Raw genomic sequence first — 71,557 nt, forward strand, 5'->3', positions numbered from 1 at the left:
GTTTATGAGGGTCTACTTATCCCAAATAGGTAGGGGAGGAAAATAAATGGCAAACCAATACAAAAGCTCAGAAGGATAAGAGAATAAGACAGTGCCAGTGAATTTATAGGAGTGGCCAATGGCCAACCTTTTCCCCGCCTTGTTGGCGAAAGCCAGAAAGCTCACCATTTCATGATGTGGCCACCTCAAACAGAAGCAGAGACACTTTTATTTAGACTTACAGTCAGCCTACAATATAGATTAAACTTATATGTACAATATGTTTTTGCACAGTAAGTATAAAAGCAAACACTGCGTCAAAAAGCTTCTGCAGGTTTAACCACAGAAAGAATTTGATGTAAAACTGTAATGATACCTAAAGAAACTCTCGATTGCCTGTAGAAATAAACTACTTTAAAACTATTTGTATTTCTTTATTTTCCTATGAAGATGATATTTTTGTAATCTAAAAGTAAGTTTAGTCAAGGAAGTATGTATGTGTCCTCATATGTGGCCCCATCCACAGTAATGCAGGTATTTTTTTAAATGGGGAATTAAATGGGGAAAATGCATCTCCTGAGAACAAAATTAGATTTTTAAAAACTCAATTTGTGCTGTACCTGTGGTGATTTGGCTTTTCTGGTTTTTGTTTTTGTTTTGTTTCCTATTTTTAGTTATTGGTTCATCTAGGTTCTGTCCTCCTTGTGTTTGTGTTTTCATTTCCACTCTTCCCCAGTCGTTCACTTGTCTGTCAGCCACGCCCATCTTCACCTGTCCTGAATCAGTAATCATTCCACCTGTTCCCACTCACCTCGTTATCCGCAGTCTTAAAAACCCGGTCACTCTTCCCATACCTCGCTGGTCCATTGTCTATTGTCTAGTTACTGGTTGTTTGTTTTCCGTCCTGCTTGTCCACGTTCCTGTTCACGTTAGTTTTAGTTTGTTCTTTATTTGTTTTGCTGCCACGTCAGCTTTTGTTTTGTTTTTCTTTATTTAATAAATTATTTTGTTTAATATGAATCTGCGCTCAGGGTTCGCTTCCTTCACCCCACATCATGACAGTACCTGTGTAGAATCAAAGCACGGAGCTTTTGAGAAACAATGACATAGCACGGTATCTTGGACCTGCCTGCTATCACTTTGTTCTCTAGAAACCAAAACAACAATAAAGCCATTAAACTAATTTTTTCATGTTTTGTCTCCCCTTATCGTCATCCTGCAACCATTAAACTTAGATCGTGTGCTAAAATGGTTAGAAATTGAATGGAAATTGTAAACTGTATAAAACCAAACCCCAAACAAATAAGATTTAAAATAGAGACTTTTTGGTTAGCTCGAGAAGTTCATGTGTTCTAGCTGCATGATCTATATAATCATTTTGCTGTTTAATTTATTTTAAAGACAAGTGCAATCACTATTTTCTCTTGAATCAGCTGGCATACTTCTGGATTCATTATTAATATAAAATATAAATATCATGATACTGTCTTCCCTTGCGGCACCCTTGAGAACATGACACACGTCTAAAGATATCATATGAAAACACTGTGTTAGTTAAATTGGTCACATCCTATTGTGTTTAGAATATGCAAAACTCAACCAGAAAAGATTTTGCATGCATTGCGTGTGAGTTTAGAAGGATGCAAAATCTGCAAAATCCCTGCATTGTCTTTATATTTTCATTTTACGAAACTTTTTCAGAACTGGCCTTCTCTACTCTGAATATTTTTATTAAAATAATATTTTTTCTTTACTTTTCTATATTTCTTTAGTCCACAGTAACAACATTTCAAATTACAGAGAAGGAACATTTTTAGCTTAGGTAAAGATTCTCCAAAAACCTAGTTTTTTTCTAAAACAACATTTTAAATTACTATGATATTATTTGAAGGCTAAGAGATGCAGGATCTCAGTGAAACAGATGTAGGAAAACCAGTAGATACAGCTTAATTGTTTTTTTGGTTTCTAGAGTACAAAGTAATGGTGGGCAGGAGCGAAACAGGCTGCTACACCATAGTGTTTCAGAAACTCTTTATCTCCTGTCCACAGATAAGCCACACAGATTTTTTTTAAATCGCCATTTTGGGAAGCGTTTTAAAAGGATCAGATATTCTCACCAAAAACTGTGTTTGCATGTAGACAAGAGGTGCAAAGGCAGCAGAAAATCTCAGTTTTTAATAAATAGGGCCTAAATTTGTCAGCATTCCTGGTCTGGCACTTAATGTGCTAAAAACCTTATATGACTAAAATCTATTTACAAGCAGCCATAGATGAAAAACTACATTTCAGCATCTGATTGTTTATTCTCGGGCAGAGCTGTCCTTAATTTTTCCTTTCCCAAAGTTTAAGTGAAATACCATCTCCAGTATAAAAGCCCAGTTAAGTTTTAATTTAAGATTTTGAAACAAGTTGACACTGATTATTTCATTGGTTTCATTTGCTGCAAGATGCTATAAAGAGCCACAATATAAAAATGACTTAAACAAATAAAACATCAACAAACCTTTCCTAGAAGCTTCCACAGTCCAGTCTTTAGGCCCCTCTGCTGTACCCACAAGCGGGTTTTCAAGGTGAAAGAACTAAAAACAAGACAAAAGCTTAAAAAGCATCTACGTGTTAAACAGATTAAAATTGCATAGATTTCAGACCTATGGTAGGAAAATGCTCGAATGCAGATGCAGTGTGATTGAAGGAACTTGTGATTGGAGTTGTTTGGCCCCTTCTTGCCAACACTTTCCGCAGTACTCCTCCCTCCTCGTCACATTAACACGCTTCTATCATTAACCCCCATTCCCCACCCTCTGCATAATAGCTGGAGCTGGATGCAGGAGGAGACAACTAAAAGATGTTTCCTTCCTTTCTTTTTTTTTTTACTGTGGAGCATCTTGAATGAATGATTGATGCGAGGGGAACGAGATCAGAAAAAAATAATCACGGTCTAACGAACGCAAAGCCTGAAGAAATATATACTAGAGGAATGCCATAAATTTATAAACAGACCATGTATTAATGTATAAGTAGCCCGCTGAATATTGAAAAAGAGGGAAATAGCATTATCCACACACCTCTCTGTGCAACGCATGCTTTAACTTTCTTCTTTTGTGTCATACCCTGAAACAATGGGACAAAAGCTTTGAAAGATGAACTCCTACAAATCTACAGTCCGTTTGTACCCCACAAGTTATTTACCCATAAACAAACACCAAACCAAGATTAAACTCAATCATGTTCATTGTCAGCAGCTAAACAAATTGCCATTTCCTTTGAGTGGCATATGTTTTTGTGCGAAGCCGTGCGACAACAGTGCAGGGAGATAACTTCATTTCCGAGCTTTGAGCACAGATGAGGGGGAGACAGTTAGTCCATGTTCGGTATATGAGCACCTTTCACGGGACAAATGGAATGTCAATCAAGCTCCGGTACACAGATGCGTTCTCCCCGGTGGGGACCGAGATGCTTTCTGGTGATGCAGCTCTGTTGTTCCAGCCTTACTTTGGGTGCACTGGGAATATTTTGTCCTTTTACCTCTCCACATCCCTTCGCTCCATTTCAGATCCCCTGACTATTAACGATTTCTTCAACTCCCCAACTTTGCCTCTTTAGACGTTGCCTCTTCTCCTCGTTCGCCTCTTGATGTTGGAGCCTTGCACGTAAAGGCTCTCACTCAACTCTTTTTAAATGTTTGTTCTGTTTCTCTTGAGGCAATCAAAAATTTGGCATTTGCCTCCATTTCATTATAAGGACCGCACAGAAAATATTACAGTCAGGAACGAAGCTGTATATCTATACGCTTATACCAGCAATTTCTCCTATTAAATAAACCATCGTTGTGCTTATAGTGGCCCAACATGTGGCCAGACACAGCACAGATACTCCACACAAATTCCTCAACTTTTAACACAAAAATCAGTGTCATTAAGCGTAAGAAAGAAAAACAAAGGACTGTCAGAATCGAGATATCAACTTAAGAATAATGTTGGGCAGTCATGGTTATAAGTAACCTTGACTATTATTATGAAATGTGAAACAGTTCTGATAGTTAGTTCTGATCCAACCGACCGCCATAAAGCCTGTATCTCACTGGGATGTGACTGTTGGCAGCACATTGTGGTCAACATTTGCGAGGGAGTTTCCAAAATGTCTCAAAACATTCACAACGGTATCAGTGTCCTCAGATGGCTCACAGAGGCTTCCTCTCGTTCTGCTGGAATTTTGTTCTAAAAATCTGCATGACAAATTTACTCTCAGAGTCGTAACGAGTGTCTGGATTTTGTCTTGAATCATTCTCAGTTTAGTTCCCATAAGTCAGAAAATGCAAGCAATATGAGACAACTTTGGCGACTTTTTGGCAACCAAACTGTGACTGATTAGAGAGAAAAACAGAGAATAAATTACAATAAATGAAGACAGTTAAGATACGTTGTGACTTAATCGAGACAAAGAAGCAGTAGTAGTAGTAGAGAACAGTACAGCTATAAATGTACAACTTGCAGGTATGTTGTGCGAATGTTTTCATGTATTAACATTTGGTTCATTGTGCAGACAAGTTCAAAATTCAGCTAATAATATTGTGAGCCTCTGTGATACAATGGCTAAAATAGAGAACACTGCAAATGTTTTGAGACATTTTTAAACTTCCTCACACATGCTGTTCACAAAGTAGTAATAATTGTCCACGTGCATGGTTGTCTGTCTGTGTTGGCCTAATATAACTGCCACTTTAGCATCAACGGCAGCTCTAAAATGTTTTCAGAGAAGAAAATGTTTTCATTCAAAAAATAAAAAAATAAAGAAGGGGACCTTTAGTGTTCAGCAACATTCGTTTCTCTTCAGACAAGCTTAGTTTGACTCTGCTTGAGCGATTTTTCTAAGTTCCAAAAGGTTTCTACATTTTCTTGGCCAAATTCTCTGGATCCTTCCTTTTGTTGCCCTGTAGCCAAAATCTTGGCAACCCAAGAGAAAGATTTCACTCATTGTTCTCTATTTTTGTCTTTTTTTTAACAGTGATGTTTTCCATCTAGCCTGTGCTTCTATTTGCCGTCACAACAATTAGTTGCACATAAATTTGATTATTTTTTCTTGGTAACTTACTGAAAGTACGACACCAGAAGGCACTTTGAGCCCGGACGCTCCACAAATGCCAGTGACCTTCGGCATTTTGTGTTCTGGTTAATTTATGCTTACGCTGAAGAAATATAACACCTCACCACAATTATTTATTCAGTTTCACTTAGTTTCTGAATAATGTTAATGATGAACAGATAAACAAGCAGCGCAGATGCTTCGCCTTCATCTTGGCTTAAAAAAAAAGCTCAGATGAGGATCTTAGAGTTTTATTTTTGACCATTTGTAACATTGGACTCATAGTTGAAACTAAATGACAGTTTAAAACATTTTTTGCTAGATCACAGCCTAAAGTAATGGATCTGATATGAGCAGGAAAAAAATAAATGTTTAAAATGTTTACCTCCTTTTTCTGCACTGAAACTTCATACCATCCCTGATTTCCCTTTTCTTTATCTTAAAGAAAGGTAATACCTGTCAAGTTTGGTAACAATATGTCCAAATTTAGACTGTCTTCCATTATTTTTATTATAACCTCCTTCCAAAAGGATAAAGGAGTGTGATAATTGTTTTTGCCCTTGTGTATGTTTGTCATGTTAGCAAAATACCTCATATTGCAAATTCTATAGAAATTTTCAGAAAGTAATCATTGGATATATACCTATAACTGAATAACTTTTTAAATCAACTTAATTCAAGATGGCTGCCATAGATAATCAACACTGACCGACACAAAAATGACTATAATTCAGGTAATTTTGCAGATGTTGTGCTAAATTTGGTGTCGTAGCTCAGAGTCATCCGCAACACATATTCAGAGCACTACACACTGCACAAGATCTTTGTTTAAAACTTTCTCCTTAATTGCTGAAGTCAGCCCAGTCTTCCTATTAACAAAATATTGCATGAGTCACTGCACAGTTTATAATAAAACTTCCAGAAAGCAATCATTGTGATGCACATGTACAGGTGAATTACTTTTGGACTCAACGCAGATCAGGGTAACCACTACAGCTTGTCGACTTTAGCCAACACAGCTCAGTAAACTGCACAGACACTGAGCTAAAACTTTCCGTGTTAGTGGCTGAGAGTCATTCGCAACACATACTCCAAGCGCTGACAGAACGTTTTAGTCTTCGTGCTACGATGCCCCGATCACTCTGTCATTTCTCAACATAAATTGATCTTAGTTTAAAAGTCTGGCATGACAGGCATCGGGCGATGAGCATTCTTTTCGAGGACCGCCAAGCCTTCAATACTTGACCAGTTTCCCTCCTCCAAAACTCTTGGAAGAAAAATAAATTAGAGCAAAATGCAGACTGGAGGAGGAGAAGAAAAAAAAACAGTGTTTCTACTTCATCAGGGCATCTTAAGTCTTTGTTATTAAAACATGACAAGCCATTCAACTGCTAAAGGTGCTTACTCAAGGGAATGCACGAAGTGGTTATTGTTTGATTAATTTGCTCGGAGGAGACCTGAAATAATCCCCCTCCCCGCCCCACGCACCCCCGACTCATGAATATGTGTGCGTGGAGGGTGACAGCGTGATTTCTCCGTGGTGACAAGTTATCTAAACTACAGGGCAAAACGATTATGCTAATATCAGGTTGTAGTCATCAATCATCTCGTGTCAATGGGGTGTCAACGCATCACACGTCCCCGATTCCCTGCCCCTCCTCCTCGTCTCCCTTCCCTCTTGGCCAAAACTGTGGCGGAAGTGTGTGTGCGCGCGTGTTTGTTTGGAGAATTGATCCCACTCTGTTTTTTTACCTGGAGGGGGTGGGTGCAGTTGGGAGCGAGGGGTTGGAATCAGAGTTGTCCCGTTGGATAAAAGCTGGAAGGACACCGGGATGGGAGAGTTGTCGGTGTGAGCACACGGGCTGACGTCGGAGGAGACGCGCCTTAAAACCAAAGAGCGCATCACAGGAAGACGCATGACTGGATTACACACACAACACACAGACGCAAACTGGTTTGGCTTGTAAAGTAGCAGGGACACCAGAAGCTGCAGAGTGAGGCAGAGCTGAAGCCCAGAAGTTACTTTCCGAAGCTGTTGTCTGTTTTTTTTTTTTTTTTTAAAGCGCGTCGCCATGGAGGACGCGGTGCGTAAACGTCCGCGCGCCCAGATCCGGACGCGCTTTTAGATGATTCTGTGATGGTTAAAAAAAAGAAAAAAAGTGGGAAGTTGAACGGACAGCAGCCCCCGAGTGTCTGTGGGGGGGAGAGAAGAATCCGCGTGAGGCACGGATGCTGTTGGATGTCGCCACGCGCTCTCACTCCTACTTTCGCCTGATTTGAACCATCATGGCTTATTCTCAGTTAGGATACTCCTACTCCCCCACACCGCAGGTACAGTATTTGTCAATTTAAGAAAAACTCTTTAATTGTTGTCATATGTGTCAAAATTAAGAACAAACTATTTGTTTAATTTGTCTGAGAGGGAAAACAAATCCTAAATCAGTTAAAGTGAATTTGCGCATTTGCGCATTTTTGGATACGCTATTTTCTCTGCTATTTATTAGTGTACGCAATGTATTTTAATATGGATAATAAAATCCCGTTTTTATCGATTTCTTTATAGTTTTTAATGACTTCTAGTTCCCTGGCCGGAGCCCCCCCGTCACACTCCGTGCTGCGCTCCCCGGGCCACCAGTTCACTCCTGGAAGCGGCATCGGGGTCTACAGCGGCCCTTACCCAAAGAGCCAAAGCTACTACAACACCTGCACCAGTGACTCCACCGCTCTGTACTCCAGAGTGAGCCAGGTTTGTACTTTTTTCTGTCTTTTTTAACTAACAAGAATAGACAAATGTAATGATCAGACTTTATAACATTTATTTCTCAACAACCAACTGAGTTCAGGTATGCTAGTGTCTTGTCTTATCAGATCACGTTTGCAAGTAAAGGTTATATCTGTAACTGTTTGGGGCTTAGAAACTCTGTGATGTCATTGTAAAAACACACACTAAGAGTTTTAGATCACAAACCAGTGAAGTGGTACCACTATAGCATACAAGTACTAGATATTTTTCTTTTATAAAATTGATTTTTAAATGCCTCAATGGTCTTATTCTAAAGGTAGTGAGTAAAATGATTTGAAAACAGCAGTACAGGAGTCGTTAACAGGGACTGGAAGCCAGCTAGGCACAGAATTGGAACATTTTGCACCAGAAATAAAATTGTGAAATGTTAGTTTTTAACTCTAAGGGTGACCCAAAAACAACTCTAACTTGCACCAGACTAAACCGACAATATTCCACTCCCTCACTGTGTTTTTGTTTTTCCTGCTGTCCTAATGTGCATTCATGTAATGTTTAGCTTTATTGTTGACTTTAGGCGTGTAATTTCTCGTTTGTATTGACAATTTGACATGTTATAGACTTTTATTTATTTATTTAAAAAGCCTAACCAAAAAAAAAAAACAGGATTACCAATTAGCCATTTGCAAAAAATCCTTTTCGCACAAATCAACAATGGCATCATTTTTTTTAGGTATAACAATTTTTTCTGCTTTTTAAAATTCAGATATGTTTAACTAACTGGCTAACTAATAATTTCAGAGGCCACTAGATCCCAAGGAAGCTGCATCTGGGCATGTGGGGACATCTCAGACTCATGCCTATTATCCTTATGAGTACACATTTGGACAGTATCCCTATGACAGATATGGGTAAGTCCATAAATGTGTTTTACTGCCTTTAGATTTTGATATTTTGGTGTTACACAATTCTTATGATCCTCTGGCTCAGGTATTCCTGCTCAGATAGTTCGTCACGTCGTAAAAATGCCACTCGAGAGACCACCAGCACCCTGAAGGCTTGGCTGCAGGAGCACCAGAAGAACCCCTACCCAACCAAGGGGGAGAAGATAATGCTTGCTATCATCACCAGGATGACGCTCACACAGGTGTTTTTTTTTTTCCAAATTAACTAGCATGTGTTTTCTAGTGATTTCTAAGTTGTTGTCTTTTTTATTTGACACTATATTCGTCGCAGGTGTCCACATGGTTTGCTAATGCGCGCCGGAGACTGAAAAAGGAGAACAAGGTGACGTGGTCACCGCGGGCTTGTAAAAGCTCTGATGACCGAGGCTGTGAAGATGACAGTGGTGAACCTGTGAAGCCACTTAAAAGTGACACACACATTCCCAGTAAGAAGCACCTGAATCTTTTTATAGTCTTTTAAATTGTGATCAGCATGCACAGACTCATTTGTGTTCTTTTTCCTTTTTTTAATTCAAATTATAGCAGATCAACATTGTTCAGATCTACAGAGTGATCTGGAGGACTTTGACCTGCTAGAATCGGATGCTTCTGAAAGTGAACCGAAACCACAGTTTCTACCAGAGGACAGTGACGCGAACCCAGACCTCTTACGTGGCCAGCCCACACAGCTATCAGAACCATTGCATGGAAAAGAAAGACTGTCCCCCGATTGTTCCAGACTGACACCGGTCCAACAGCAGAACACTTCCTACTATATCAGTCCGGACCTTCGAAACACCAAACCTAAAATCTGGTCCATCGCTCACACTGCTGTGTCTCTGGAAGCCAGCTTGCAGTCAGAATACCCTGCTTGCATGCTGTCCTCGACCAGGTCCTCCTCTCCTGGGTATCCGACAAATATGGCGCTCACTAAGAGAGAGAGGCAACAGGAATCGCCAGTCGCCACCCTCAGAGATTGGGTGGATGGAGTTTTCCACGGTCCTTCCTTCCAGCAGCCCAAACCAGCTGAGTTGTGGAAAGGCTTGGACGAAGTCATGATGGACAGCAGGACACCCGCACAATCCTTTGAGCACGTCCAATCGACGTCATCTTTGTAGTCCACCAAACTACCACCACCATCATCACGCCACAAGGAATGTCTGACCTATGAAGTACAACAAAAGTTTATACTCTGTTTGTGTGACTTTATGACCAGACTGTTCGCTAAACACCATCTCAACAGCTGCAGGTTTACGAGTGATGCCAAGTTGTATTTTTGGAGCCAGACTCTGGGCACTAGGAGCGTGGGTCTGTGCTATCAATACGAAAGTTCTGCTTGAACACTCTCCCGACTAACTAACAGGCTGACAAATTGTCAGTCGCAGTCAACATGACATTTTGTTAAGCCTAAAAAAACTAACTGAAACTAACTGTATTTAAAAAACGTATTTACAAACATACATACAGCCACAAGGTAAGAGCTACTCAAACCAACAAACATGAACACTTGGGAAAAAAAGTGCACTTTTAGTCAGGAAAATGTCTCTTTTGGAAGGAGCTGGGCTTAATTATTGTACTGCAGCCAGCCACTAGGAGTTGCTCATCCCTTGTGGTTTCAACTTCTGGGTTCTAGTCCTGTGTCTAGTTATAATATATGGACCACTGCACCGCACCGGAGATTGAGTTCTGAACTTTGAGTTCAAACTGAGAGTCACCGGTCTGAGCCCTCAGAGCAGGAGGCCGGGACCTCGTACGTTTACGTCCACTGGGTTTGATTCGGGCATCAGGTCGATCCGAATTGAAAGGGAAAACTGTCATCGGTGAAACTGAGAGACAAATTACCCAAGCAACGGGAGATCAACCAGAAATTACTTATCGTTTCTTTCGATAGTCAAGCTTTATGGTCTTGTTAGAGCTCCTACAGGGCCTTGGCAGAACCAGTCGAAAAACCTCACTAAACCATTCAGCTGATCACTGGACTGTCCCCCTGACAGTTTCCACACTGCATTGTTGAGCATAAGACAACTAAAAAGGAAAGCTTGCCTTCACGCCTGAGGGATAAACAAAGATCATGTGATTCTCTAACGAACGCCGCACAGGCTATATACATGATGCTCTGTGAAAAAGGGTTTTTATTTTGTCTCCAGTGCAAAAGCTCAGCAGCAACAATCCATGCAGTCAATATTTTGTGTTTCAGTGAAAATGTTCTTTTAAAGAAGGGCTCCTCTCTCCAAACTCTTTATCGCCCTCAAAGCAGGCTGCGCTCGGTAACCGTTGCTAAGCTACAATTGGAAAACTGTTGGGGGGGTTTAGCGAACAGTCAGTACGATCCTGTTTTAGAAATTTATCGTGACATAACTTGGATGAACTTTCACGATCTTAGAACAAACAAAATGTACAGTTTACACACGTGTAAAAAAGAAAAAGAAAAAAGAAAACACTGTTGTTCACTTGCACTACAGTTGGCACATGCACTGAGTCACAAAAATAAAAGAAGTGTATTCTGTAGCATAGTGGTTTCTCTGCCATTACAGCAGATATCCGGTGTTACCGAAGCAGCGGCGGAATCTCTTTAGATGATATAAATCTGTTTCTTGAGCAGCAGAATATACATCTGCAGCTTTGGAGATATAAATATGTGCGCGTGTGTGTGTATGAGAGAGAGATTGTTTGTGTGTGTGTTTGGAGGGAGTGAAAGGGGGGAAAGTGGGTTTTATTCAGCCGTGACTAATGGAAACACACAGAGGAGGGTGCTGCTAAATTGTTAAATCGATGCCACTTCCACCTCGGCTCCAGATATAGCTGCAATCAGCGATGCGTCCCTTTTCATTAGGAGCCTTGTGACTTCGTCAACCTTGGACAGGAAGAAGACCCCTCCCCCCATCATAAAAAAAAAGTTTCGAAAAAGCTCTGTGACAGTTTTAAATCGGCGTCACAACTTTGTCCTGTAGATTTGTTTTTGTTTTCTGTAGAAAAACTTGATGCATGGAAAAATACGACTAACTATTATTAAACAATTCAAAACTATTCTGGAAAAATTCATAAAAATAACTCACAAGACAAATAATTTAACACTTTCTAAAACGAATCACAAGAAATAGACAGATTTGATATTTTTCCACTCTTCTCTCCTGTTTTCTTTTTTATTTCAGAACAGTGATAAAGTATTTATCAGAACAGAGGAGGGAACTGCCTGGGCTTTGTATGGAATTAACCATTTCAGATTAAATAATTCAGCATGAATTCAACCGAGAATTTCTTTCTGTTTCTGCCTCATAAATAAGTCAGGATTGAGATGATAAATAATGGCATCTGACGTCTTATTCCCGTAAAGTTTTCCTCCTTCCACACTCCGGCTGACGGGATCTCATTGTGGCACGGGCTGCTTAAATATCTTTTATCGTTTAGCCTGAATTTCTTTTCCACCTTTTCCACTTACTTTGTCAAAGTTTGATAAACCAGAAAAAAATACAATTGCCCCCCCACCCTTTTTTTTTTAAAGAAAAAAACATTTTGAGCCAAATTTGGCTGCAGAGGAAAAGGTTGTGTAAAGAAGTAACGGGAGGCAGATAAGAGGTCAGCTGGTGGTGAGTGGAGTTTGGAGACGGAAGCTTCTTCTCACCATTTAACGCCTGAGACGTGTTTTTTCTCCTGAGTGCACAGGACGGCTATATTTGCAAAGGCACATATGTGCACTTCAGCTAAATTGCATAAAATCAGGTCAAATTTCAAAGAAAAAAGGTTTACGTCACATTATTTTTGCTTAGCTTCTGTCTCCTGCCGCCATGAAAGGTGACCAATCATGTAATTGCTTCTGTTTGTGTGTGCGTGTTTGTCTGTTAGCAAAATATCTCACGAAACCGTGAACAGATTTTAATGAAATCCCCAGAAATCATTGAATGTACATTTACAGCTGAATAACTTTTAAAGCCAACCCAAATCAAGATGTCTGCCACAGCTAATCAATCTTAGCAAACACAAAATTGGTTACAACAGTTAATTTTACGAATCCTGAGGTAACCTTTGTTCTGGTAGCTGAGAGTCATACTCTCATACTCTGAGTGATAATGAATTGAGTAAGATCTTTGTTTAAAACCTAGACATCAAGGTGGCGGGCAATATGCATTCTTTACAGGAATGCAACTTTCATTTAAATCGGTTTTAGGTGTGATGTGATAGATAAAAGAAAACACACACCAGAGCAAAATGTTTCGAGGAGTTTAGGAACCATGCCTTCTGTGTGAGAGAATAACTCTTTTTGTTGGGAACTTTAGGTAAATGTGCAGAGAAAAGAGACATTTCCAAAAAAAATATAAAATAAACACAACCACAGGTTCTATAAAATGAAGAAGTAAAATTGTGCATATTTCTGTTTTTAAGCTTTCTGGTAAAAACACAAATTAAGCACCTAGCATTCTTTGAAAAAAATGCATATCACCCACCGCCTTTCATGCCGGAGTTTCAAACTAAGATCATCTTATGATGAGAAATAACAAAGTTTGGTCAGACCTTGAAAATATCATTTCCAGCACCATCTCATGCGAGATGTGGTAGCTCTCAGAGTAAGTGTCAAAGATGACTATCAGCTACTATGACAGCAGATTCTAGCTCAGTATCTGCAAAACTGAAAGCGTTATAGCCATTTCTGTGTTTGCTCAGGTCGGTTAGCTGTGGCGGCCATTTTGAATTGGTTTCACAGCTGTAATCATACATCCAATGACACAAACATGCGCACACATACAGACACAGACAAAAACATTATTGTCAACTTTGTACCTTTACAATGGCAGATCAGGCAATTACAAATATATATTTTTAAAAAATCTGTAAAACGTCGGCATTACGATGAGAAGTTTTTAACATTAGCCTTAGAAAAACTGAAAACAAACAAAACACTAATGTGACAATAAAGCCAGAAGTTTCCTGAATTTGTATTGTACTAATTTTCTTATATCCTTTGACACACAAATCAAGCACAGGCCCAGAGAGGGTCGACTGCAGCCACTGTTGGCTGTTCATTATGTTTGGAATCATAATTTCTACATAGGTTAGTTGGATCGGGTATTTTCGGACCCAGTTTACTTGAACAACTTGATCACAGCCTATTCAGGGGGAAACCACAGCAGACTGTCCCGTTCATGGAGCCTCATTCTCTTATCCGACACGGTACAGATCCTTCTAGGAGAAAGGTGAGGAATGGAGGGGTGTTCGGCTGGTTACAATGTTCATCTCTGTCTCTAAATGTCAGAAAATCCAACACACAGCTGCTGGAAACCTCAAAACTGATTTCCTGACAGTGTTGGCGGCAAGCACTTCTTCACGCGTCAGCAGATGCGGCGCAGCATCAGCTTGCACGTGAGGCTGGGTTAAAGCACACTATAAAAACGCTCTTCTTTTTCATCTGTTTTCACTTCTGCCGAAAAAAAAAGCCTTTTAAAGCGATATACTCAACTATTCTCAGCAAATGATTGCTAACTTTGTCTCCTCTTTGGTTGGTTTGAGCAATTTTTCCTAATAAACACAGCTGCCTGGGGAAAAATGGAAAACAATGTTAAGAAAGATGCCAGACTAAACCCAAACAGTTTCAAACCAGAACATAAAACAAAGATCCTGAAGATACTATGTAAAACTAAAACATTTTACATTTTTAAGATTGGCAATGCAGGTACTGTCAAAGAAATCCAACATTCATGTTTTAGAGCTTTCATCTCTAAAACAGCAATTTGGGATTTTCCTTTTGTAATAATCTAAGCTGACAAAAAGAGAACCTACATCAAAATAACCGTTAAGGCTGCTGCCAGTTAGAGTCACCATGGCAACCACACACCTGTCTGTCACTCACTGTCAGCACACTTCATGAACCAGGCAGACAGAAATCCAGAGCAGAAAATTTGCTTCAAACAAACCTTCCTCAACCATAAGTTGGTCTGTTGGTCAATATGTCAATTTTTATGTGTCTACAGTGTTTCATGTGGAAGATATCACAAGCTAAAAAGGCCCTTCACGTTTAGATTTCAAGAGAATATTCTGAGCTCAAATAGAACAGAATGGAAGTCAATGTAGAGTTTGGATGTGTGCACTTTATGCTCTGTGGAGATTTGACGGAAAACCATAAGTCCTACGGCAGTGAAAGACCCACTGGGTAAAAAAAGACAAGAAAAGAAGTGCAAAGTTTGTGGGAATAAGAAGGATTTGTTTGCAAAACTTTGGAAAAATGTAGAGGACTCAAACATTTGTGTGTCATCATCACTTTAAGTTGATCATTTTATTGTTAAATCTCGAAACATCAGAAAAGCAGCACTGCAATGACATAAAAATCATAAAAAAAATAAAACAAGAAATAAAAATAGCAGTTCAGTCATAAAGTCCGACTTCCCATGTCTTGCCTAAACTTTGAATAATGTTTCTGCTGGGAAGTATCAAACGGGGCAGGGATTTTTCACTTCTTTTGCCAAAATCCCATTGTTGTCTAAGTGGAGATTTTCTGCTTATTTTCTTTCTTCTGTCCCACTATTCCCCGTCAGGTAGCACGTTTTAATGCATTTTGGAGGTTTTTCTGTTCCTCCCAAAGCTGTAGGAGGATTAGCGAATCTGAAATTGTGCCAGAAATGGAAGAATAATGAGCGAATAGTGAAAAAGGATGCCAGGTTTGCCTTGGCATCATTAGCTAAATAGAAACAAGGATGTTTTTTTTTCTTCTAATCAGAACATAGATAACAAAAACAGCATTTGACAGTAAAATTGGTAATCGTGCCACAAGTCTTTTTTTTTTTCTTTATCTACATCTTCTTGTTCAAAATTCTGTTTTATCACACGGTCTTGCTGGGATATTTCAGACTTGTCCCTCCTTATTCCTTATTCTCCAGCCAGATATTCCCTTCATTTCTGTATTCATTCCTGCTTTTGAAATTTTTACATGGAATGTCTCCACAGAAAGTATTGACATCTTCAAATTACTCCTCTCTGCACCTCCTGTCTGACACCTATTGCCTTTCAACACTGTCTGAGTCTCTGTTGCACACCCCCACCCACCCACACACACACACACACACTGGCATACATATACTCACAGCTCCAAGTCTCTTGTGTCTTGTCACACACACTTTGGTTTTCCGGGGCTATCAAAGTGCTGAGTGCAAACTCTGTCCTCCAAATACTGTCACATGTTGCCGGAGGTGTCTCGCTCCCCGCGGTAACCCTCTCAGCTCTTGGCACAAGAACAAGTCATTATTTCCATGGTAAAGGTCAGAGGCTCTGTCACCTGACCAAAGTGGAGCTGAGCGGAGTCGCCTCCAGACAATGACCAAAGGTCAGTTTTTTGATTTGCCTCTCGTACAGCTGAGTGTAGATTTGAAGAGGCCGGGCTGCTCCCAGATCAGCCCGGGAGCTCGTTTTGGGTCAGTGTGGCTTCCAGACATGGAAGCTCAGATAATTGGTGGCAGGGAGCTCCTTAATGAGCCTCGGGGTCTGTAATGTGACACGTCTTAAAGCAGAAATATTTTAATGGGGCAATTACCGTGAAGAGGAGGATGTTTTATGTAGACTGAGTGATTGTGGAGGGATGCCGTAATAAGGAGTTCACTGGCATTTAACTGCACTACCTATTGCCAGGTGGTGAGGCCATTTTTAATGTGATTAGTCTAATTTGAGTTTATTTTGGTCGACCCATCAGTGCATGTCATACTAAAGATTTAGTTGTATTTAGGGCCTTATGTATTGAAGCGCACTTATTACTATTTGGTTGTTGATCTTCCCTTTTCATCATGGGATTCGATTCACTCCTCCTCTCACAGCTTTGAAAAAGCCCAGGCAAAACACATCAAAACACGTGGCTCGATCGGGAATAGACTTGGAGTATTGTGGGGTGCAGACACAATTCACCAAAATACTGTGAAAAATTTCCTCCTAGACGACAAGATTTTGGCAAAACAACAGCTCTTGTTGGAGTCTATAGCTCGGACATACTTCACTGCAGGAACATCATTCAGAGCTTAAATAAGTCGGAGAAAGGTGGATTTTACAGCACCGAACTGGCATTTTGATATCTTAAACTGTGACTGAGAAAAAACAAACAAACAATGTTTTATGAATTTTGAAGATTTGATCACAAAACGTTCAACTTAATGTGTGATGATGTCACACATTACCATCCAAGCTGTCTAAATTTACAAAATTACTTGCTAAGTCTTTCTATTCCCACAAACTTGACACTTTTTAAATGTAATTTATACATCAGATTGTTGGCATTGTTTTCTTGTACTCTGTTTTCTTTTCAGTGCCATAGGTCTAAAGGTTATCTCTCAATAATGCCTCAAGGTACAGAGTGCACATGCAAGTTTTCACAGATATTCATTGCATCTGAAGTCTTCCCTTCATAACTGGAAGACATTGTAGATACGTAAAAATAAAAAAAAAATAAAAAAAGTCCCAGCAGTTCTTGAAGGAATGCATGTTGCCCGCTGCTTTTCAAAATAAACATTATGGTCAATCTCATACGATATTGTGATAAGTTATGCTCAGAACATGCGCAGCTACCAGCTACCACCACGACACATTTTAGCTCAATATCTGTAACTCTCACTGAGTTACAGCCAGTTTTGTGCTGGCTAGCGGCAATTAGCTGTGACGGCCATGTTGAATTGGGTTGGCTTTAAAAGTTAATCAGTTGTAGATGAAGATCTAGTGATTACTTTCTGAGAGCTTCATTAAAATCTATTAAATTGTTCATGAGATATTTTGCTAACAGAGTTCACTCCAAATAGGTATTGTGAAATTTTCAATGAAGATCTTGTACAATTAGGTAGTGTTGGGTGTCTGCCTCAACTGCTACCATTCCGAATTTTCGGTTAATATTGGTAAAACTGACAGATCTAATGCCATCATACGTGTTTTTATTTTTAAGGTCAGTTGGCTGTGGCAGCCATCTTGAATTGGGTTGACCACAAACGTTAATCAGTTGCAGACGTACATCCGATGATTTCCTTTAGCAAGTTTCATTAAAAGTCGCGCAGTAGTCCATGAGATATGTTGGTAACAGACACACACAAACAAGAAAAAACATTATCGTCCACCTTGGCCTTTCTGCGGCGGGTGATAATGATGTGCCACGACCAGACACTTCTGGTTCAGAAACTTCTTTAAAATGATTGTTCCTGCACAGTGACTTTGTCCGAGGCTTGCTTTCTGCTCCGCAATTCTGACTGCTTGTGGCGTCAGGGAGTGGGACACAGGTGTGTAGTTACCACGGTGACCCTAATGAGCCACTGGCAGCAGCTTTAACAGTTCTTTTCATCTTGCTTTCCTTTTTCTTCCCATTCTTATACAGTTTATACATCAAAATACAGATTTTTTTTTAGCTTAAGTTACTGAAGTAAGTCTTAAATTACTGTTGGGCTTCAGATAAGTTGATGGATGTTGGAATTTCAGACAGTAGCTGCATTGGCACATTTAATTTTCTTCAGAGGTTTTCTAGCTCCAATTACTACCTAATAGGATGCAGAAAAAAGGAAACTGGATAGCTGGATGTAGTGCTGGACTAGCTGATTTGAAAGCTCGAACTGGAACCTTTTAACAAGTCTCACTGCAAATTGGTTAAACGTACCTTTCTAACCTGGAGTTACAGTGCTGAGGAATAATATATTATTCTGGGTGGTGCGTTTAAGGGCAGTGAATAATTAAAAAGTGCAGTCATAGCCCAGCACAGAAACACTGCCGTGTAATTCAGCCCAATTCACATGCTCAGTTTCATCTGAAAATTTCGCCCGTGGCAATGCCTCCAACTCAACCACCCATCACCTCTGAACTAACCAGACGTACCGACTGCAAGACCGACCAGTCGTCTCCCTGACACCGACCCGGCTCACATGCTTCATTCTAACAATGCGCCTCTCTCCCCTTCAATCATCCGCCCCGGACTGACGAGAGATGAGGTTAACTACAGCTTAAGCCCTACTTCCAGGAGTCGCCAGGGCCAATTATATCAGCCCTGACAACTCCCTCCCCCCGCCCCCGAACCTGAGCCCCGTGGAGTGGAAAATGCAGTTTCACTGGGGGACAGAACAGCCTGGAAGTGTCTGGAGCCCGAGCCGAGCACGGGCCAATTTGGCATGCAGAGGTCTGTGGAGAATAAGCCCAATGAAATATATATATGATCTTCTTCAAACATGCATTGTTCCACGCTGCCGTGGCTCATCAGGCCGCCTCTCTCCAGGTGTCTCCCGGTTTACAGACTGTAGGGAGCAGATGCATCATGATGAAATTTATCTCTCCTGTGCAGACATCTGCAGGAAAAAAAAAACAAAAAACAAAACTGGCCTACGCGTTACAAATAGGAAAGTGCAGCAGAGCAATCATAGAGCAGTTTATCTTTAAAGTTCACCCAATCATAAATCTAACGTCCCTTCAAAAACAAAAAAAAAAGCTTTAGTTTGCCTTTAATTCCGAGAGCAAAGGGCGTCTCGTTATACTTCTGTCCTCTCAGTTCAGGAACATGTGCAGGACAGCACTGACCTCTATCTGTCACAGCATGGTACTGCGCAGAATAACATCCAGGTTGTACACGTTCTTGTGACAAAAAAACAAAACAATTTTCTGCACACAGAAACACTTATTTATTTTAGCCGAGAACAATCTTGTCTCAGTTTGTTAAAGCAGGCGATATCGGGACAAAATGCACTGAAATGAACAGGTGAGGTATAATTTATTAACCAGTACTGTAGTTTGTACAGAGAGGCAGAGGCGAGGGGAGGAGGGGGTTAACGTTTCAGTGATGATGCTTCTGCTGGAACCGCAGTCCACAGTAGCCACACGTGCCCACTTTTGAGTCCTTGTCCTGCACAAAATCACAAATGAGTTTGGTTAGCATGCACACGTGTAGAAGTCTTTATCCAGCTCTCGTGTCTTTATATTCTGTTTCAGAAGAACCAAAACTTTCCTTTCGTCGTTTGAAGTGGTCTCAAACAACAGATCCATCGGCATGCTGAATGATTTCTTTATATCACAGCTGCCATTTATTTCAATTGCTCCTTATGTACTTGATCAATTTCTGAGGAATGTTTATTTTTGTCCCTAAAGAACTAGTTAAAAAGCAGCTCGAGCACCAGATCTGGCCTAGAACTGAAACCTCTTTGGTGGAAGAATGACACAATGCTTGTTCGTTTCCTGTAGCTTCTCCATGTCTGTTTTCTACATTGTTGCATGAGATCAATAGAACTGTTCTACAGGGGGCAGAGAAAACCTGTGATCAAATCACTTCATCTGTTCTTTGACCTGGTTCTTAGCCCGAGTTAGCACATTGATTTTGATGTACTAGGTGACGTTTTAAACTTTAAAGGATTTTCTCAAGTTCCTAGGACTGAATGAAGGGCTGTCACTCCTGCCTTGTAAAGTGCTCAAACTGTATAGTTGACAAGTAGATGTTTACAGGGACGTGTTTTTAGTGTGAAAACACGAAGGTGTAAAAAGTCTCCATTTAATGATGAATTTGAGACGTTTAAATACCAAAGCGTTCCTCTCGAATGGGCTCTGCTCCAATTATTTCTGACTCTCCAAACTGAGATGGCTGCAGGTACGACACTCACCACTGCTATTAACCCCAGATGACACGAGCCCCTACGCTCAGCGATGTTTGATGCGTGCGGGATCTTACCAAGTTTATGTAAACTTTGGGGTGTCCGAGAGCTCCTCCGCCTCCATCGCAAGACACCACTCTGGTCTCAACGTGTCTCACTGGTTCCTCTGCCACAAGGGCAATGGCGAAGTTCTTATTCACCTTCACGAAAACAGTTTAAAGTGCTTTTAATTGCCAAATAAAACCCACACAAAACTACGCAGGATAATTTGGATGGTGCGCAAAAACAACTGCCCATCCACTTTAACACAAGCCTAAGTAATTCACACATGCTTTCAGCTTTAAAGAGGTAGGTAACTTTATAGGATGCAGAACTGTGTGCCATTAATTGTCACTATTCAGTTATAATAATGCATATAATGCATTATTTCCAGATGTGCCCTTTAATAGAGAGTATGTCAGAACTACTGGTGCAGAACTTCAAAGACAGATTTCAGAGTATTTTAAGATTCAAATGATTTGATTTGATAAGAGCCACAACATAGTTTTTTTTATTAGACAGTACAATGTACAACACCATACATACGGCAGATTCACCATGAAGCACTTCAAGCTAAAATATTTTCTGTTCTTTTTTAATAAGGACATACAAAACCCAAAGTAAAATCAAAACAATAGAAAACTGTCCCTTATATTTGTATTCAACATTGAGCTGTTAGTTGTACATGCAGTCCCACAGCATGATGGAACCTCCACCATGCTGATAAGTAAACTTTAACGCTACAGTCCTACTGCGCTTTACGTCAGCTCTTTGCCTTTGTTCAAGCATCTTAGCCCTTTTTTGTTTTGGTAAAATAAAAATGAAAAAAAAACAAAAAAAAACAGAAGGCAGCCTTTTATTGCGTCTTAGTAAATGCATTTCATGTCTCTGAAAAGCTCTACAAAATATATAACTTTAATATAATAACTTGCATTAGCTTCACTTACCTCTTTTTGTCTCCCAACGAATCTGACTCTCCTCACGTCGTTTTCATCAAACACCTGGGAGTAAAAAAAGTAAAGGTTATACGCTGAGCTAAAGTAAAAATGCCCAAGGCAAAATTTCAAATAAAAGATCTTCAAACGATTTGTTACATAAATGCAAAGGAACTTCTAATAAAGAACAGGTAGAGAAGTTGTCCGATAATGGAGCTACCATCAACATTCAGATTTAGCTAAGGTTAGCAAATACGAATTTTTAGAAAGCAACAACAAAAAAGATTTTACGGCGTACCTGGCCAGTGTGAGTCACAGGCTCGCCGGCACTTGATACCTCTACACTGTACCGGTGAACAGGTGCTGCAATGGACCTCAGAGGTGAAACCAGCGCCTTAGCATTTCTACTGAAGGACAGAGCTCTGCCTGCTGCGGCCGCCATGTTTACAACAGCCTGACCCCGGACAGCCAAGCAAAGAAGGCTCGCATCATAGATGGTAATCCCGGAGTTTTGCCTGTTAGGTTCGCACTTCCTCTACAACCGCTTACCAACTTTAACAACCTAAATGTTTTATTTTACAAGAATATTATTATTAAATATAACTAAATAGTCATGGGTTGTGTTAAAATAGAGTTTTATAAAGCATAAAGAAGCAAATGTTTTCCAAACCAGATGGGAAAACAGCCTGAGAGTCTTAGCTGAGGTAAAAAAAAAATCTAGAACAACTTTCGGAAAGTCTTCTTCACCCCGGAAGTTGTTCAATTTGCCTCAGCGGCTAATGTAGCACTACTGCGGTCCCTATCGTGGCAAAAAAAAAACGCTTTATTAAGGGGTAAAGCGCCTGCTTTGAGTATCACAGAACCCCTCGAAAGGTTTGTTGTTATTTTTGGCTTCATTATATGATCCTGTTGTGCCCCTGGACTAATGTGTGAGCCGTTTTAATGTCCGACTGTAGCACTAGCAGGTCAAACATGATCGTCTCTCGGGTTTGTCCCACAAAAATATATTGTTTGAGCGCTTAAATATGTTTAAACTATCAAAACATGAACAGGTTGTAATTATACCAGCTCATTAACGGTTTTATTTTGAGGTTAAATTTTAGGACAAGTTGACATTAATGTGCGGAAGAAGTTATGAAGTTATATTGTGTTTGGTTGCAGTTTTGTAGATGTTTCCTTTTCAGTTTTCACTTGAAAAACTTCTGACTAATCCAGAGATTTACTAAGTGTACAATGTTATTTATAAGATAGATAGATGTAATTTATTAATCGCAGCCTAGATTTTGCTTTATTTTTTGCAGCAATAGACCAAAAATACAATAGACTGAAAAGGATGCAAATCAAACTGTAGTGCTTCAAATAAATAAATAAAACTGGAAAACATGATTTCATCTGTGCATGATGCAATCATATGTGGCATATTTTATTGATCGCAAACCTAAAACATATATATGTACTGTTGTCTTTACAGCCTCAGATACCATGGCCTCTCTCTTGCTGAAGCACATGGCTGCATCCCTGACTCGACAAGCGGCCCAGTTGAGCCGTTTGGCTCCCACCTTCTCCACGCCATCAGGAAGTGTGTTCAGATGTCTGAACAGCGCCGCCCCTTGCCCGCTGCTCCTGTTGACAGCCAGGGTCGCCTCCGTCGTCCCTGCTCAGTGTGGACCGTCTCTGTTGGGTCGGTGTCAGCCTCTTCCCTGCATCCAGCCCTCCGTGGGGCTGAAAACAAAGTCATCCCTGAAGAAGCGCTGCAAAGACTGTTTCTTCGTTCTACGGAGGGGACGCTTGTACGTTTACTGCAAGACACATCCCAGACACAAGCAGAGGCAGGGCTGAGCCGTTGGTGTGTTGAGAAATGTGCTTTGGGATTGTGGGTGTTCACAGAAACTGTGCAATCGTAATAAATTGCCTGCTGTAAAGTGTTTGTAGTTTTCCAACATAATTCCCCCCCTCCCAGCAATTTCAGCTAAAATTTTTACATTTTTAGCTTCATTGAATGGCAGCAAGTACCTTAGCGGGTTTTATCAACTTTAACATAACAGGAAATCATTTTTTGAAATAAAAAGTTCATTAAAAACGTTACCATTTCATAGCATATAGTAATATATTCTTGAACACTGATGTCTATACAAAAGTACAAAATGACAACCGAAGTGGAAATATAACTGTTTTGGTCCAACCATGAAAATAACATTACACATAGATGTTGCACAATCTGTTTTTGCTCAGAATGTGTTGTGAATGTTTCTCAGCTACTACCACATCAAATTTTAGCTCAGTGTCTGTAAAACTGACTGAGTTTTAGCCATTTTTGTGTGGCCGTCGTGAATTGGATCGACTCTGAGAGGTAATCAGTTTTGGATGTACCCACCGGTGATTACTTTCTGGGAATTTCATTAAAATCTTCCAGTGGTTTATGGAATATTTTGCTAACACAACAGCCAAATGCGTTCACACACAAGTAGCCGTCATTTTTGGCAGCTGGTGATAAACGTTTAATTGGTCTGTAAGCTGACATCAAATTTCTTTTCTTCACTCTTAGGTAAATTTGTTACGCCAAGCTCGATTCCCATGCATTTGCTTCGCAACGCTCGATATAACCTAGCTATCTGCACACACAACAAAAAACTACAGCCAAATTAAAACTATTGTTAAACATCAACCAGGGCTAGAACATTTGGTCAAGGTCCTGTAAGGTGATTTGCTGCATAATTGAAAACAATCTCATGCTTGAACCCACTCTATTTAAATTAATTCCAAATATTTTGTTTATTCAGAAAGACATCAGTCACCTGTTCAGACAACTGCTTTTAAAAGTGTCTAAATAAATTACATTTCCAGCACTAACACCATTACCAATGCTATTTTAGAATGTAATGCATTATTCTTCCACAAGAGGACGCCAAAGTCTTCCCTAAACCCACAATCAGCACTTTAAAGCACACTGACCTCTTTTTAACAGCCTCTTGTCATAGGATAATTTAGTATCTCCTAGACACTTATTCAATAATAAAATTTATACCAACATGCCAGGAAAAAAAAGCCCAGTGCACACAACTCCACTGATTTACATTAACTGGCAATGTCTCAGCGAGAAGATGTTTGGCAACAAACACTGAGGCTACAGCTGGATCTGCGTTGCTAAAGGTTAATACTTGAGTGCCTTTGTATCACAAAAGTGCCCACTTTACAGAGCACACAACAGAAGGGTTATTGCAGCTTTTTGTTTTGCTCTAACATCTGAGATTTCCAGTGGGTCTTATCCACCTTTCGACCTGAGAAATGTGAAGCAGACGTACTGGCTGAGAAAGTTTAGATGCGCGGTAGAGCCGATGAACCGGTCCGCTGTGGGAGTCAGTGACGATCAGCCATCTGTGGCTTTGAAGCATGATGAGGTTTGTTGACACGGACACTTGCTGCCGCAGAGAAAGTAAAAGCAGCAGTCAGCAGAAAGTAAAAGGTGGCCCAAACGTGGCCGGAAACGTGACTTTGCATACCTGCTGTGCTTCCTGAAGCGCCAGTTATCCAGAACACACATTCCTCAGCCTGAGTGAGTGAACAAGGTTCAGGTTTTTATAAAAGCATAGGTGCACACCCGTTTACCCAGGCATCTCATAATGCAGCAAAAGAAAAACAAGTTTTCTAGTCAACTATTTATGTTCATTGCCTGCTGCCGAAGGTAAAAAGACCAATAATGGTTTTTTTGCCCGTTTGTCTATAGCGTTAGCAAAATATCTCGTGAATCACTTAACAGATTTTAACAAAACTTCCAGGAAGTTATCACTTTGAACACATCTACAACAGATTAACTTTTGAAGTCCATACAATTCAAAATGCCCAGCACAGCTAAGTGATCTTAGTGAACACAGAAGTGGCTATAATCCTGTCAGTTTTAGAGATATCGAGCTAAAATTTGGCGTTTTAGTAGCTGAGAGTGATTGCCAACCAGTAGTCTGAGAGAGCTAGCTCTCCAGTTATCAGCAGTCTTCCTGCATCGTCTTCAATTCAAGACAAGGCGTTTGGTTTTATTTTGAAGTTTTAAAACCGGAAGCCACGATCCCTCTTGAATGCGTTCAACTTGACACGCGCGTGTAGAAAACCGCCCTGCTCCAAGCTCCGCCCACTCGGCACCAACCCTCTCTCCTCCAAGCCTAGGAGCCGCGGAGGGGAAGAAGCTCCAGCGTCACGGGACACCGGAGGGAGAAGTTTGTCTTCAGTTGTCCCGAGTCTTATAGCGCGTCCAAAATGAAGACGTCGAGCCGTCACCCCTCGGTGGTGGAGAGAAACCCGTTCGTCCACGAGCTGAAGTTCACCACGGCAGAGAAGATAAAGGTAAGAACTTTAGAGGGAGACTTCCCTTTAAACGTCGCACGTCCTCATTCGGAGACATGTCCAACTATGTGTGGCATGTTTTGTGCAGTCAACAGAGTCGGAGCGTCAGCTGACAGACATTTTAGTAATGTCCAGTGTGATGTGATACTTCCTGGGAAAATGACATGTAAACATTGTCCTGAAACCCTGAGGTGCTTTTCCTCACAGGAGCACCACTCTCTAGGAAATGTGCTTGTCTGGACTGGTTGGGGGGGGGAAGCAGGACTCAGTGTAAACAGTCCAGTAAAAGAAAAAAAAAAAATCATAATTTAATTGCCATTGCCATTTAATTGTAATTGGTATTCCCATTTAAATCATCAGTTGACTGTGGGGTTTGTGCTATTTCTTCTGTCTTGAATGTAAAAAAACAAATTCCAAAGGCAGAAGATGGCATGAGCACCTGTGCATCCTCACAAGTCAATGTTAGTTTTATTATTTTATTTTGACCGGTATGGTTTATTGGTCATCCATTCATCCAGCTGCCATGCTGCCCCACTGTGCTGCACTACCAGCCTTATCTGAAATCTGTGGTGCCAGCTCCAAACCCGTCTTCCTGTGTGAAGGGCGCGCATCTCAGTCCGCCCCGTTTGCATATCAGCCAGATTAGATTTGCATGAGATTTTTTAAACTGGGCACCTGCGGACGGTGGGAGTGATGTCCATGGAATACCCCTCTGAGGCTTTTCGTAATTCTCTTAGAAAAGGGGCGACGAAGTGTGTTTGCAGATGGTAAAATTTTTTTAAAACTGGATGTTTGTCACCAAAAGCAGATGCCGACTCCTTTTCAGCTTCATCCAGGTTTGTGCAGAAAAATAAACTCATTAGTCAGTTAGTGTCTTTTGGGGTTTTTAGCGATTTAGAGCATCAGTGGCAGAAAATACACATTATGGCCCACTCCCTGGTTTGGATTACTTCATGTTTTAAAGGCAACGAAGCAGCCAGCGCTGCATGTGACAAACCAACGCTGAATCCTGGTGACAACTGGAAGGTCAGTGGTTCCATCAGCAGCTGCCCCCGATCCTCATGTCAGAGTGTCCACGCGCAGTTGGACATCTAGCCCCCACACTGTCCAGCCCTACGAATATACGTACAGCTCCAAATTCTTGACTGGATTTGGGGATCTTGACCAGGTCAGTTAACCATAACTCGTCAAACATGTTTCGTTGTGCAGGGCCCAGTTTACACTGTGCACATGTATGGGTGTGTTTACGCTTTGGTTTTCTCAGAGGGCGAAAGTCAAGGCTGAGAATTTAGTGGTGAAACGTGGCCTCTGTAACCCTAACAAATATAGCACATAGAGGCGCTATGATGCTGGTTACTACCCTGACTAGTCAGCTGATGATTGTATTACTCTGGATCTGTGCTGTTTTGTCTAAAATGAGTGTCACCTGCATCGTACGCACACATACAATTATGGGTCTGGAGTTGTATTTTATAATAATAATAATTAAAAACAACAGATACACACACAAAAAAAAAAAACAAATCAAAACCAAGAGAGTCTTTAGTATTATATTGTGCTTTATTTAATGCAGGTCCTGTTCACACACAAAATGCTTTCGGTGACAAAAATTAAAATTTCTGAAACAAAATTTCTCACTCTGATATTGATTTATTTTCAGAATGCGTTTCTTGCTTCTTGAATACAATGACGTGACCAAAAAAACTGCTGTTATTTTACCGTTTTTATTTATTTACTTTTACAACTTCCTCGCTTTATCTCGATCCTGTCAGCAATCTTTAATTATGTGCTGAAACGTTAAATAACTGAGAGGAAACAGTGAACAGTATTGGGGGTGGAGGGAGAATCTTCTTTCCCCTGTATATATGTTGTCAATGTAGATGTTCTCGCCACCCAGACAGAGCCATTATCCAGTATTATGTATTATTTTATTTTCTGTTAACTTTCTTGTGAAATTAATTGGCTATACACTGAGAAATGATTGTAGTTCTGCAGATATAGTTGCACAATATGATCCTGATTAGCAGGACAGTTGAGAGTGTGTGTGTGTGTGTGTAATGTATTTTCAGTCTGGACATTGGTGGGAAACTTTTGTAGGAAACAGGACGAGAAAGGCCCTGTCCACATGGGAAATGGTGTTTTGTGGATATGCAATTTTTATGCATTTATTTATTTTATTGTTTCACCCATGAAAACAGTGTTTTAGGAGCACCTAAACTGAGTTCCAGTGCGAGAAAATCCTCAAACGCCACCGTCGTGTTCTCATTTGGACAGCCTAAACACAACCTTTCGAAAACTATGACGCCATAGTCTCCCTCCTCCTCCCCACCCGCTTCCGCCTCTGCGGCCTGGAAGTGACCATCAGTTGATAATCGCTGGTGTAAACGGTGAAGCTGATCAATGTGGGTGGCATTAAATAAACTGCATTCATATAGTTTTAGTCTTGCAGATCTTCTGATTAAGCAGGCTTCTCCTTTGTCATAAACACACTGATGAATTACAAATTTAGTTCTGAAACATAAGGATGAGAAACGTAAATGTGAAATAAAATGTTGGATGTGGACAGCTGTGGCTGAATCCTCAGCAGTCAAATCAACGGACCGTCTGCTGTAAATGCTCATCATTAATGCTGCCCAGCTCATCGACTGAAAGAGGCATCGTGTCTGCTTGGAAGCAAGTTGAAATAAAGTTCTTACTGGAAGTTTAATTAAATTTTTAGGGTTGTAGAGAAATGCAGCAAACTAGAAAGAACTCTGGTATGTATTGTGGACAAAGTCCTGTTCCTCGTCCCTTTTGTTTTGATAGGCCTAAGGCTCAGACGGGCCTGCTTTATGTCAGAGCAGAAACATTTAAAGGCTCAGCAACTCAGCCCGAATGTTTGCACAGCTGATCCCCCTCAGAAATCAGCCGTTCCACTGAGAGAGGCAGGAAATCGTGCTCCTTCACGGCTCGGCCACTTCTCTCGGAGGGCACTTTAACTAAACCCTCTTCTTCCCGCTCTTATTGCCAGGAATTTCTTTCCACTGAGGCTTGCAGAAGATTGTTAACAGTTGTGAGTCTGTGCCAGATGACAGCAGCGGGTCACTGAGGTGGATCGTGCGTGCGTGTGTGTGTCTGTGTCTGGTTCACACCTCTGCCGGTCTCTCAGAGGTGTTTTTTCCACTCGCCACACCTGTGGAGTCGGTTACATACGCTCACCTAAAATGCACGCGTTCTCTGCACAAACTGAAACAAACAAGACAACGATGATGACGGCGGAGAGAGGACGAGGAAAAACCTCAATTTTAATTTGGCTTAAAACCTGTAAGGCTGCATTGGTTTTTCAAGTTCTCGAATCATAAAAAAGGCGGCTCTTGAAGCGTGCACACGTCCTCCCCCCACGCTTTAGCTGACACACAGAGACAGCAGTTCCAGCTGAGTCACATTGCTGAACAGTGAACATCACACAACCGTGAGTCTCTCCGGCTCACAAAAGAATACCTGAGAAAATTTAGCAGAGCTTTCAGTGGAGGGACTGTCTGTTAGCAAAGCAAAGATGTGATTTCATGCCATTTCAGATCCACTTTGCATGTGGAACAGGTTAACAGGTTCAGTGTTTCAGGGCCTTCAGGTAGACGTCAAACCATACTTCTCATGGCTGACTAAAAACAAGAAGTTGAGAGCAACATTTTTATTTTTATGCTGGGTATATAAAGCAGTTCCAACTGTACTGGGTCTCATTACATAAAGAAGTTGGATATTATGTGTCATGGCTATAAAATTAGTGTAGAACGTATTTAACTTTGAGAGTTAAGTTTTGAATCAAAAGTGGGTACGTTAAATAAAACTATCAGGTCAGCTAAGGGGGGAAAGGGGGACAAAAACTAAATAGGATTTCAGCAATGAAGTGAAAATGAAGAAAATAATTTAGTTGTTAGTTTGAGATTAATAAAGGAACCTAAAATCAATTTGTCCTTGGCACAAAGACCTAGAATAAGGCAGATGTTTTGGAGTGACTTTAAACTTAAAATAGATTATAATAAAAAGTAATTTTTTAATGCAAACTTTGTAACGTACACATGGAGCCGTACATAAAAAAAAAAATGTCAAGGATTTCTCAAAATTCCCAGCAGTTTTACCTGAAACGGAGAAGAAGAAGCTTTTTATAGGGTTTAGATGCTTAGAGAGTTACTTTGACGTCATCACGCAATGCATATGTTCCAGACTCTTATTGTGAAAGATTGAAGGAAGTTCTGTGCGTTTGGCTGCCTTGGCAGTAATAAAGACCACACTTCACAGTGGTTTACATTAAATTCTTTGGGTTAGTTTGTAGTTCACCTAGTAAAACTGAAGCCATAACGCTCAGATACAATAACTTGAGAAGAAATTGAAGAGATCTTAATGTATATCTATGGGGAAAATTGTGTAAATAAAGTTAAATATTTTGAAAAAAAAAAAAGTTACAAAAAACCAAAAGTCATAGAACTCTATTTCAGATCAAGCTGGATGTTTTGATATTTGAAGTTTTTAAAAAAATTGCACAAACTTTGCAGTTTGATTCCAAGAAACTACAGTATAAACAGCAAAATAACCCTATGAATGGTGATTCAGATCGAATACAGGGATTTAGGAGCACAAGGGGATCCGTTTCCTCAAGTTTAGTCTTTAAATGCTTTTTTGTCTGTATTCCCAATATTTTTACTCTAATATCAACACTGAAACAAACAAAAAAAAATTTGTTTTTCTTCTGACTGGCCCTTTTATGTCGATAAATTCCTACTCTGGTTTTTAAAAATATCTCTATTTGCTGTCTTTCAAAACAACCATTGTTTCTCATTAACTGTGCTGCAGCTTTCTTCATGCCACAAGTAGCTGACCAGTGTTGCGATAAGACAAAACTCTGGTACCAGGGGAGCTTCCTCGTCCCTTTTCTCTTTGACGGCAACTTCAAACCCAGAGCTCAGTCCTCATATCCCTCAGCCTCTCAGTTAAAGGGAATTTAGGCTTCAAATTAGGGCTTCTCAATCTATCAAAAATATATTGACATTGCAGTATTGGTGTGGGCACGTCTCTCAATATCAGTATTGCAAAGGATTAAAGAAATTGCTTGCACAAATTGCATTAAAAAATTACAAATTTGGCAGTCAGATTGCAAGCTCAAACAGCAGCAGCAATCAATCATAGAGTTAAATGTAAGTAATAATGGGATGTGATAGAAAGGTTTATAAAATATGTTTGCACTGTAACTGTTTGAGGACAGCAGCAGTCCATTTTGGTCCTGGCACCACTGTGATTGACTACTCATTACCACGTCAACCCAGTTACATTTTGTTTCTCAGAACTGAGGTTGTTCAAAGAGCCATCTAGAGCACGTAAGATATTAAAACCCAGTCATGAGGTAAATGTGGGTGTCTACTCTTGAATAGCTGGATAGAGGTAAATGGCTTGCACTTGTATAGCGCTTTATCTAGGCTGTAATCCAAGGACCCCAAAGCGCTTCACACTACATTCAGTCATTCATCCATCCACACACGGATGGTGGTAAGCTACATTGTAGCCACAGCTGCCCTGGGGCAGACTGATAGGCTTACACCAGCACCACCAAACCCTCAGACCCTCTGACCACCACCAGTAGGTAAGACAGGCAAAGTGTCTTGCCTAAGGACACAATGGCTGAGATGGAGGGAGCGTGGGTTTGAACTGGCAGCCTTCCAGTTACAGGACGAACCCCTACCTCCTGAGCCACTGCCGCCCCGATGTGAGGACTCCTTTCTGTCTGGATTGTGAATAAAAATAATAATAATTCCGTACTAGACTGTGGATGACATTAATGAAGTATATTTCTATTGCAAATCTCTAATCAGATGCCATTAATCTGCATCTGGTCCTATAAAACAGATCATTTGTGCCCCGCCCCAGCTCATTTTTATGCCACCTCCTGAGAAAATGTCAACGGATCCTCCCAGATGGATCGGTTAAGCTCCAACGATGACGCACAACCACTAGGGCTGGGGGCGGAGAATTGGGAAGAGCTTTTGAATATCATAAATCAGCCCCGCCGCCGTTAATTTATTAATGCAGGTCTGAAACGTGCACCTGGGTCCTCCGAATAGAGACATGGAAAAATGGCAGAGGAAGGGAGGGGAGCGTAGATACCAGTCCCAAGAGTAGTGACGAACGGCAGATGATTGTAAAGACGGGTAAACGCGCAGCTGAGCAAATCTGTACGAAGAGTGAGCGACCGATGGATATCCTTGGGATCGGAGATTACTTTGAAGGTGCTGGTGTCAGGTGAACAGGATGAACAGAGGCTGGACAGTCGGGAGGAAGCTGTTTAAGGTGTCACACGGTGTGAATTCACACGTGCACACCCCCACACGTCTCTTTACTCAGGAAAAGAACCAATCATGGATCTGACAGCTGTCTGCTCATCTCCTTTGTTAGGTGTCAGTACACATTATTACAGAAAGTAGCACAGTTTTAGACTTGAAATGAAGTCCCACTCTGGCCACATAAAATAAATAAAAAAAAACATAAATCCTGAGATTAGATTTAATCTTCTATGGTATTATTAGATCTTAAAAGATGTAATATTTCTCCCCAAATGACTTGAATGGCTCCAGTTAGGAAAGAATTAAGAAATGTTGTATTATTAATGTAACAAAGTGGAGAAAAAGTAGAAATTTTTAAGTTTCTGCTGTTATATTGTGAATGCTGATTCAACAGTTCTATTGTTGTCATATTTTTATTTTTCTGTACGCTTTTTTGGAACTGACAATTTAGTTTTTTGTAACTTTTATACGTTTTGAAATATTTACCTTCATTTCCAAATATTTTGCCCATAGAAACACATTGAGATTGCTTCAATTCCATCAAAAACATTGTTCTCCTTGAAATCTGCTCTACGTTTTTTCCAGTTTTTTGACTGTATTTTTGCCGCTTTTAGTTTCTAGCTAGCCTTTTGCTACATTTAGCTTTTAGCTAGTGTTTTGCTGCTCCGCTTTAGCTGAAACAATTCAGTTTCAGCTTCTTTAGCAAAGTCACTCGATGGAGGATTATGATAAAGCTGTCTTTTTTTGTCTTGTGTAACCATAAAGACCATGAACCTCTCGTCAAGTTCTTTATCTCCCACTGTTTGGGAAAAGCAAAAATGGCTATTTCCTGTTCTGTGGGATTCCTCTGTTTGTTGCTTGTCATTTTATGTATTCAAAGTCTGCACTACACTCAGTCAACAGCATCACTTCCAAAACATGTGGTTTGCAAACTCTATGACTGGTAACTTGAGCAGTTAAAAAGAAAAAATCCTGTAATGCAGAATGAACTGAGCACTTTTAGATGGATGATGTGCAAATAAAGCTGCAGATCCAAGAGCTGAAATTCGTTTTGCTTACCTTTTTTTTTATTTTTTTTTTTACATGTTACGAAAAACATAGAATAAATGTAAAGTTGAGTGTTATGAACTTGAGCAACTTGCTGTGGATTTAAGTCTTTTATATAGGACAGAGGTAGGCAGTCCTGGTCCTGGAGGGCCACTATCCTGCATGTTTTACTTGTTTCTCTGCTCCAACACACCTGATTCAGAGGTTAAATCACCTCTTCATGCTCTGCAGAAGCCTGTTAATCACCCATTGATTCAAATCAGGTGTGTTGGAGCAGAGAAACAAGTGAAACATGCAGGATGGTGGCCCTCGAGGGCCAGGATTGCCCACCCCTGATAGAAGATGGGACAAGTTTAAAAATTCCCTCTTCAAAACTAGGAACTTTATTCATTTTGAGCTCAGTAATAGAGGTCATTGATTGTTGGGATGTTTGCACTTTGAGAGGGTTTGAGAAAAAAAAAAACATACGTCCTGTAGCAGTGAGAGGCAGACTGGGTGAAAGAAGACAAAAATGGCCACATTTTAATGTTTTGTTATGTTTTGAAGAAGTGTAAAGTCTGAAGGAAAAAGATGAGCTTGTTTGCAAAAAAATTGACAAATGAAAGGAAACCGAACCCTGTCTTTCAGCAATACACTGCTTTTTTTGTGCTTCAGGCAATAATGTCTAACTCCAAATTCTCATGTTAGTTTTCTTTTTTATCACATTTAGCCATCATCGTACATTTTCTATATTTTCTGCGTTTACAGGGATTCACAGATGAGTCACAACCAAAAGCTCTAAATCAAAAAGGATAAACAGGGACACTGTCTGACACCTTTTTTTAAAGAAGTAAACGGCACGACAAATGCCAAATAAAACAGCCTGGTCGTAATTACCGGAAAGATGGCTAATCAAAGGCTGGCCCCTGCACTGCCTGATTAGAAATATTCTGGCCCTTCAGCAAAATTTCTTGATGGGGACCCTGTTTTAGATGCTGACCACATCATTGATTTTTGGAACTGAAGTTTATTTCTTCTTTAATCAGAAAGACAAAAGGACAACACTGAAGACTTCTCACTGTCTAAAAGATGTTTTAGATTTTTGTATCATTGGCTTTATTAGGATTTTTATCTTACTGTCCATGTATTCACTCAGCTGGTATGAAGTTTTGGTTTACTGTGGTTCATTTGGTAACGAGAAAGATTCCTAAAAATACTGTCAGATGAATCATTTCAACACTAAGCAAGCAGCACTAATATTTAGTCTCAGAGCTATTGTTGTGTTATTTTTAGCTGTACAAGTGGTGAACATAAGTGGCTTTCACAAATCACCAGAGCTCACTGAAGCTAACCTTGCTGAGAAGGAGTCAGCACTAACGACAAAGTTAAATGGTTTCTTTTGGCTGCTTCATATCAAAATGATTGTTTCTCCAGTTGATTTATTTTAGTCCATAGCAGAAGTAGCTTCCCGTTTAAAAAAAAAAAAGAAAAAAAAAAAAAAAGAAAAAACTCATAAAAGAAGTGAACTGTAATGATTCAGGGTGAGCAGTTAGATAAAATCCCTGGATTACACACATGCCTTCGCTGTGAATCAGTTTTGCTTTGGTTAGCAATCCAAGTCAAAGAAAGCTCTGACAAACACCAATAAATACTGTACAAACTGAACTTGTGAGAACAGAGGTTCTTGCAGAATGAAATTATACATTTGAGGATCTTTTTTCTTTCTTTTGTCCCCTCAAACAAGTTTTCTGTATCTGCCGTTAACTCGTACTGATAGTTAACCCAACTGTATTTTGAATGACTACATTCCCAGCGTACGTCTCATATGGAGTGTGTTATTAGCACTGAACTATTGATGGACGGTTTGTTCCTTCCTGAAGGCTCGCATGGAATGTGAGTCTCTTCCTATTCAGTCTGAAGGATATACAAAAAAATGTCTCCGCTGTGTAGGAGTGTCTTGTACACGTCTGAGTAACTGTTTTTGAGCTAAACGGCTACAGCAGTGTTACAACGAACGCCAGATTTTGGGAATTTGATATCTCCCTGTGTCGTTTCTCTGTGTCCAGATAGGGCTGATGTCAGTCACCGTCTTCCCCGTGCGGCTGCTGCTCGTGTGTTTCCTGATGTTGCTGGCGTGGCCCTTCGCCTTCGCAGCCACCCTGGGACGCTCGGATTTTGTCGTTGAGCCGCAGTCGTGGTGGAGGAGGTGGGTTTTGTGAATGTCGGTAGAAAGGCTTTGAACAAGGAATGTGCCTCTAAAACGTATCATGTCAACATTTTAAAAATTCTGCCAAGTTTCAAGTTACCAGAAAACCAAAAAACAAACACTTTTCTTTTGTCTGCCCATTGCTCTCTGATGTCTGCTAAAAAATAATTTAAAATCATGCTGACATATAAAGTATCCACATTTGCCTGTTTTTTTTTTTTTTTTTTTTTTCCGACTCAGAATAAATATTTGTGGATCTTTTTGTAAAGAATTATGGTTGGTTACAAAATGTATTTACATAGCCTTTTGTATAGCCCGGTGTATGAATTTGAATGGCTAGATGAAACCTTTTCAAGAATCTAAAACCGTCTCCTCCATCAGAATTATACATCTTTGTATTTGGGTCATCATGCGAGCCATGTGGTTTTGCGGCGGTTTCCATTGGATCAAGGTGAAAGGGGACCGAGCACCGCCCTCGGAAGTTCCTATTCTCGCCGTGGCGCCACATTCGTCCTACTTTGATGCCATCCCGGTCACCATGTTGATGTGCTCTATCGTCGGCAAACACGAGAGCAGGAGCGTACCGGTCTGGGGCAGTAAGTCGGATGCATTTTCACTTTAACTTCAGAAAAGAAAAAATAAACAAGAAAGAAGAGTACTGATAAAAGGCAAAATAATGCAAAGCCAAATGTATTTGCACGAATGTTTAATGTGAAAACCTCAGTGTTATTGTTAAAAATGGTCATCTTTTTGAGGCTGTGCTGTACATTAAAGTGTTATTACAGACTCAAGAATAAATCCCGGCCCCTTTCTGTCTTAACAATAACTGTTTGAGACCTAAATAAAAAAAACTAAAAAGACATTTAAGCATTTTTTTCCAAAATAAAGTAAAATATATTTTTAAATGAACTGAGAAATAAATGGTAATTATGACAACAGATACTAGGTTTTCTAAGGTAGCTTTTGCAGAACGAATTCTCTGTAAATTAACCTCTAATATTCTGGGTGTAAGGAAACTATCTCTTTAGTTGCAGCTAAATTTCTTTGTCAACAGTGGCTTAATCTTTTTTGTTTTCTTCTTGAGTTTTTGTCAATTTGTGTGTCCCTTGGCACTAAAGACAAAGACTCTGAGCTATGAGTAAAAAAAACATCAGGTTTGACTCAAACTCACCAAGTATTCACGTTACACATTTGTTCCCTTTTTAAATTCAAGTAAGTTATATTTTAATGGTTATTAAGTTTCACATTCATAATTGTCCAACAATCTAAAAATATTGAGGCATGGAATTGTTACCTTCTTGTTACGTCTAAATATTTAACATTCACACCTTTAATGCCACTCTGAAAACTTGAAACTAGAGACAATATAGAACACTAGTAGAAACAAACATGGATACAACATCCAAGGGTTACAAAGTCAAAATCAAATCATTGCTCGAGGGTTGCAGCTCTTTAAGGGCAGTTATGATTTGAGTGGCTTTAGCATTTGAGCTTGGTTTTAAGGATTCGATATAGATATTAATAGAAGATAATAGGATCTGGAAATTAGGCTTTTGCTGTAAATACTTGGTGTGGATATATATTTACCATAAATAATAAAAAAGTTAACAACATATAAAAATTCTTTTTTGGCAAGTTTACATTTCTCCATTCTAAACAAAACATCCTTATTTGTTAAAGTAATATTGAGATTTTTTTTGTGAAAAAAAAAATTGACATATCTCTCCAGAATATTTTGGTGTAATTACAATCCCAAGGTCTATTATATCTTAGCCCCTCTTCACACAGCATGATGACCCCGCTACTCCCTCCACAACCTTAGAATGTGGCTGGATTGCAGCAAGTTTACAAAACATCCCTCAGTGTGAAGCAAATCACAACACTGCTACACTCTTCCTACTCACCAATTAGGTGTAACTTGCTATCGTCCACGTCCCTGAAATGCTCTCCTGCACCCACGCCACGCTCCATCCGCTCGCCCTGGCTCAAACCTTTTGGGTTGCGTCAGGATGCAGTTGGATACTGGAAGGCCGCGTCACGTTAGCACAATGCTACCACCACAGATATCGTGTCTGTGCTAGGTTGTTGTCATGTTGCAGTCAGGATCGAAGCCTAGGCAGGATTCCAGCGTGGCCAGTCCTGCTTCAGATTCCTGATGACCAAGCCATGTCATTGGACCCTGGCTCCACACATGCATACATGCTGCCACCCCCACGTTCCACCCTGGACCTCAATATGGATGCTTGTCCATGCTCAAAACTTCCACAACCTATCATCACACTATCACATGTAAGAGGGAGCCCACTGTGTTAAGAGCTTGTCAAGACCCTGCAAAGACCATTCACAATTTTTTTTAACATTATAGTGAGGTCGTCACCTAACCAGCTAACCAGAAGCAAGCCTTAGAAAGGTAGTCCAATGGATTTAGCCTTTCTGTCAACTTGGAAAGTACAAGCAATGTTTGGACATTAGCATCAGATTTTTGGCAATAATGGGATATAAATAATGAAAAGGTAATTAGATTTATTTCTTAGCGGGTCATTAACACAGCTTGGTTTAAACAGCAGCTGAGTTTGTGAGAAGTGTAGGTAAGGAGTTCGTGACCCGCTAGGAGACTTTTAGCATTTGTCGCCAAAAAGCAAAACAAAAAAGCTTCCTCATTAAGACGGTACAGCACAACATAAACCTCACAAAACAATGTGAGAAACGCAAAAGCCAATCAAACCAGTTCTGAGTGGTGATGAACTTTCTCCCCTCAGGCAGTACTGCTTTTAAAACAGACCTTCTGCAGTGAAAACTGCTTCAATCGCTTCCTTAAGCAGGACCCAGGGCTGTCACCCAGCGAGCACAGTCAAATGCGTTATGAAGCAACAACCCTGAAGCAAGAGAAAGAGACTGAGTAAACATGTTATGTTCATAAGCACAGACGTACTAATTCTTTCAGTTTCATGATGTTGGGAGAGTTGTTTCAGGAAGAACATCTATTTAAAATGGATAACTTTTAACATGTAATATATTTGACCCTTTTTTTCATTTACTTTATTTGTTATTAACATATTACTGAATGCAGCAACTTTCTGGGCATGTTTTGTGTAAGAAATCAAGAATTTAGACTACTCCTTTGGCTGGTTGATAGATGCAGAGCAATGTGGGTCAGTAATCGTAGTTTTGATCTGACAGAGCTTGACATTTTCCAACTGTCGTAAGATTTTACAAGATAAACCAGTTTGTCACGTATTAGGTTCCGCCACGTGCGACAAATCTGATTTATCCTTGTGTTTTCTCCCTTGTGTTGGCTTCCCAAATCCGACCCTCCCCAGCTTTGATCAGCTACATCAGGCCCGTGTTCGTGCTTCGGTCCGACCAGGACTCGAGAAGAAAAACTGTGGAGGAGATCAAGCGAAGGGCCGAGTCTAAAGGGGAATGGCCGCAGGTACACTACGAACAGATTTACTGACAAATACAGATCAGATTTGAACTAATATTACTAGTTAATTTAAAGTGGATGAGGGCAATGATTATACCCTTGTGTTAAAATAAAATTGAAGCTATCACTGAAAGTAAAATGCATTTCCTCGTGTGTGTGTGTGCACGCACATTTGAACATGTTTCCTTGTTCCAGATCATGATATTCCCTGAGGGGACGTGCACCAACAGGTCAAGTCTCATCTTATTCAAGGCTGGTATGTTTTTAGTTCCTTCCAGGCTTTATACCAATCATAAAAACAGATTACACATTGCCTCGTTTTGTGTGTTGATGCGTAAAACCCCTGAGTGACCACGTGGATTTTCAAAGGAAACCGTAACAATCCGTCTTTTCCTTTTTTAATATCTTTTCAATCATTTATCTGTAAATTGAAGGCATGTAGCTTGTTATTACATGAGAACACGTTTACATATTTCTGCATAGTTTTCATCCAGACTTATCATCACAATCTCAGTTTGCTCAATACTTGGATATGCAGGCAGGATCACGTCCTAGCAAACTAATACCTATTGGCTAACTAGGAACGGTTTGTACTTGAAGACAGAAACACATCGTGCCTCCTGAGGTTTAAGGTTTGACCATCTTGTTCTGCTGCTGCAGAGAGTCAGAGCTCTTTGATTCTACACAAAACTAGTTTGGTGATTTTTAGTGTCGAGGTTGATCAGTGTAAGCAATAAAACAAGTGAAGTGTGAGGGGAAGCGCCAGTAACAACCACCTTTTATGCATTGGTCTTTATAAACATTTAATCATGGTTTTCGAACGTTTTTTAAGGTTTTGCTTTGGACTTTAGCTGTTTTTTGTTTAATCTTGTTATTTTCAGTCCTTGCACCTGAACACAATAGCAGATTGATTCAGATTCAGGGTGTAGTTAAAAAAATGAGGAAAGAGGACAAGCGCAGGATAAAAGAAGTGTATGATCAAAAACACACAAAAATAATAATTACAGCACATGAACTGTATCTGAAACTAATATCTGTAAGAAACTGGAAAAATCAGCAGAGTTGAGACAGGATCTAAAATAAATCTCCACCCTCAGTTGATCGTGTCAAGTTTTCAGCTGATAACTCTTTGGGTATTACCATTTTAGTTTTAAAATACTCATTTATTGATTTATTTTGTAAAACAGTGTTTTTCTGGTATTTGTTAGTGTCCTAGTCTGCACTACTCTACATTATATAGTTATACAATAATTGAAATTTCTTCCTCCATTTGCACCTCTTGTTCACAAATGAACTGAGCTTATGGTGGTAAAACTGAAACTTTACAAAGTGGAGACGTTTTAAAACTCTTCACTTCTTTAAGCTGTGCTTCACTTGAGTAATACATGCAAATTGGATGTTCATTTTCCCTGTTTGGTGTTTAACCATTTTATTTATTTGTTTTTTGTCCAGTCCTGCAGGGAGTTGGTTTTTTCCGAACCAAAGGAGAACTGGATTTTGATAGGAGTTCTGTTGATTTCCAGCTGTGGGTGTGTTTGTTGGAAAAGCTTTTGTATTAATTTCATTTTCCGCGCCCAGACATGCAGATAATTATGAATGAATTTCTTTGCCGCTGCCAAGTCCGAGTGTAGATGCCAGGTCACGTAATATTCTGTAGAGCCAGTGGGCTGGGAGGTTTGGGGTCTTACTTTGAACCTGCAGGGTACAAAAAAGTTTGAACCCCTTTCTTATTTGGACTCCCTGCTCACACCCTGTGTGTGTGTGTGTGTGAGTGTTGTCAGCCGTTGTCCGATGCCAGCTTTTTCTAATCCCCTTCCTTCCAGTCTGTAATTCCGTCATTCCCAGTAAGCCCTATGGGTCTGTCCTGCTTTCATTGTGTGTTTGTCTTTGTAAGGGTATGTGTGTGTGTGTGTGTGTGTGTGTGTGTGTGTGTTAACCCAGCTTGATGTTTCTGTGTGTTGCCAGTCCTCTCTGGACATGCCTCCTGTCGTCATGTCCCATCACTGGTTCTCAGCGCAGCTCATCAGCCGTTTTTGTTTCCGCGTTAACGTGCTTTTGCCACCTGCGCACAAACACCTGTGCTCTTTAGATGCCACCACTTATTCTCCCATTTCAAACAGCTTTTTATCTCTTTTATCCTCACCCTTTTCTTCATGTCTGGACTCTTTTTATAGTTTGATCACTATTCAGATGGCGTTAACAGATCGTGTTTATGCTCCAAGTGTTTTCACAGAAAAATCCCACTTTGTTTTTAAACATTAGATGTCATTTAAGCATAAACAGTAGAGTTTCCTTGTTGAATGCAGCAGCTGATCCACGTAAAATTCACATTTCAGTCCACCCATCGGACAAGGCTAATTATTTTCTCTGGTGCACAAGCTGTTAGCTTCACCTTTATTTTTAATGTTCAGGTTATGTTATTTAGAAACAGCATTCCCACACTTTTACCTGTTTAAGGCTGTGTTCACACCTGATAGTCCGGTAGACTCGGTTCGATTGGGGACCAAAATGTCAACATTTGTTTCATTTTCAGCTGCTGTGGTTCGCATTCACACTGCACCGAGTCAATGGAGCCAAACTCTTTAAGCAGTCTGTTACCCCCCCTCGCCTGTGGTGGCGCTGCACCGAGAACTACTGAAGGAAAGAACACGAAAACCTCTGAAGGAGACGCTGAGCGCAACTTCCTTCTTCTGGGAAAGGAAACAAAAATGGAGTGGCGTCAAATTGTAGCTGTTTTAGGGTTCCTGTTTTGTCTGTGGTACACGTGTCAAACAAACCACCAGCCATTTTTTCCCTTAGTGGTAGAAACACGCGTTTGATTTGGTCGTATTTACCCAGAAGCCCCTGTGTTGTAGTCCTCTTCCTGCTTTTGGAGCGATCTCTGGTCCGCTTCTGTTCACGTATGCATTCGAACCGCGCCAGAGTTCACTTCAACCGAACCGAGACCGAGGTTTTCAGGCGGACCAGAGTTCGCCTTTTTGGTCTGCATCAGAGTTCGATTGCACGTTCACACCTCCCCAAACGAACCGGACTTTCTAGGCCAACAAAGTAGGGTTTGATTAAAGCGGATTAAACATGGCTGCTGCGAACGCAGCCTAAGTGTGACTATCACAGCTGGGCTCCAAAATATGCACATGGTCTTTTGAATTTTTTAAATTTATTTCATAGAATTTATTTGAAATAAAATTAAACCTTTATTCTTGAGTCCATTCAGGGCCTTCTCTGAATACCTTGAAAGCATTGAGTTTGCCACTGATTTGAAATGCATTTAAAAAAATTTTTCTTCATCCTAAAATCCTAGTATAGCAGTTAAAGCAGAAATTGTCAAAAATTCTGCGCAAACTCTTTCGAAACAGACTTTCAAATCCACAAAGATCTTAAAATATTTTTATTCCCAAAACTACAGCTCTGCTCAGCTTAACAAATGTCCTGAGCATCTTTAAGTTAATGTTGAGTTTCTGTACACTCATAACCTTTGTTCATAACAACATCCTTGAGACATAAGACCTGGGATAAATGGAGGAAGTAACTTATTGCAACTAAAGCAAGTGGAGTCAAAATAGACTAATTGTAAGCTTTTTTAAAAAAACGTCAAAAAACAACTGGTTTCAGCGCAAAAGGATCATTCTGCAGTTATGATTGGCACCGAAAAAGTGCAAATGCACTCATGCATTATTACTTGGATTTGTAACTCTGAGACTCACGGCTGCTGCTTCTGGTCATTTAATAAAAATGTGTTCATAGTGCAGTGATGTGAGTAGAGGCAGCTTCTATGGTCAGTAACTCAGATCAGCATATGGATTTGTCTGGCTTAGTCTGTTTTATACTTTCTTTGTAATTGAGTTTGATTTCTGCCAGTAAGGCCTCTTTTTTTGCTCTATTTTTTTTCTAGTTTTGACAATTTTATCAACTTCTTGGCTAAAAGCAGTAAAGATACCCCAGGTAACCATGGTAGCAGACACAGATAACAAACGGTATCCACATTAAAGCAGTGTTTTTGTCTCTTAATTATATCATTTTGTCACAGTGGGATGTAAATTATTGTTTTCTACAACTGATTCACATTATTCCTTATTTTATTCTGAAGAGCTGTAGGAAACCCCAACACAATTTAATGCTTGGGTAGTAGAATATTTCAAATTAAGGTTTGATTAAAAGTGTTTATAAATGGTGCTTATTTTTCAGTCATTCATTTTCTAGGTATATTCATTTTTCTTTTATTTTCTTTTGCATTTAGTGTATATTTCCTCACCATCTCCCTCCTCTCTTGTGTTTCATAGGTGCTTTCATCCCAGGACTCCCGGTGCAACCAGTGGTTCTACGGTACCTAAACAAACTGGTAAATCCACGGATACCTCTCTGCTCTCTGCTGCCACTTTCCTTTCATCATTTTCGCTGCCTGCTCCATGGCTGTGACCTCCTTCACTTTAGCCCCGCCTCCAACTGTCCATCCACCTTGTCTTTCCAGACCCTGACACACCTGTGACGTAATGGTTTCTTTTCCTCGTGTCAGGGGTGTGTTTCCCCTCTTGTGTTGAATGACTTCATGTTCTAGTGGGATGATATTTCATCCCTCCCCTCCGGCTCCATCATGGCCTCGTCTCACACACACACACGGGCACACGAATGTGCACGGACAAGTGTCGTGTCTCTCTGCCAGCACCTGTCCTCACTCTCTCATTAATGATGCAGTTCTTATTACTAAGTTTTTTTTTTATGTCTGCTTTCCTAGAAAGCTTTTGTTCCCGTTTCTGTATGTGACCACTGTGCTGAATTCAAAGCAAAACAAAGCAACCTGCACTAACCAGAGTCCTTTTCTCTCCTCAACTTCTTCTTTCTGCACCAGCTAGTTTGCTGTCATAACATTTATGCGTAATTGCTCTCTTAGCTTCTTTTGTCACTTACAGTTAAAAATAACTCTAATAAACCTTACATGTGCCGCATGTGCATATCTAATTTTGACTTGTATGTGCTTTCCCACTCACTTTGTGGTATTTTAAATACATTCCACTTACATAGTGTTGGTGTCCAAAGTTATTGTTACCATATTGGTAAAGTTCATGTCAAATTTCCAAATCATCTTGAGGGCACATATGTGAAAATCTGCTTCTTTTTTTTTACGGAATATAAGATGCTTGCATCATTGTGGAACATGTAGCAATATTTCTCAGTATTGTTAGTTTTACCACACTCGGATTAAATCAAGAACAGTACTTTGCATTCCTTTACTGATTCATCTCTTCTGAATTTAAATATTTTCATATAATTTCATTATTAATTCAAGTATTTTACCAATAAAAATGTGTCAAAGGTGGTGCAATAAAATCGACTGCTAGCCTTAAAAAGGTGCTGTACTAGAAGTTGTGCAATAGTCATTTTTTTCCTCTTTACATAGAGATTTTTAATGAGAATTATAAGTATCTTACCGGTGCATTATGTTTGTATTATGAACATTTGCTTATGCTGTTTATTTATGAAATGTTTGTGAAGACAGACATATGGTCAGCTTCCCTAAGGGGACAATACTGTATACAATATCATACATTTATTGCATCATGTTGAATTGTTTTGATTTAAATTACAACACTGATACACACAAACCAAAAGATTTTTAAAGCTTTCCATTCATCTGACTTCACGAGACTTAGTCATTCGTATATAGAAATCCAATTTGGGGTCATCAGGGATACAAAAGTTGTTGCTGCAATTTCAGTAAAAATTAAATATTTCTGAACAGTAAAGGTGTATCATCATATCTATTAAATGTTGAACTATTTTCAACAGTTGTAATCTCAGGTACTTTAATGAACTGTGTCTCAGTGTAATCAGAACAAATCTCAATATTAGTCAATAGTGTGTGTGAAGTTTCTGAGCGTCTTCGATGTTGTTTCTTCTGTCTGTACAGGACACCATTACGTGGACGTGGCAAGGTCCTGGAGCGTAAGTTTCCTTCTCCACAGTGGTTTTAAAGTGACCCGTTTTCCACTAGAAAAGAACATCATACATGTTGTCATGTTTACACATTAGTAACTCTTCTGTCTCCCAGGTATAAGATCTTATGGCTCACCTTGTGCCAACCTCATAATTCAGTGGAGATTGAGGTGAGTTTGTGTAAGACCGAAATCAATAAAACTTGTTTTAAAGTGTTTGTATCATTTTTTTTCCTCTTTATTTTTACATTGTGGCTCAGTTTTGTGACGTGGCAAGACAATTCTCTCACTGTGCCCTTTAGTACTTGCCCGTTTACTATCCATCAGAGGAGGAGAAGGAAAACCCTGCCCTGTTTGCCAATAACGTCAGAAAGCTCATGGCAGAGTAAGTGTGCACGTAGATGTGTTTGCAGACGCGACTCTGATTAACATCAGATCATCTGCTTGCGTTTGATCTGGATGTCCATAACTTGCCGTCTTGTCAAACCTTCCCTCTGTCCTAAAGGGCGCTGCAGGTACCACTCACAGACATGTCCTTTGAAGACCGGGAGATCACCCTGTCGCGGGGTCCACTGCGTATACAGGACTGCAGGAGTCTGCTGCAGTTCAACCAGCTAGTGTGTCGTTTGGGGTAGGTGAAGCGAGACCGGACTGACTTGTTGAACAAGGTGGTGAAAGGATGTGGGCTCACCTTCGACAAGGGCTGCAGGAACACTGACACCTGTTGGTAGAATCATGGAAACACATGCAGGGTGATCCATCCTAGACACGTTCTTTTAAGTCAGATCTCCCTCTCATTATCGCCCGCTGCCATGAAAGGAAGGCAGTCTTGTAACTGCCTGTGTCTGCGTGTGTGGACTCATTTGTCTGTCTGTTGGCAAAAAAATCTCATCGCTCTAGATCAGGGGTGTCAAACTCCAAGCCTCAAGGGCCACTGTCCAGGAGGTTTTAGGTTGTCCCGCTCCAACACACCTGATTTAGATAGTTTAATTACCTCCTCACCAAATCATCAAGTTCTCCAGCAGCACGTCCACAAGTCATCCATTTAAAGCAGGTGTTTTAAAGCAAGAACACATCTAAAACATGCAAGAGAACCACCCCCAAGGAACGGAGTTTGACACGTGTAGTCTAGATGGATTTTATTGAAAGTCTCAAAGTAATCATTGGATGTGCATGGGGTGGGCGATAGGACAGTATTAAATGGTAAATGGTAAATGCACTTATATAGCGCTTTATCGAGTCCAAGGACCCCAAAGCGCTTTACACTACAATCATTCACCCATTCATCCACACATTCACACACTAAATTGTAAAGGATTAGAATGTGTTTGGTGGAACAGCGGCGTAGTGGTTAGAGCTGTTGCCTCCCAGCAAGAAGGTTGCAGGCCTGGGGCCTTTCTGGGTGGAGTTTGCATGTTCTCCCTGTGCTCATGTGGGTTTACCCCGGGTACTCCGGTTTCCTCCCACAGACCAAAAACATGCATGTTAGGTTAATTGATGACTCTAAAAATTGTCCCTAGGTGTGAGTGAGAGTGTGAATGGTCGTTTGTCTATATGTGGCCCTGCAATGGACTTGCGACCTGTCCAAAAAACACGGAGAAGCGGATAGAAGAAAATGGATAGATGGATGGATAGAATGTGTTGTCCAGGAGGCTAATAACCCACATAAATAATTACTACCATCAGCTTGTCAGGATCTCAATATTACATCACGAAGGGCAGAACAGCACAAGTAGTAATGTAGGCACAGTTACTGTATTTATATTTACTGATAGCTTAGCCTATGATGTTTTAGCCGACACTATGTTTAAATTAAATTTATATTTATTTTCACTACTTGTGATTAAAAATGTTGTAAATAAAAACGCTGTTCACATATTGGTTTAAAAATCTTGAGGGCAAGGAAAAGGCTGACACTGATTTCAAATGTTCTAAATGCACTGGATCGATTTTTACCTTACGGCGCTGTTTTGTAACTCGCAAAATAACAAAAATCAGTCAATGAAAAGCTATGTGTAAATGATGATGATGATTTTACTATAAAAAATAGGGATATATTTTTGCTGTTTCCAATCCCTAGATGTATATTAACAATTTATTACTTTTTGAAGTCAACCTGAATCAAGATGGTTGTCGCAGTTAATTGACCTTAACAAACACAAATAAGGTTAGAACTTGGCTTTTTTTTTATAGATACTGAGCTTGAGCTTTGCATGGTGGTAGCTGAGAGTCATTCCCAACACATGCTCCGAGCACTAGCAGATCACGACACCTTTCTTTAAATCTCTGGCATTCAAGATGGCAGGAATAAGCATTCCTTTAAGGGGGACTACTTTTAATAATAAGTGGATCTGTGGCTCTTGGTTGCTGTAGAAGAGCTTGAAAATCATCTGTAGCATGTATTGTTACATATTGTAGACATTGTTGTAAATAGATCTTTTTGGAATGCAACCAAAGTGAAAGTTTCAAACTCTGTTTTACTGTATGTCGCTAATAGTTTATTTTTTATTTTATTTTGTTGTAATAGCTTGAGAGCAAGGAGCACAGACAAGCTGCTTGAACAGGCCAACAGGGCCATGAAGCTGCAAGGACACAGACTGGGCCTGGAGGACTTTGCCCAGTTCCTCAACCTGGAAGTTACAGACACACTTAAACAAGTCCACAGCCTCTTTATTCAGGTATGCTTGGAAATATTTTAAACCTCTCAAAGTACAACTAATAAGAATATTCAAAGTTCAGCTTGAACCCCCCAAAAAATCAAAGATCAACCTAAAATATTTCTGTCACCTCACTTGAAAGATGTCCCGTTAGTTGTTTTATTAAAAGAAACAGATATGACTCAAAACTTTCATTAACACCTACAGGGTCAGTTATTTTTAAAACCTTAAATATTAAATACAATTGTTTCAGTTACTGTAAAAGAGATCTAGTAAAAGAAAAAGTCAAATTATGGATTTATCCCACATTTCTCAAACAGTTAATTGCACAAGTTAAACATGTAAATTAGTCTGCTGGTCAAAGTAAGTGTTTGGTGACAATAACAAGCTGTTGTACCAGACCTAAACGTTGTCCCAACAAGCAAGCTGTTGGCGACAAAAGCGAGAAAAATGGTACAAACCCCTTGATGAAGGTCAATAAAGCTAACTAAACAAAAGAAAGGATGTCGTCCCAGTCAGATAGGTTTATAATTTGTATAATATACAAACATAATGGAAAGGTTGTAAAGAGGTAATGCACAGAAAACCCAAGGAATAGGTTGGAGTTGTGACAGAAAACGGACAGAAATTAGGAAAAGCACCAAAATGGGAAGAAAGAGTAGTCAATATTTATGGTTAAACTGTAAGGAATTGTATGAAAAACAAAAAAAAGAGAGATTTACATACAGAAGCTGAATATATAAACTGTCATTCACTCATAAACACTGTAAGAAAACAGTTACTGTGGATTAAGAGGCAGCAGACATGGACTGTTAGAAGAAATGCAATAATTAGTGGTGTTTGCATGACTTTCTTAAGAAGTAAATTTCAGCGGTCGAGGATGATATTGGATAAGGCACAAGCTGAGATTATGCTTAAGACCTTGACAGTAAATGTGAAGGTGGACGTTGAAGTTATTAACCATTGGAAATTGTATACTTTATTTGAATATTGTAAAATCATTGCCCGGCCCTATAAATAACATTAGATCGCTTAAAAATATTTTAGTCTTTCTAGCTTTAGGACTATCAACATTAAATATATAAAAACATTTTTACTGGCATATTTATGGTTTTAATCTTGTGATGGTGTTTACTGAAAACAAATGACATTTCTCCACGAGTTAAGACTGCTTCCTGTGCTCACTGAGATCATTGTTCTCAGGATGACGATGGACGGATAGACATCAGACACTACGTTATCGCACTGTCTACTGCATATCAACCTTCTAAATCCATGGAGACTTTAAAACTGGCCTTCAAGGTGAGAACTTTAAACAGAATCTTGTTGCGGTGCAGATTTTATCCCATTAATCTAAAACGGCACGTCTGTGACAGCTGTATGAGAACGAAGACACTGGGGAGATCCTTGAGGAGGATCTGGCCGTCATCTTGGAAATAATGTTGGGAGTGAAAGATGTGGAACTTTCTGGTCTGTTTTTAGCGCTCGAGAGACCCGATACAAGAAAGATCACCTATGGTAAGAGCATGTGTTTGTTTGTGATCAGATGTTTTGAAGCAATTGTGCCATCTCCAGAACCACTGTACAAATTAGACCACGTAGGAAATAATTGACAGCATCTGTCAGCGTGTTTCTATTTCTCTAAATCAGTGCAGGCACTATCTCATCAGGTTTCTTCTTGGTGTTAGTAGAAAAGAGACCTGCCATCTGCTAAAGATTTTAAATCCACCACTTACTTTTGAAACTGTTAAAGCACACACACACACACACACATATATATATATATATTTATCTTAATATACGAATTAGTTTTATTGCTTTAATTATTTTCCTCTTTCACTTAAACCAGTGGTCTCCAATCCTGGTCCTGGAGGGCCACTATCCTGCATCTTTTTGTTGTTTCTCTTTTCCTGATTTGAATGAATAGGCGATTAACAGACCTCTGTAGAGCTTAAAGACCTGCTGAAGGGGTAAGTCATCCATTGAATCAGGTGTCAAAGCAGGGAAACGACAAAAACATGCAGGAGAGTGGCCCTCGAGGACCGGGATCGGACACCGCTGACCTAAACATTACAACAGAATGAAAATCCGCGAATAATAAAGTACTCCCAACTTCATTCACACAATTCTAATAAAAAGCTGAAATGCTTATGTCACGCCACTTAGTGGCCAGAACGTCTATGTAAACGATTTATTGAAATACAGAGAAAGTACATTCTTAGCTCTCCCAAAACGTTTTTTCTTTTTTTCTTTTTAATGCCGTTTACAGTTTTGACCATTTCAACACACGATCAAAGTTTCATGGCAACAGGATCAGGACAAAGTAAAACAGGCATGATAAAAAATTATCTATTCTTTGAGTTTCTAGGCTACAAAGTGAAAGGATGGCTTGTGTGAAATGTTTCTGAGAAGCTTATATATACTTCGAAATGCATTTTTCAAAGTCTGTTTTTCTCTCCATTATTGTGCATACAAAAGGTGCATTGCAACAAAAAATCTTAGAATTAAAGTTGACAGCCAAAGGGACAGATTAGAGAATTTGACATCATCTGTAATGAAATGCAATAAATATAGTAAAAACACTCATGTTTCATAAAGGAAGAACTTCTCCACATTGTACCCAAATTCAAAGCAAAGCTGCAACTGATACCTTCTTTTCCATATGAATAATTAGATCATTTCAATAAATTCAACATCTTTTTTCCCCCGTTTCTCACCCCTTGTCCTAGATGAGCTTCGCCGTCTTCTAGAGAACCAGTCACAGTTCTCCCTGGACTGCCTTCATTTTAAAGATCATCCACGTAACGGTTGCATCAAGAGCTGCAACGGCCTGAGCCATGACAAAGATAAATAAGAAACTGTTTATCTTCTCCATCTGGGGTGATGGCAGCATGCGGATGCTGTAACTTGCCTGCCACCTCTGTGCCTTAAAATGCAAGTAAACAAAGAACGCAGCCGTTAGAAGAAGTAAGAATTTTGGTCTCAATCTTTTGTCTAAGTTCTCTTCTGGGTTTGGTTTTTTCCATTTTTTTCCCCCCATTTCCATTTTGATAAAAACATTTTATATTGTACTAAGATAATTTATTTCTTAGATTAAAAATTTAAATATTTAAGAAATAAGTTGATGACGTTGAGGCACATTTTATTGTTATTTTTATTTTTATCGTATGAAAAAAGGAAAAAAACTTAGGAGGAGGTTAGTGCTGTTATTTTCTCAGGCTAAACAATCACCAGCACATTTCCTACCGTTGCTCATTTTGATACATTAAAAACAAGAAGATTTATTTTCAGGTTAAAATATCGATGCTGCTATTTGGGAATGTTACGAAAACATTTAATGCTGCATGGAAAATAAAACAAGAAAACGGTGGATTTGATAGATAAGCAAATCATTTTGCCTAATTGAATCCGATGAGTTGTGCTCTAATTGAAGAAGATTGAAAACCTTAAAAAATTTAGGATACAAGTTGAGGTTAGGTTTCTTTGAACAAGAACAGGAAACGGAGACAAAGTAAACGATGCATCTCTCTCACACACACACGCACACACACACATCAAAGAAATCTGCCCTCATAGGGACTTTTTTTGGGAGGTTTTCTAAACCGTTTTTACCTGTGAGATATGCATGGGTAGAAAAAAGAAAGTCCTCATGGGGTGAGTTAAATATCAGGTTATGTACCCCTCCAGCATAGAAATACAAGAACACACACACACATACACACACTCATGCATATCAACCTTCTTAGTCTCAAAATCTTTCAACAATGCTGTATTTTTCCCAAACAGTTGCTGTTTGATGTTAATGATGAAATTCCACTAAACACCTAATGTAAAAATGGCAAATACTGTGAGTGAATGTATAACACCAAAATAAATGACCGACCAGCCTGATTATTTTGTTTTTGGCTGCTGAAATTGTTCAGTTTTGATGGTTCTGCTTTTGGGAACATTAATTACAGGTCAGTGCTGTGAACTGAAAATAAGACTCTTATACACGTGACTCCAAAAACAGGACCAAAGGTTAGAAGCTGACGGCTGATGGTAAATAACAAGTGGTTTCCTGCTGTGACTGGTGATTGAGATGTTAATGATGTTTACATTTATAAAAACTGTCTGTGACGTTACCAGCATATACATTTTAAGCAAAATTTCCTTTAATACATTGATCTATCTACGAGAAATGTTTTCCTGATTGTTTTATTTGAACTCTTTTCTTTTTGTCAAAGAAATGTTTGAATGTTTGACCAAGGCGGGCTCTTACCAAAGTTCACACACACACACACACAAATACACACAATGACAATAATGTTCAGGGGACACACCACCCTATTTAATAAAACGTTGACATTTTTTTAAATAAACGTATTAACTTTTTTTACTCCATACATGAATTTAATCTGATGTTTAATTTGGTAAACCAATGAAGATAATTCTGTCATGAAATTAAGATAAAATTCTAAAAAGTTTAGCTGTAATTAGTTTTTTTTTTAATGTTTTCTGATTTTTACCTGAACATTGTGTTGTTGCTCAGAAGGCAACTTTCCAATACACTCTGAAAATTTAATTTGTAATAAAAACAAACATCAATTTACTGGACCGACACATGACAGCCAGTATTTAGTTTTGGATTTAATACAATGCTAATTTAAAGATATAGAATTTTCTTTTTCATTTTTTTTCTTTTTAAATTATCTACCAAAATGTAGCTCATGTGAGCTGACTTTACCCTGTTTCCTTTGATTACATTTTGACCATTCTGGGTTAGTGAGCCTGTTTATAAATGGATGAACGGGAGAACTTATCTTCACTTTCTGCATTTTCTACATTTTCTCAGTGTTTTTTTTCTCAGATGGTTTGTGCTGTACAGACATTTATTTCCACACCATGTCTTCAGTGCCTCTGGTATGATTCACTAATGTGACTGAATAGGAGTCATAAAAACAGAGTTTAATGTTATTTGTTTTTTATTATTAAAATGTATTTCTTTCACTTTTGTCACTTTTTTCTTGTGTTTAACCACTAGGGGGAGCTTTGCTTACACACCCTTATCAACATGCTTTGGCTCCTCAGAAACAGGCAGACATTATTGAGCATTTACCAATCAAACCAGATAAAATTTTGCACATTCATTTATTTCCATCCTGTCTTGAATCTGTCCATTTCATCTGTCATGAGATATTTGGCTTTTTTTCCCCTCTTTTTCTTTTTCCTAAAGAGCCCTGCCAATCACAGTAAATGAAAAGGCTGTCGTCCTGTAGTGTTCATAGCTGCTCTTCTCTTCAGAGTCCAGATGGTGGTGCTAACTCCCTATGCTGCACATGCCAGAGAGCCCATGCACCGCTGCCCACCTGATGGACAGGAAAAGCATTACCTCATCCCTTCCTTTCATTCCTTCAGGTAAAAATAGACAGATTAAGCCTGGGCTTTGATGAGCGAAACTTACAGAGGAGGTGTGGAATCAGAGAGAGAGGGATAGCAGTCGGAGGAGAGGGACTAAATGGATCGTTCTGCTCCAAATCCAATTCCTAATAGCTAGAGGGAGGGAGAGAGAAGGGAGGAGGCGGGAGGGGGGGGGGAGAAAACAGTCAAAGAAAGAGGAGAAGGAGAGTGGAGATATCACGTCTAACAATTAGGACCTGCCTTCAGGGTGTGAAGGAGAAGCTTTGTGGAGAACATATAAATTGCTCATCAAGCAGCGCCTCTCTGCAGTCTTCCTCAGGTCCTCCTGCCTCAAAGAGGCAGCCATGAAGCGGGCGGCCCCCAGCTTAACACAACCACATATAAGATGGCTGGAATGCGTTCACAGCATTTATGAACCGTCTCCAGCTGTCATATTTGCCAAAAGAAAAAAAAAAAAAATTACCCCCCTACAGTTTAGTCAAACCTAGATCTGACCTGACTTCAGCAAACATCACAGCACATCCACCCGAGATCGTGCTTACTCTGTAGGGTGGAAGATCCAGCTCCGTTTGCAGCCGTCTTTTTAACGAAGAGGATGTTTGTTTACCACAACTTGCTTGATTGTTTGTTAACAGCATTGCTAAGGCATATTGGCTTCATTTATTTATTTTTTATACCAAACTTAGGGTAACCCAACTTTAGAAGTCTTTGATTACAGGGTTGATTTGGGTCTGAATAAAGATTGTGGGATATTTTTTATTCAGCCCTGGAGGAGGCATGCAGCGCTGCTAACCATTTCTCCCCAAAGTAACTGAGCCAAGAAGATGTAACTATAATTTTTATACCCCCTCTGTTTTTTTTAAAAATTTGTTGTCTGTAGCAGTGTACAACAAATTAGCAGAGAAGGCAGTATATGAGTGGAGAAAGTGAAAAAATGTTCCAGAAAGATTGGTTATTTTCCATTTTAAATACAAAAATGAGCAAAGATTTCCAAATCAGTTCAGTTTGTTTATATAGTCCACAGGTAAAGACAGACCAGGGAGCTGAGAACAAACAAATAAAACAATTACACAATTCAGTTAAAAACAAATCCAGATTCAGATCTAATTACACACAATCAATTTATTCCAATACAACCAGATTCAGTACGTTACAGACTGCCATTAAGTAAAAATGTTGAAAGCCAACAGATTGCATCAAAGGGAAGATTTAATGCAATCATCCTTCGTGAGTAAGCAAAGGGAGATGGGCGATTGTGGAGAGGAATGACCCCCTTTGCACAGAAAGAAACAACGAGCAGAACCAGGCTGAGGGTGGGTGGCCATCTGCCCAGGCTGGCTGGGGACTGGGAGGACAGGAAAATCAACAGATGAGCACAGAAGTATTATTGAAATCAAAACATACAAATTAAGGCCCTTGACTGTAGTTATAGTTTCTTGTCAAATTAAAACTTTGGTTCACTCTGGACAATATTGGGCCTCTGCCCTTCAGACTGTTCTGCCAAATAGTTCTAAGCAATTAAAAAAAAACAAAAGTTTTTTTTGGGAAAAGCATGAAATTCCTTTCCTCTGCGTCAAATGGATGTTATTTTGCTTCCTGACTTTAAAATGGGGAAGTCACAAAGGCTTGCTGTTGCTGGATGAACTTTGTAGTCCCTTGTGTTTTTCCTGGACTTCCTGGATGAGCTGCAGTTATGCCCCTGGAAGAAGTTCAAAGTGCCCGTCCTTTTCTGAAAGCCTTTTTTGTTGTTCCACATGTTTTTCATTTGTAAACCATCTCCCTCACTCTGGATCTGTGCATTTGTGGATCCTTGGGAATTTTTCTTAGGTAACGTTTTGGTACGAGACACAAAAAATACAGGAAATTAAGAGTCTGAGCTCATGTTTTATGGCAATCTAGTTAGCTAAACCTAAGTGATTTGATGTTGTTACTACATATAAAATATTCATATTTTATATCAGGGGTGAGGTGAGGGTGTCACTCCAGTTTGTTGTAGGAGTTGAGCCTAAAGGCAAATCTCTTAATTTACTGGTTCATGTACCTCTCACCTATCTTCATGAGGTCTGAATCAGGATGGAAAGATCGAGATCCTGTATACAAGCAGATGAAACGAGCTTCCTCAAGACGGGAAGGTGGAGGTGCTCCATCATCTGGGCTGGAAGCTCAAAGTAGAGCCACTGTTCCTCTGCATTGAGCTGCTGAGGTGGTTTGGGCAGCTGATAACAGTCCCTCCTGGATGCCTCCCTGTGGAGGTTTTCTAAACAGATCCGATTTGGAGGAAACCCCGGGGCATATCCAGAACTCTCTAGAGGGATTATGTATCCTGTTTAGCCTAGGAACACCTTGGGATTCCCAGGTAGGAGCTGGAGAGGGATGTCCGGAATTCTCTCCTGAACCTGTTACCTCTGCCACCTCCCGTTGGATAAGCAGAAGAAACTGGATGGATGGGTTTTATATTAATATATTATTACTTTTGTATGGTTCCTCACATAAAATAATCAGTACATAAAACATAATTAGCAGACAATGACAAGAAAAGCCCTTTTTTTTAGGTTTACCAGCTGAAATAGAGAGCTATAATAAAACAGTTATTCATTTAGTGTTCAGCCAACATTAGTTTTTAACTCGATACTGATCTGAGGGTTGTAGTTGTGTGTCAACAGACCAACAGTCTTTTCTACATCCTACAGCAAATTCTACATCTTAGAGAGTGCTGTCGCATCGAGGTCCAACTCCGAGTCGGATAATCTCCTCCTCAGCTGTCAAAATGTTAACTCTATTGAACCAGGAACTGTAGCTTCAATTTGGCTTTGATTTCACTGTTTAAATCCTCCTCAGCTGGCATTATTTAAATATTTTGCATCTCAGTGGATTTTAAGCTGTGACCTGATTCTGTTCATCTATTCGCTGCTAAGGTAAAACATATTTTGGGGAGTGATTGATGACACATCTGAGCGAAGATGTCAGCTTTAGTTTCACTTGGGAATAATTCTGTTTTTCTTTGTTGTTGCTGAATGTTTTTGTCACTTTGGTACTTCTCTAACAGCTTTTTTTTTATATATTTATATATTATGTTTTTGGTTTGTTTTGAGGATTCTCCACGTTTTTTTTTTGTAAGGTTGGGTGATTTTTTTTTTTTCCCTCTCCTTTTTATTCCCATACTAACCCGATTCAATGGAATTTTGTGCAGAATTGTCCAGCACACCATTATGCCCCTCCTGAGAGCTCGAGCCCTCTTTGGTATGCTGCACCAAGACCGGCAACGGTCATTTAGCAGCTGCTGACGCCTCACTGAAGTCGTTTTGACTCGTTCAAGGATCCTAAAGAGACAAGTTAATTCTCCTGACAGTATTGCAGCCCAGATCTCTAACTCCCCCCTCCTTTTTCTTTACAACAAACATCCATCTGCTCCATCAAGTGCAGAGCAGCGTTAATGTGTGTGTGTGGAGTCATTTCTGATCCCAGTCTGAAGATCTATCTTGGTGAACTTTGGTAATTGGTGTCTGAAGTGCAGATCTGACAAATGTTTCTATGGTGAGCCAGGGAACAGATTACTTAAAGAAAATTCCAGTCCTGAGGCTGAGCAGCATTCATTTACTGTCAGGCATGATCATAAATGTGACTCTTGGATTGTAGCATTTGCTTAATGAGCAAACCAGTGAAAAGATGCATGATTTCTACTTCAGCTTAAAGCTTGATATAGACGAATGAGCCCACAGCTGTGCGCATCTGTTGATTTTCCTTAATTGGTTTTTTTACCTTACAGAATTTTTCCATATTCTAACTTGAGGCCGGCTCACACTTTGCGTTTTTTTTTTTTTAAAGTTGTAAAGCACTTGTTCGCGTCACACTGTAAAAGTACAAAATTATAAAAATTCGATTGTGCAGTGTGACAGGAGTTTCTATGTATGTATGTTTCAAAAGTTGCCAAAGTGAACGACTTCTTGCCACAGGGAAATCACGTATGACACAAAGAGCCAACAAAAAAATATCAGTCCAGCAGTAAATGCGAATGGACCGCTGGTTTTAAAGCTCAGCTTTATTCAGAAAAAACAGAGGGAGGAGGACGAGGAAAAAAAGAGACTGTTATGAGTGCACTCGAGGCTGGGGGAAAAAAAACAACAACATTTGCTGCAGCAACAGTCACACTGCACAATTTTTTTCCATAAAACATCTGACACTGCTTGATATTTGCGTAGGTCATCTTTGGTTGTGAGAGTGCTGAATTGACTCGCCTGTGATCCTGTCTCCCTGAACAACTGCAGACCAGATTTACTTTCAAATGTTTTCCCCTGTCTGATTCTCTCTTTATCACTTTTAATGGCTCATGACAAGACAGTGCATTATTCCGCAATTTATTTTTCTTATTCCTGAGTTGTAAAAATGACTAAATTTTACAATCTGTATTAAAGTTTTTTGTCTCATTTTAGATTGATAAATACCTTTTATTTGTCACTGTTCATGTACAATGAGAACGCATTTGAAACACCCCATAGAAAACCTTGTGGTAACATTAGGTAGTAAGCACTTAGGTTAATGGATAAAAGCAGCAGTAATGACACAGAAACATAGTCTAAAATGGAACAAAAGAAATTAAAAATTGCACATTAAAAGGTCAAGTATCAGGACCTAAACACATCACTGACGTAATGAGGTCTAAAATAGTATAAAAAGGAATAACATGGGATGTTTAAGTAACAGGCACATAGGCTGGCGGGTGTACCTTGGTAAGGTGGATTGTAAACATTCATACAAAAGAATGGGGAAGCATTTCACATAAATGGAATAGGATAGTGCAAATAAATAGAGTATTATTGCACAGCACAGCAACAATGTCAAGCTGTTTGGCTTGATTAGTTGATGCAGATTAAAGGGTGGGGGTGGGGGAGGACTCATCGTGTTGAGCAGCATCACACCTTGGGTGTATTAAAGCAATAGTTTGGCTTTCTTGAAGTTTGTTTCAGAGAAAAGGTTATGAACCAATAATATCTTACCTGTTTAGTTAGAGCTTTTAAATGATCCAAATTTGGAGAAAAACTGATTTGTCCTGACCGAATTGACGAGCTAACGGGTCATCACAACGGGGCCAAGACCAAAATGGATTACTTCTGTCTTTTAAACCCCTTCAGTCTCAAAAATGTCAGAGAGGTTCATGTAAATGCAATTTCATGATCTTTTACATTGCCATCAGTTTTGCGTTACACAGACAAACATGGTTATTTGCTAGCACAAATAGTGGCACCATTAGCTTATCTGTAGCTCCTCTGGTGTAGCCTGGGGCACTTCCTGCAAGAATTTCATGACATCTCTGTGGGAATAGCAATGCAATTTTAACATAATCGCAGTTTAAATATTTATTAAATAGCATCCACATGAACCCATATGAATTCTTTGGGATTCGAGTTGTTTTACGATCACAGCAATCTCATTTGGTCCTTTCCAAACTGTAATTAGCTGTTAGCTTGTCAGTCTGTTTACAACTAATCAATATTTCTCTAAATGCAGGCCGAGCAAAGTGCCGTCTACAACAAAAAAATGCAGATGCCCAAAAAGAAATGGCGTCTGAAGCTATTATTAAAAAATTTGGAACATGTTGTCCCACCACGGTCCATGCGATACCTCCTCTGGGGGCCATGGATCTCTTGAAAAATCACAAGTCCTGCAAAGTCATTAAACAAGATTCAAGATATTTTCTTTCAGATTAGAAGCTCAAATCTAATGTGGAAGGCTTCTGTTTCTTGTGTTTACCTAATTTTTTTCTCAATGGGATATAGTAGATTTAATAAGAGTTGTAAACAACATGGCTTTTATGCGATTGCCTGTTGTTGTATTTTTTTTTGTGAAAAGCAACATGATATCTGTGGGCTGCCAGTGGAGGCTTTACATTCTTGTTTGCCCCTCCGCAAATTGCACTCCTCTTTCCCCCGTGAGCTTTACTTTTCATGTTCGGCGTGCGCTCCAAAAGCCGGAGCGATGCAGGTGTTGGAGGAATGCGTGTACAAAAAAAATTCCTGGGAGTCCCTTTCAGTATCTTTCGTGGTTCGATCTCACTTCTGAACATTTATCCACTACACCCCCCCAAAAATGTGTTTTTCTTTTGCATCAATTGTCATCAAGAAACAGAACTTTAAAATTTTTTTTTTCTAAGGCACCCTGCTGTTTGAGTTACAGTGATTCTACTACATCAAAACTACGCCGAGAGGAAAGCTCCACGGGCAAGGCTGCTTTTTACAGAACCTTTCATCCCAGTTTCCATTACAGCTACAATGATTAGATGGATTCTTGATTTGAAAAGTGCTAAGCTAGCAGCATTAATAAGCTTGATTAAGATGGTTTGGAATGGCAAGAAATGGCCTTGTTGACAAGCAGCTGTAAAAGCTTTTCAGCTCAGCCATTTAAAGAGGTTTCTACATAAAAAGCTGTGGAAAATGGCTATGTGCACACGTCTGCTCTGAGTGCAGCATATTGATGGGCGATGGGCTGCACTCATAGAATATTGCCATATCCTTTATGTTTCTCCCCCATGTTGCCTATACGAGGCACTGAAAAATGCATTTGATTAAGGGACCCTCACCACAAAAGACACCCCATGCTGTATGGAGTCCATTAACCATTGAGACAAGCAGGGAGCAACCGCTTGCTTTCAGAGATGGAGAGGCAGAAAAAGGAGCAAAATTGTGGTTGAAAGGTTCAAGGCAAGTGGCAAGAAAATGAATCAGGACTTGGCTGACGCGATCGTCGGGGTGCAAAAGAGATGAAGAGCCTGTGAGGTAAAGAAAGCTGTCAGCAGCATCAGAGAGCGAGCCGGGCCCTCGGTGGAGGAGGAACACAAGCGCAAGGACAATTACAGAGATGACAGATGTTGGAAATGAAGACGGGACAGGATTCAAACACTCTGAGGAAGGTTGTTTCTGAACGTGCCTTTCTTCATGGCTTCATCTGTCACATATCCAAGAAGACTGTTAGGGAGCAGGCACAATTCTTCAGACTCTGTGTATTTCTCGAACACAATGAATTAATGAATTAAACTGTGTAACTCATTACAATTAACGTTTTAAATATATCTAATAAATCAGTAGAGCCTATATAATTTTGACAGATTTTTGTTGTTCTGAGCTGTTTTTCCAGAGCTTTGGAAAAAAAAATGTTCTTACCATTCATGAAAAATTTGTTGGAGTAGTTATATTTACCTAAGATGTAATTTACTATTAGAACATAATAATATATAGGACATGATGTTACCCTTTAAAGCAGGGGTGTCAGACTCCAGACCTCGAGGGCCGCTGTCCTGGGAGTTTCAGGCTTTTCTGCTCCAACACACCTGATTCAAACGGTTTAATCACCTCCTCACCAAATCAACAAGTTCTCCAGGAGCAGAAGTCATTCATTTAAAGCAGGTGTTGCAAAGCAAGGACACATCTAAAACACGCAGGAGAGCGGCCCCCCCGAGGAATGGACGTTGACACATGTGCTTTAAAGAGATATTTCACACGTTTTAAAAGTGATGAACAATTAATATCTTAGCTGTTGTAGATAGCTTTTGAGCTAATGGCTGGTCTAAAAGTGGATTTCTGCCGTTTTGTAACAACTCCAGTTTCCAGAAGTTCATAGCAGTTCACCTTTTACAAAGAACTAGTGACGCTGAAGTCATGTGAGAGTTTTTAAAAAACCCACAGTCTAACAAACCAGGCCTTTAATTCAATTTAAAAATAAACAAAACAAAACCCCAAAAAAGGCTTTTTCAGACCATTTATCATAACCAATGGATTACTTGACCCACCCTTCATGTGGTGAAATGTTCAATTCAGCGTTTCTGGAAGCATTAACTATCAAATGGAGTGAAATGCATTCTATGGCTGAATAAAGAAACTAAAAGCCTCTCTTTTCTCATTTTGCTTGGTTTTATTGGTCACTGCTTCCATCATTCTGTCTCCCATTAGGTTCCTTTAACCAGGTTTTATTGATACATCATTTGAATGCCCTCTGCCTTTGTTATTGAATGCATGAGCTGATCAGAAAAGTGGATGCAGGTCTAATTCATCATTTTCAGTTAACAGAGTCACATTTCCATCCCGCTGCGAGTCAGACAGGTCGTCATTCTGCCTGCAGCGGACTGTCAGCGGGGCCCGCGTGTGCGCTTGTTGGTGTGAAAGCATCCATCCTGCCTTCAGCGTCGGTCCTTTTCACCGCTGCCATAATTACCACTGTCTGAGGGTAACCAACAGTGGCGGATCTCATTACACCGTGATGTGGGTCGCATCTGCATTTACAGGCACACATACACTGCCTATTTACATATGAATGGATCCAGTTTTGCACTCATCCAGCCACCTACACACACATACACGAGCCTATCATTTACATATAAAAGCATTAATGCGCAACACACATGCTGCACGGTGCACGCACATAGCAACCTATTCACACATGCACCTCACACATACGGGCTACTCATAAATTTAGACACTTCCGTCAGAAGGCCCTCACCAGCCGACAGGGATATGAACCCAATATAGCATCCCAGAGATAAGCCGGTGACTCTGGAAGCAGAACTAATATTATTTGCACGGTGTCGAACGTTTATCTGGCACCGCCTGCAAAGTGATGGTTCGATGTCACTTTTGTTTAATAATGATGTGCCAATAGTAATATGCCTGCTGGCTGGAAACCTATTACAGTTCAAAAGATTATCCAAATACAATCTAATTTGGAATATTGCGTTTTGACAGCCTGTGACTGGAGGAGGTGGGACGGTAATGCGATATTTTCTTTCCTTTTTAAAAATTCCAATTAACATTTTTAATGCTCAACAAACCAATGGTGACTGCAAATATGCAGAGGTGTTTGACTGCGCTAAATCTCCTGATGGGATTCAGTCGCAGGAGATGGAGAAATAACTTTTGGCACGGCGCAAAACTTTTGATTAGCTCAGTGACGTGTTTGGACACTCCTGTCAGTCCGGAGTGTGAGACGGAAAGAGAAAAATCATCTTTAAATGTTGCGTATGAGAGGAGACGGTGTCAAGCAGAAACCTCACAATGGCAGAAATCCTTATTAATTATTTTGATCAGAAATGTCAAAGTCGCCTGCAGTTGTCTGTTTCTGTGTGGTAATTTCTCTACATTAATAATGCAAGTTTTTATATTTAATGTGATATTCTGGGGTTTTGAAGGGTGGTCTATGGAAAAATCATTAAGAATTAGGATCTTACCTGTTCTAGATAGCTCTTTGAATGAGTTATTATCTGCTGCCAAAGGCAAAAGTGTGTGTGTGTGGGTGTGTTGGTCTTTCAGCAAAATATCTCATGAACTACTGGATAGGTTTTAATGAAGCTCTCAGAAAGCAATCATAGATTGTAGATCTTCAACTGATTAACTCATGGAGTCAACCCAATTCAAGATGATTGCCATTGCCAGTTGATTTTATTTCCCCAGGAATTTGTTTGAACTCACATTAAATCTTGCCGAAATCTCAACTAGTTAGGCAAACTCTAGCTGAGGTTTAACAGAGCCTTTCTCTTCGCCTCTCTCCCATAAAGCTCAGACTGATGAAGAACTTGGGCAACAGCTGTTGTAGCTCAGTTTCTCTCATCTCATCTGCTGAAGCTTGGACCTTCTTCAGAGAGCTCACAGGTGACCTGGTGGTCTCTCTCACTGTCCTCCTTCTCAGGCCCTTAGTTTGGGAGGACAACCTGCTCTTAGTGCATTTACACTTGTCCTATATTCTTTCCATTTCTTGATTATGGATTTAACAGACCTCCTGGGAATGTTTAGGAAATCCTTCTGTGTCCATCCCCTGACTTCTACTTTTCAATTATCTTAGGTAATAGACACTGTAATTCACCCAATTTAGCAGATTTTCAGCAAAAATTTGGTCTGTTAATAGATTTGACTGATTCTTAACACATACTCTAAGCCAGTGGTCTCCAATACTGGTCCTCGAGGGCCACTATCCTGCATGTTTTCCTTGTTTCTCTGCTCCAACACACCTGATTTGAATCAATGGCTGATTAACAGGCTTCTGCAGAGCATGAAGAGGTAATTTAACCTCTGAATCAGGTGTGTTGGAGCAGGGAAACCAGTAAAACATGCAGGATAGTGGCTCAAGGACCAGGATTGGAGACCCCTGCTAAGCTCTACACCAGTGGTGTTCAATCCTGGTCCTGGAGGGTGACTATCCTGCATGTTTTTGGTGTTTCCCTTCTCTTTAGCAGGTCTTTGAGTTCTGCAGCAGCTTGTTAATCACTCAGTCATTCAAATCAGGTGTGTCAAAGCAGAGAAACAACTAAAACATGCAGGTTAGAGGCCTTCCAGGACCAGGATTGGACACCATTGCTCTAGACATTGCACAACATTTTTGCTTAAAACTTTGGCATTAACCTTTGGAATCAACTCTATTTGTTAGCAAAATGTTTTAATGAAACTCTCAGAAAGTAATCAAAGGTTGTACGTCTACAACTAATTAACTTTTGGAGTCAGTCAAATTGAAGCTGGCCACCACAACTTAGCCAACACAAAAATGACTATAACCCAGTTGGTTTTACAGATATTAAGCTCAAGTTTTATGTGGTAGTAGCTGAGAGTCATCTGTGACACGTACTTTGAATGCTAATAGATCTTGCAAGTTCTCACAATATTGCATGAAGTCGAACATAATGCCATTTACAAGGTTTGACTCCATCCCTTCTCATCATCATAGTTTAACACTTTGGCATAAAAAGCAGCAGATAATATGGAATTATAAATTCAAGGAATCCCATGTTCAAAGTGCTGGAATGTCTCTTTAAACATAAATTTAGATTTAGTAAGTCAGATACAAGAAGGATCAAAACAGGACCTTTACTGTAGATTTAAATTTTTTATACACTTAAAAAAAAAGAAAAAAAAAAGCACAATAATTATTCAACCACTTTAATAAGCCCTGTCTTTCTCCACCTGCAGCCTTGAATTTAGCTTCCTTTTTATCACCTTCCTCTCATAAATACTTAACAGAGATGGATCAACACAGTAGATGAAATAGGAGGAAAAGATGGACTTTTGCAAGTTATTAAAAACTGAAATTAAAATTTAGCCCAGATTGTCTGACATTTCTATAAATTACCAATATCTAATGCAGAATGTGTTCCTGCAGTTTTTTTCTTTTTTTTTTTTTTTTTTTGATGAAGTGTTTTAATTTACACCCCACCCCCCACTTTTCTTGTGCTCATACCTGCCTCCTCCCAGGTCGCCACACTTCTCCGTCAGTCGGTTATTTCCTGCTTCGTGCATGAATGATTCGCGACAACCAGCAGGGAAGCTGTGAGTTGTTGCCTCCTTCAGACCGAGCGCACGGGTTCGCCACAGAGCTGTAAAACTGTACGCTCTCAGCTGACTTCTGGCTTGCTTTTAATTCACAAGCTGTGAATTCTAAAATCCCTAAACTTTGTCTTGTCTCCCTGTTTCTTGTTATGTGTGCCCTACTATATTTACGAGGTATTTAAAAATAAAAGTGGTGAACACCTGGTGGGTACATACGCTGTTAATTTATTCACAGATTGCCTGTTCACAGGTTTGTTGTTAAGCTTATGCTCACACCTGGCAGTAACAAAGATTTGACTGAAGAAAAGCTTTTCTTCCCTTTAATGGACCCACTGAGTTTCCTTTCTTTATAATTATACACTTTTCTTATGTCAAAACTCACTTAAGTGTTAAAAGATCAAGCCTAACTGTGCAGAGTTGTTCGTTAATAACAAATGTGGTAATTTCTAATCGTAAGCCACCTATATTGTCATTTAATTGCCACCATTGTTAGGTGTAATTGTTGAAATATTAGGCTGATGATTTTAGTTTTAAATACCTAATGTTTTTGGTGATAACACAGCAATGATGAGGTTAATCTAACGTGATAGTAATACAAATAGCAGTTATATCACTGCAATCTTAAAAAAGAACATTCTTATGAAAGTTAAAAAGATACATGGCCTTCCTTTTTTATTGTTTCTGTAAAAAATCTTCAACCCTAATTCCAAAAAGATTGGTATGTTGTGTAAAATGTAAATAAAAGCAGAATGAAATGATTTGCAAATCTAATAAACCCATATTTTATTCACAATGGGACACAGTAACATATCAAATGTTTAAAATAAAAACTGTACCACTTATTGGAACAAATAAGGAAGTTTTAAATTAATGGCAGCAACACATCTAACACAGTTTGCCCTGCTATCATCAAATACAGCTTAAAGCTCTCTCAAGTAAAGAAGAGGCCGTATATGAACACCATCCAGAAACTCTGCTGTCTCCTCTGAACCAAAACTCATTTAGAATAAACTAAGGCAGAGTGGAAAACTGTTCTGTGTTCAAATCATAATTTGAAATTCTTTTTGCAAACCATGTCCTTTGTACCAAAGAGGAGAAGGATTATCCGGCTTGTTATCAGCACAAAGTTGCCTCTCTGTTGGTATAGGGGTGCATTAGTGCCTATGACATGGGCAGCTTTCAAATCTAAAAAAGGCACCATCAATACAGAAAAGTATAAAAAATGTATGTTGCTTTAGAGCAACATATTCTCTCGTCCGAACAACGTCTTCTTCAGGGAAGTCCTTGCATGTTTCAGCAAGTCCAAACCACAGACTGCATCATTTCAGCAGCATGGCTTTGTAATAGAATAGTCTGGGTGCTGAACTGGTCTACCTGCAGTCCAGACCTCTCACCAACTGAAAACATTTGGATCATCTTGAAACAAATAATCCAGCAAAGAAGACCCAGGACTGTTGGACAGCTAGAATCCTCCATCAGACAAGATGGAGCCAATAAAATGTTTGCTTGAAAATGCCCAAAAATAAGTCTGATCAGATCTAATGTTTTCTGTCAGGAGTAAGTCTTATTTACAAAGAACCTACCTTGCAAACATCTCAACATAAAACAAAACAAACAACAAAAGTACCACAGGAGGGGTTGTGTCCTCAGGCTTGACCTTATTTCTAAAACACTTTATTGGTATTAAAATTTTATTCTCAGCATTTTGACTTTAATCTCAACTTTACAACTTTATTCTTGAAACTGAGAAACAAACCAAAACAATCTTTAGTTTATTTATTTCTTCTTAGTGACCCTAACAGGCTGTCATACTTTGATGTAAAAATTTAAAGAAATGAGAATCCCAAAATGGGAAAAGTCTCATTTTGGCTCGCCTGAATCCTGCCTGCCCATCAGATCTTCTTCATCTTCAGAGGCCGCAACATCAGCTCCGCAGAGCTCGGCTGGTTGTTGGATGTGAAGAACTTCACAACGTCCTGATGAGTCTGATTCATATTAAATTAGCGCACGCGCTACTGGAATCCAAGAGTGCCAAACTTTAAAGCAGTGAAATGATACTGGGGAGAAATATTTTCATGATTCTAAACATGACTGTCTCCATGCTTCCGTACATGCTGTCAGCTTCCTGCGCACCATCCAGTGGCCTACTGTGGAGTATTTCATGGTGATAAATTGTTTATTATGCTCCTCAGATAAGAATTTGGTCATTGCATATATTTAGAATGAGTTGTGGCTGCAGAAGAAAATAGCATCTTTTCATGCCATGATGTGTAAGACATCAGCGTGGTCAACCGTAACCGTTTCTCCGGCAGATTTCTGATGAGTTCATTGGCAGCGGGATTGCCTGCTGTTACTTCAGCTGTAACAGAGCCATGTGCATGCTAGGTTCTTTTAGAAAAAGGCATGTTATGGCAACCAAAAGTAATAATGGTATTTTCATTGTTGCTGCAGCCCTGTGTGCTTTTCTTTTCTCTTTCTGTTTCCAAGATGCTGCTTGGTGTTGGTTTTTCATTAGGAGATGGGGTAGTGGTGATGTTGAGTGAATAATCAGCTGAGCCGTGGGACTTATTATTGATGACAGTCTCACGATGATTACTACCTCAGTGCCTCATGAGAATGTGATGTGGGATTGCACCTACGCCTTTATTTGTAGCACTGCTATTAAATTTTCCAATCTATAGTCTACTTTTTGTGTACCACAAAAAAAAAAAAATATATATAGAAAATGCTTACATGTTACCTCCTTTCACTCAGATCCACAAAACGGGGCATGTCATATTGTGAGGAGAGCGTTTTCTAAGTACAAATCTATAAAATCAGATTATTACCAAGGTGAGTGATGTTATGCGTCACTGTGTTGCCAGAATCTTGTTTGGGAGGTGAAGACTCATGATTATTTGTTCTGTTTCTGAACAGAAAGCTGCTAAAGATGGACTTCAGTTATATGTTATTACCTCATCAATCTTAAAACAAGACATTTCACACATTTAATGAATATAAAGTTAAAAAGCTAGCTGTACTCGAAGGAATGCATATCCCCTGGGGCCTTTCATGCCAGTTTTAAACTAAGATCCGCTTAGTTGAGAAATGATGGATTTGGAGTGGTTTCGGTCAATGTTGTGGACAATATGAAGATATCTCACCCTGCTGGCCTCAAGTCTACGCTACATGGCGATTGTGACAAGGTACATGGAAACAACCTAGCACAGATGTTGATGATACCCCTACCTGCGTTCTTACACGTTATAAGAAAGTTGTGTGTGGTAAGGGTGACAGATTATTTTGGAGACATGGGAAATAGGTGGAAAAACCTATTTGGCGAGTTCTAAAAACAGCAGAATCACGATTTAGTTCATACTGAAGGAGGTTTTCCAAATTTGCCTCAATCCAACCTTGTTCTAATAGGTTGTAGAAAAAGTAGCAAGGTCATTATTCAATGTGAAGGGGGCCTAAAAGATACATTAGTGACCTCCCAAATCAGCACACCAAAAGGCAGCAATTTGACTTTGCATTTTGCTAAATAAAAATTAAAACCAGATGAGACATCTCTTGTATCACACCTGTGCAGCTGACTCCCAGGAACTCAGAATTGTAACACTGTCCCCACACACACCATATCTGGCACACACTTGGATCGAAGCGCCTGCCAATCACCTGAGCAGACTGCAGACCAATCCTCGGCTCCCACAACAGCAGGATTCACTCTCCAAGGTTTGCAGTCAGTGGAGCATATCAGCTTCCATCTTCACAATTGGCTCTGCTCTCACTGTCTGTCTCATTATGCGCACATATACACTTGCTAATAAACTCAGCACGCTCAAATCAACCATGCAAACACACTCGAAAAGTGGCAGATGCATCCTGAAAACAGAGGTGGAAAATAGTGCTCGTGGTGGCAGTTCGTCCATGTGCTTGCATTTGTGTTAATTATTTTGTTAGAGGAGGAAGAAAACACCCAAGATAGTAAACATACCTTCTTATTTTTAAAGATGCTTTAAAAAAATAGTGGTAATGTCATAAAAAGTATAAAACCAACTGTTTTTATGGCTTTTGTTCAGGAGTTTTAACAGAACTGGTTACATGTTACTTTATAGAAAATATTAGAAGATCTCTAATGTAGTTGGTGCAGTGAGATGCTTCATACTTTTACATTATGTTTCTGTCAAAAAAATCTGTTGAATACTTTAAAGATCTGTTTAATTTGGTCACCATGTCAACTATGGCCCGGTAGATGGAGATGGGTTGATGATTGGGCCTCGTCTGAAATATTGGGAGCATTGCTCCAGTCTGTTGTGGTAAAGAAGGAGCTGAGCTGAAAAGCAAAGCTCTACATGTTCCAACCCTCATCTATGTCTCATGAGGTACAGATCATGACAGAAAGAATGACATCCTGGATACAAGTAGCTGAAATCAGCTTCTTCTGTAGGGTGGCTTGGCTCATCCTCAGGGATAAGGTGAGGAGCTCTGCCATCTATAGACACCTCCTAGGCACCTCCTTTTGATGGTCCCACAAGGAGGAAACCTCAGGGCAGACCCAGAACTTGCTGGAGGGATTATGTATTCTCTCTGGCTTGGGAATCGCCTAGGAACTGGAGAAAAGGAATGTCAGGGAATGTCAGTGTGATTTGATCATGGATAAACAGCAGACAATGGATGGAAATCGGAATTTTAAAGGCTGACATTATTGTTCCAATCTGGCAAAAGCATGCCTATAAAAATATAGAATATAATTTTTTTTTAAGAATACTTAAAGCCAAACAAACTGCAAACACTTGTAAAGATAAGTTGTGACCTAAAATAAACGTGCACTGGGTTTTAAGTGTTTGGGTACATTCTGTCTTGACTGGTGAACATTAGGTGTCTCTCCTGTTGATGTGTGACACAGGAGACAGGATGAGATGAGTCACACTCGCAGCTGTGACTCATCCCGCCAAAAGTAACACAGTGTTTCGATACAGGCATAAATACAGCTCAAAAAGACACATTCACACAGCATGTACCCACAGCTACCTCACTCAACACATCACAGTCAGATCCTTGGAACACGTTTCGGATTGTACTTGTAACACTCGTTTCTTACAGTCAGGCTCCACATGTGCTCCTCTTGATGGTTTTCTTTTTCTGTATAAGCAAAACAAATAGACACATATTTTCATCCGCATCTCATCTTTCACCAAGCTTTCACCGAGATCTGTCAATGTAGAGGTCTCGGTGTAAAATAATACAGATTAATGAACGTTATAGAACCTCATTGCAACGGAGCATCAATATATATTAAATAAGTTTGCACAATATAAAACATTTGTGCTTTTTAATAACAAGAATGTCGGATCAGTAATTTGAAGAATTTCTCTGGAGATCACATAAAAATTAGCAATCTTCCTTGTTTCCAATCTTCAATTTTTAGTCTTATGGCATCATTGTGTCAGATTTTTAATGATGTTTTGTATTCTTTACAATCAAATAACAGTAAACCCCTAAAGACTGGTTTACAGAAAACAATTTCTCTGTAAGAAGTACAATTCAACAACATTGTTTTTTAATTAAGTGGTTCACACCAAGCTTCACAAAAAGAGATGAGAAGCCATGTTGGAGATAATTGAAAACTGGTGGTGCACAGGGAAGATTTAAAGTTAAAGAGATTAATGCTACATCTGAAGATAGTTGCAACTTTGTTTTGTTGCTCCCCATCTTTTAATGTTCCATACAACAATAATTCCTCAACAATAAAATTCCTGATCACAGCCTGTTTATTTTTCAAATATGCCACCTGCACAAAAACCTGGGAGGTTCAAGTCCAGCCAAAACAGAGACTATTCAGAAAAAATGTGTCCCTTGTTTGGGCTGAATTCTAAGCTATTTATCTAGAGGAAACCAGCCACTTCTTAACACCTGGCTAACACCATCCCAACAGTGAAGCATGATGGGGGCAGCATCATGTTGTGGGGGTGTTTTGTAGTAGCAACAACTGGGATCCATCCTAAAGAGACTTAAGGCTTTAATTGCTGCCGAAGTGCTTCAATTCAGTCCTAAGTAAAGGGTCTGTATACTTTTGTAAATGTGATTTTTCTGTTAAATTTTAAATCAATTTATAAAATTGTGAAAAATTCAGTTTTCCTTTTGTTATAATGGGTAACTGAGTGTAGAATAATTAGAAAAAGGAATTTGAGCTTTTGGAGCATCAAGCAGCAACATAAAAAGGGGTCTGAATACTTTCTGAAGTCATTGTATGTAGACCTGTGATGAATATCCCACCAATAACCCAACTTCAGATGGTTGAAGATCGATCTTCCTGTGACCCACCACAAAGGACTGGAAATGAACAATGCCTGTGTTGTAGGTACATTTTACAAATAAAGACAGGTGATATTAAGTAGCTGAGTGCCACCGGGCCATCTGCTCTACCTGTGCTGCAAGGCAGATGTTGGGCAATTGTCTCTCCATCATTTTAAACAATTTGTGTGTGTGGTTACACTGAAAGTGTCCAATTTTTTTCAAGTTAACTTCAGTGAAGCAAATAATTGCATAGCACTGTTATCAGTAAATATATAATTGAATGTTCAGAGCTGATTTGTTTACGAGTTATAATACCATTCAAATTGCATGTGTGATATAAATATGCGTAGGTATGTGTATGAACATTAGTGTGTGAGCAGTTCTTTCACAGGACCCTGCATTTCAGAGGTCCTAACATGTTTTTCCACAAGATAGAGACCACTTAGTGACCAACAGTTGACCACATCTCTCAGCAGTTTCCAAAATCCAAAAAAAGTTTGTATTTTTTTCTGTGGAAACACTCTGGAGATCTGTGAGCAGTTGCTGAGGGTCCCAAAATTCAATTTTCTGCCATTTTCATGGCGGTCTACAGAGACATCTGAGTGACCTTGAGCATTTGTTGAAAGACCAGAAGCAACCATGCTTCCTTTTCAGAGACAATTGAGAGTTCATTTAGCCCTCATTGTGCAATCAATAGTGCTCTCTGAGAGAACAACTGAGATCTCTGAGAGACCAAGAGAGTTTGCTGAGAGACATCTGAGAAATCCTCAGGTGACCTGTGGGATTACTGAGAACTTCTTGGGAGACCGTGTGTCTCAGGCTATAAATATCAGCTGATTCTGGTGCTCGTCAATATAAACTCAGACTGTTGTTGAAGAAAAAAGATCTTCTGAAGGTAAATAATCCAAGAGGAACAATGAAGCTTTGATACATGGTGCCCACCTACTATCAGAACCAGATGGCTATTGCTCTCGTCAGGAGGAGGACGGAGAAGCGCGGAAGGAGACCCAAGTTGGTAGGTTTGCCCCTGGCTGACACAACAGAGTAGGGAACAATTTGGTGCATGAATTGAGGCTGGAAGATGAGAGAGGCTTCTAAAACTACCTGCGCATGGAGCTCCTGCAAAGCGCTGGTCCGACACTCACTTAAGCTGATACCAACTGGAGAGAATGTCTGGACTTAAGTTGGGTACCCTCTGGTACCTAGTAACTACAGATAAGAATTCATCAAAAATGTTGCATTTGTCGAGAGATTGCTGAGCGATCCTTCAAAGACTGCTAATAGACTGTTTTGCATCAGTTCAAAATTTGATCTATAGTGTTTAATGAAAGATTATAGAGAAATCACTGGAAGACTTTGAAGATCATTAAGTGCTTACTGAAAGACCGTTGAGGGACCTGGCA

At 39.7% G+C, this 71,557-nt stretch overlaps 4 protein-coding genes across 4 annotated transcripts; 3 read left to right on the forward strand and 1 right to left on the reverse strand.

The window, feature by feature from the left end:
- The first annotated feature begins 7,115 nt into the window (after window positions 1–7,115).
- Window positions 7,116–12,304, forward strand: irx4b (iroquois homeobox 4b). Its single transcript, XM_017420995.3, has 6 exons — window positions 7,116–7,392; window positions 7,625–7,807; window positions 8,603–8,712; window positions 8,792–8,948; window positions 9,038–9,191; window positions 9,289–12,304. Exons 1-6 carry the CDS (start codon window positions 7,348–7,350, stop codon window positions 9,861–9,863), a joined length of 1,224 nt encoding a protein of 407 aa, XP_017276484.1. The 5' UTR covers window positions 7,116–7,347; the 3' UTR covers window positions 9,864–12,304.
- Window positions 12,305–19,425: 7,121 nt separating this feature from the next.
- ndufs6 (NADH:ubiquinone oxidoreductase subunit S6) lies at window positions 19,426–21,769 on the reverse strand. The gene is made up of 4 exons (XM_017421008.2): window positions 21,588–21,769; window positions 21,302–21,355; window positions 20,393–20,515; window positions 19,426–19,576 (listed from the first exon to the last, which is right to left on the reverse strand). The coding sequence occupies exons 1-4, from the start codon at window positions 21,729–21,731 to the stop codon at window positions 19,508–19,510; spliced, it is 390 nt and encodes a 129-aa protein (XP_017276497.1). The 5' UTR covers window positions 21,732–21,769; the 3' UTR covers window positions 19,426–19,507.
- Window positions 21,770–22,771: 1,002 nt separating this feature from the next.
- On the forward strand, window positions 22,772–23,128 carry mrpl36 (mitochondrial ribosomal protein L36). The gene has a single exon (XM_025006943.1). It carries the CDS (start codon window positions 22,772–22,774, stop codon window positions 23,126–23,128), a length of 357 nt encoding a protein of 118 aa, XP_024862711.1.
- A 2,281-nt stretch (window positions 23,129–25,409) lies between these two features.
- On the forward strand, window positions 25,410–52,170 carry lpcat1 (lysophosphatidylcholine acyltransferase 1). The gene is made up of 14 exons (XM_017420992.3): window positions 25,410–25,624; window positions 35,028–35,167; window positions 35,549–35,763; window positions 38,488–38,600; window positions 38,790–38,850; window positions 42,875–42,933; window positions 44,500–44,534; window positions 44,641–44,695; window positions 44,827–44,909; window positions 45,030–45,155; window positions 47,052–47,202; window positions 48,385–48,483; window positions 48,558–48,699; window positions 49,911–52,170. The coding sequence occupies exons 1-14, from the start codon at window positions 25,538–25,540 to the stop codon at window positions 50,033–50,035; spliced, it is 1,491 nt and encodes a 496-aa protein (XP_017276481.1). The 5' UTR covers window positions 25,410–25,537; the 3' UTR covers window positions 50,036–52,170.
- The last annotated feature ends 19,387 nt before the right edge of the window (window positions 52,171–71,557 follow it).

This window comes from Kryptolebias marmoratus, linkage group LG5 (assembly GCF_001649575.2).
Source record: "Kryptolebias marmoratus isolate JLee-2015 linkage group LG5, ASM164957v2, whole genome shotgun sequence".
Lineage (NCBI taxonomy): Eukaryota > Metazoa > Chordata > Actinopteri > Cyprinodontiformes > Rivulidae > Kryptolebias > Kryptolebias marmoratus.

What these genes read in the sequence shown, in the direction of transcription:
- lpcat1 (XM_017420992.3), top strand. Translation starts at nt 25,538, where the DNA reads ATGAAGACGTCGAGCCGTCACCCCTCGGTGGTGGAGAGAAACCCGTTC. An exon ending in GTCAGAAAGCTCATGGCAGA is followed by an intron (nt 44,910 to 45,029) that starts GTAAGTGTGCAC and finishes TCTGTCCTAAAG; the next exon opens with GGCGCTGCAGGTACCACTCA. An exon ending in CAGCTAGTGTGTCGTTTGGG is followed by an intron (nt 45,156 to 47,051) that starts GTAGGTGAAGCG and finishes TTGTTGTAATAG; the next exon opens with CTTGAGAGCAAGGAGCACAG.
- irx4b (XM_017420995.3), top strand. Translation starts at nt 7,348, where the DNA reads ATGGCTTATTCTCAGTTAGGATACTCCTACTCCCCCACACCGCAG. An exon ending in TATCCCTATGACAGATATGG is followed by an intron (nt 8,713 to 8,791) that starts GTAAGTCCATAA and finishes CCTCTGGCTCAG; the next exon opens with GTATTCCTGCTCAGATAGTT. An exon ending in AAGTGACACACACATTCCCA is followed by an intron (nt 9,192 to 9,288) that starts GTAAGAAGCACC and finishes TTCAAATTATAG; the next exon opens with CAGATCAACATTGTTCAGAT.
- mrpl36 (XM_025006943.1), top strand. Translation starts at nt 22,772, where the DNA reads ATGGCCTCTCTCTTGCTGAAGCACATGGCTGCATCCCTGACTCGACAA.
- ndufs6 (XM_017421008.2), bottom strand. Translation starts at nt 21,731, where the DNA reads ATGGCGGCCGCAGCAGGCAGAGCTCTGTCCTTCAGTAGAAATGCTAAG. An exon ending in CTGTGACTCACACTGGCCAG is followed by an intron (nt 21,356 to 21,587) that starts GTACGCCGTAAA and finishes TTTTACTCCCAG; the next exon opens with GTGTTTGATGAAAACGACGT. An exon ending in CCAAAGTTTACATAAACTTG is followed by an intron (nt 19,577 to 20,392) that starts GTAAGATCCCGC and finishes GATTTTGTGCAG; the next exon opens with GACAAGGACTCAAAAGTGGG.